The sequence below is a fragment of the Apium graveolens genome, chromosome 3, assembly GCF_009905375.1.
Source record: "Apium graveolens cultivar Ventura chromosome 3, ASM990537v1, whole genome shotgun sequence".
NCBI lineage: Eukaryota > Viridiplantae > Streptophyta > Magnoliopsida > Apiales > Apiaceae > Apium > Apium graveolens.
Genome location: NC_133649.1, coordinates 21,718,005 through 21,789,327, shown reverse-complemented (window position 1 = coordinate 21,789,327; position 71,323 = coordinate 21,718,005). Strand labels below are relative to the sequence as shown.

General features: G+C 32.6%; 6 protein-coding genes and 1 long non-coding RNA gene across 14 annotated transcripts; 5 read left to right on the top strand and 2 right to left on the bottom strand.

The window, feature by feature from the left end:
* The first annotated feature begins 2,094 nt into the window (after positions 1-2,094).
* Positions 2,095-7,209, top strand: LOC141711964 (uncharacterized). 2 transcript variants are annotated; one of them, XR_012571497.1, is made up of 10 exons: positions 2,095-2,410; positions 2,970-3,138; positions 3,239-3,341; positions 3,798-3,910; positions 4,904-4,972; positions 5,285-5,400; positions 5,478-5,532; positions 6,149-6,269; positions 6,682-6,843; positions 6,950-7,209. XR_012571497.1 is itself a non-coding variant. In XM_074514703.1 (10 exons), exons 1-10 carry the CDS (start codon positions 2,298-2,300, stop codon positions 7,058-7,060), a joined length of 1,113 nt encoding a protein of 370 aa, XP_074370804.1. In that variant the 5' UTR covers positions 2,100-2,297; the 3' UTR covers positions 7,061-7,209. The 2 variants fall into 2 exon arrangements, 1 of the variants encoding a protein (XP_074370804.1); XM_074514703.1 differs by having other exon boundaries at positions 2,100-2,410; positions 6,701-6,843.
* A 375-nt stretch (positions 7,210-7,584) lies between these two features.
* Positions 7,585-11,521, bottom strand: LOC141711963 (uncharacterized). The gene is made up of 3 exons (XM_074514702.1): positions 11,173-11,521; positions 8,962-9,480; positions 7,585-8,180 (listed from the first exon to the last, which is right to left on the bottom strand). Exons 1-3 carry the CDS (start codon positions 11,440-11,442, stop codon positions 7,947-7,949), a joined length of 1,023 nt encoding a protein of 340 aa, XP_074370803.1. The 5' UTR covers positions 11,443-11,521; the 3' UTR covers positions 7,585-7,946.
* Positions 11,522-36,190: 24,669 nt separating this feature from the next.
* LOC141710633 (uncharacterized) lies at positions 36,191-37,240 on the top strand. 2 transcript variants are annotated; one of them, XR_012570990.1, is made up of 5 exons: positions 36,191-36,232; positions 36,301-36,444; positions 36,511-36,561; positions 36,663-36,770; positions 36,870-37,240. It is a non-coding gene; the product is annotated as an uncharacterized LOC141710633 (long non-coding RNA). The 2 variants fall into 2 exon arrangements; XR_012570989.1 differs by having other exon boundaries at positions 36,663-36,779.
* A 121-nt stretch (positions 37,241-37,361) lies between these two features.
* Positions 37,362-38,099, top strand: LOC141711260 (uncharacterized). The gene is made up of 4 exons (XM_074513662.1): positions 37,362-37,495; positions 37,589-37,609; positions 37,721-37,804; positions 37,893-38,099. Exons 1-4 carry the CDS (start codon positions 37,417-37,419, stop codon positions 38,027-38,029), a joined length of 321 nt encoding a protein of 106 aa, XP_074369763.1. The 5' UTR covers positions 37,362-37,416; the 3' UTR covers positions 38,030-38,099.
* A 4,427-nt stretch (positions 38,100-42,526) lies between these two features.
* On the top strand, positions 42,527-50,337 carry LOC141711960 (putative ADP-ribosylation factor GTPase-activating protein AGD14). Of its 2 annotated transcripts, XM_074514695.1 has the most exons (12): positions 42,527-42,832; positions 43,361-43,422; positions 43,674-43,761; positions 43,833-43,894; positions 43,989-44,085; positions 44,317-44,724; positions 45,622-46,329; positions 46,945-47,076; positions 47,560-47,646; positions 48,340-48,460; positions 48,545-48,590; positions 49,996-50,337. In XM_074514695.1, exons 1-12 carry the CDS (start codon positions 42,734-42,736, stop codon positions 50,048-50,050), a joined length of 1,965 nt encoding a protein of 654 aa, XP_074370796.1. In that variant the 5' UTR covers positions 42,527-42,733; the 3' UTR covers positions 50,051-50,337. The 2 variants fall into 2 exon arrangements, with proteins under 2 accessions (XP_074370796.1, XP_074370797.1); XM_074514696.1 differs by lacking the exons at positions 42,527-42,832; positions 43,361-43,422 and having other exon boundaries at positions 43,684-43,761; positions 43,989-44,077.
* A 447-nt stretch (positions 50,338-50,784) lies between these two features.
* On the bottom strand, positions 50,785-61,112 carry LOC141711961 (cysteine synthase). Of its 5 annotated transcripts, none has more exons than XM_074514697.1 (10): positions 60,777-61,112; positions 60,222-60,331; positions 59,932-59,989; positions 59,456-59,719; positions 59,230-59,367; positions 58,461-58,512; positions 58,310-58,359; positions 58,114-58,173; positions 57,556-57,636; positions 50,785-51,361 (listed from the first exon to the last, which is right to left on the bottom strand). In XM_074514697.1, exons 1-10 carry the CDS (start codon positions 61,023-61,025, stop codon positions 51,275-51,277), a joined length of 1,149 nt encoding a protein of 382 aa, XP_074370798.1. In that variant the 5' UTR covers positions 61,026-61,112; the 3' UTR covers positions 50,785-51,274. The 5 variants fall into 5 exon arrangements, 4 of the variants coding, with proteins under 4 accessions (XP_074370798.1, XP_074370799.1, XP_074370800.1 ...); XM_074514698.1 differs by having other exon boundaries at positions 59,932-59,977; XM_074514699.1 differs by lacking the exon at positions 50,785-51,361 and adding an exon at positions 57,151-57,346.
* A 2,234-nt stretch (positions 61,113-63,346) lies between these two features.
* LOC141711962 (NADH--cytochrome b5 reductase 1-like) lies at positions 63,347-66,638 on the top strand. Its single transcript, XM_074514701.1, has 10 exons — positions 63,347-63,503; positions 63,926-64,042; positions 64,222-64,363; positions 64,519-64,609; positions 64,755-64,832; positions 64,936-65,016; positions 65,137-65,226; positions 66,009-66,074; positions 66,171-66,257; positions 66,333-66,638. Exons 2-10 carry the CDS (start codon positions 63,937-63,939, stop codon positions 66,423-66,425), a joined length of 834 nt encoding a protein of 277 aa, XP_074370802.1. The 5' UTR covers positions 63,347-63,503; positions 63,926-63,936; the 3' UTR covers positions 66,426-66,638.
* The last annotated feature ends 4,685 nt before the right edge of the window (positions 66,639-71,323 follow it).

The window sequence follows — 71,323 nt, the reverse complement described above, 5'->3', positions numbered from 1 at the left end:
TTAAAAAGTGACCAAAATCATTCCACTGACAACACATAATAGTCTCTCTGTCTCTAAAAACGTTTTCTATTTATATTGGATATGTTTGTCAATACACACTTTTAATTATTAATATTTTTAGTTCGTATTAGTATTAAATATAAAAACTTCATTATATTAAAGTACTTATAAATACGAATTCAACAAAATCACTTATGACTATGTTTGATATTATAATTAGACATAAATTAGTAGTCAATCGCTTTCCATGAACAGTAAAAAAGTCAAAAGAGGAATATCATTTTGAGACGGAGAGAGTATTCCGTAAAATTAGTGGCCTATTCGATTTTTCAAATCTACTAAATCGCTCCATTATTATTTATATGTATATTATAGCTAAATAATTACTAGTCTATAACATGTGCGATACACGGTTGTTTTAAATAATTCAACTTTTTTTAATTTTAATATTGTATTATTTAAATTTGTTATATTTTATTAATTATTTTATATTAATGTTTTAACATAATTAATAGCGAGAATCATCTTTACTTCGATTTTAGCCTTGTTTTAGCCTTGAATTTCACACATTATTTTGTTTTAGCCTAAAATACATTTAATAGACAAAATCCAAGTAATTTTATTCAAATTTTAATATAATTTACCTAAGTTCAAATATATTATATAAATTTTTTAGCCCTAATAAATGTCCAGTTTTGTTTTAATAAATTAATATTGTCACTTGTTTCATTTGTATAAAACAATAAAGATATTTTAGACATAGTTTAAAACCTTTTATTATATAAGACCTTTATATCAACCAAATTCAAGTAATTATATTTAATTTATTTTTTAATTATATTTTAGTTCGGGTTGAATATTATTTAGCTTTAGTCTGGATGAGTAATATTTATTATTTATTTTAACTCAATGTCATTATATCAACCAACGAATTAGTTGTATTAAATTTTAGCCCGCATGATTACGAATTAGTATTGTTTAGTTTTAACCGGGATGAGTACTATATATTATTTTAAACCGCACACATAGTACTATCTCCGTCCCCTCATTTATCTACATTTTTTTCACATGTTTCGCACGTATTTTAAGACAATTATAAAGTATAGTTTCGGAATTCATTTTTATAATTCTCTTTTTATATAAAAAATTGAACATTATCTTTTTATTTAGAAGAAAATTTTTTAAAAAAAATCATGCATCTACATTTAATAAGAGTATTAAAAGTGCGTGCCCAGTTCCCGTCCCCCAGTATAAAGATTTGAGGGGACGGAGGGAGTATTTATTATTGTGTTTTAGGCCAATAAAACAAATCAACTTACTATATTTAGTTTTTATTATTATATTTTATACTAGGTTGTCATATATACTAACTAATTATTCTAATTTTAATCTTGTTTTTGAAATATATACCAACCAAATTATTCTAATTTAATTACTATTGAACCGTTAAAAAACAATTCAATTGTATTTATATAAATACAGTTTAATAGTATAATTTTTTTGGTCCGGGTGATTAATATATATATATTTTTTAGTAAAAGACCATAATACATATTCATATTTTATTTTACAAAGTCTTAATAGTATTTTTTTTTGCGCAGGCCAATACTATATATTATCTTGTTCTGGCTTGAAACTATTATACATATTTAATTTTTATTTATATTTATATAATTATATTGCGAGTATTAGTCTAAGATGAACGTTTTATGTATAATATAATTATAGATTTTGAGTTGCCAAAATATAAATTACTCCAAACTTTTAATATTTTGTCTTTAATATAATAGTATAGATAGATTACGGAGTATATAATATGTTAAATATGTATTAATTTATAAATATTTAATAAAATTAGAATACTAAATTAAATTATAAAAAAATATTTTTCATTCAATTAATCTTAAATCAATAATTTTACCGATTAATTCCGATAGCGGACAAAACAAATATTCACTTGTGAACAGAAAAAAGAAATTTAAAAAACTTAGGCACAAAGAGAAAAAGGAACTACTTTTTTAATGATTGAAAAAAAAAAGAACTATTGTCGAACCAAAAGTGAAGAAGAAGAAATAAGTTTCGAGTACTTGGGGAAAAAATTAAAAAGGGAAAGAAAAGCACATAGCTAAGTATCCAAAAGTTGACCCAACAAATCTGAATTGTATAAATTGGGGGCACCAATTTCGATAAGCTGTCACCAAACCCAAACAATTAAAGCTGGTTTTGTGTATAATCTTGTAATCCCTCCCCCCTCGGCCACGGCAAACTAAGGCAAGGGGCGGGGTTTTGTCAAATTCATGTTTAATTGTTTTTTGGTTTCAAAACAAAGCAACATATCATTCTCTAGGGTTTCCTTTCCATATACACAATTCGATCCTCGTTCCTTTTTCTCATTCTCTACCCCCCCCTGGTGCGTCTCTCTCTCTCTCTCTCTCTCTCTCTCTCTCTCTCTCTCTCTCTCTCAGTTTATGTTAGTATTATTGATTGTTTGTATTTGTGTTTTAAATGTTTTGACTGCTACTTTTAATTGTTTATGAGAATGCAGCTATGGTCAGATCGTCATTTCTTTACCTACTGTTTGCTTAGTATCTGTAACATTTTTAACTTTATTAATCACATCATTTGGACTATGTATACATTTCCTGATTCTAACTAACTGTTTTAATTTAACTTTTGATTTTACCCTCTCAATAGATGACCTCTTATACGTTAGAATTTCGTGTTGTTAACATGTTTATGCCCCAAGTTAAATACTTTCTGAGATCTCGCTTCAATACCTTTTTTATTTTTAAAATTTTGATCCAATACCTTTTGGATTTGAAATTCCAGTAGACTCTGAGTTGGGAGCTTCACAAAAATTGCCAAGATGATAATTATGCTTTTTTAGATATTTAATTGCTACAGTATTCAGTGATTTATATTTTTCGTTAAGTGTTGGTGGTTAGTTTCTAACGATTCCAACTAATTAGGTCGTGGCTGATCAAGCAACTGAAATTAATGACTTCTAGAACTATAAGGAGGAGGCTCCACCATAGGGATGTTGATGGGAAAAAGAATGAACATTTTCAGTCATCAGAGGCGGATACCTTGAGTGAACCTTTACTTGGGAGAAATGACTATGATGATAATCCAGTTGAGGTAGGTTACATATATATAAACATATGTGACCACTTGTATCTATATTTTTATCGAGGATGCTTATTTTGGCAAATGAGGGATTAATTTTTGGGCAATACAGGGTGAAACACTTTCAGATATTTTGGATGATGAAAGAAGAAAAGAACAGTTGCATTGGATGTTTCTTTTCTCAAACCTCATTGCACAATGGGCACAGTGGTTATGTAAGTTGTATTCTTCCCTTGCCCTCGTGTTTTAGCTGCTTATATATTCCCTACTTCGACTCTTTGACTATGATTAGATAATTAACCTACATTTTATAGTAACTGTGGAAAGTTATCTTGGGGATGATTGATTAAAATTAATCATTATATACGTACATTTATTAAACTTAATCTCCTTTGGCACTATTGTTACTACATACTTGATGTGAAACTTCTACTTGTGCAAATACTTCTGAAGCTTAAGTCTTCTTCACCTATTTTCACTCAACAACATATGATTAGAATATCTTGGTCTGTTTTTCTCCTGAGAGATCTTTCTGTTTAGCAGTGGATGGCTGATTTGCCACTTACTCAGTGTAGTTGTAACAAATTTTATATATATATATGGTGTTGACTGTGTCCAGTATACCCCTGTTAGCAGTCACATATTTTAATTTTTCTTCTTTATGTTTGTAGCAAATTTGCTCCTTAATTCAGGATCACTTATTGGACGTTTTCTGCCTTTTGCTTCTGGTACTCATAGGGGATCAACCAATAGATTTCTAATGCCTTCACTAAGCCCCTTGCAGGTATGAGTGTTATTGTATCTTTTGGTTCTTTGCTTATCTGTAATTATATTAGTTGTTGTGTTTTGATCATAGTTGTCATTAATGGTCTAAAATCTAGATTCGGATAGAATACCTTACTGTATCTCAATTATTCACGCTTTCAATTATGTATAATGCAGCTTGGGGTCATGAAATTCTTTCGTGCTCGCTATAGATTAGTTTGAAGTGTTTCAAAACCTATATATGTAATTTCTGTTAAATGTTATATCACTTTTCTGAGTGCTCAAACTGACACTTGTAAGGGTTGAATTTACTTAAACTATCATATCCAGGGTTATTTCGCTTTTCCTGTTGTTGATTCTTCTTCCACATCCAACTTTTGTCAGTAATAAACTGTTCATGTTCTGCTATTGTCTTTCCAGCAATCTTACTATCTGGATGATTTACAGCACCTGTATAATGTATCTGCAACAAGGATGATTGAACTTGGACGTTAAGAAGTTATTTGTTATATGTGTAAGTATTAGCAGGAGATCAAAAAAGGATAGGAAGTAGTTGAATACTTGAATCTTCCAATATTAGCGCTTTCTGGAGAGATCAATTAAAATTCTTAATGATGTTGGTATTGTATCAACATTCAGCACCAGCTTTTAAATCCATATTTTGAAAATCGTATATCCTAGAGAATGTAATTACTTGCAAATTAAGGTTTTGTTGGAGAGACATTTGAGTTACATATGGGGTTTTAGGCTTTCCTCTGTAAACATGCAAAAATTGAGTTTCTGAGTGACTCATGGTCATGGACTTTGGTTGTCACTTATCATAGAGTTACTACAATATCGTAACAACAAAGAAAACTACAGAAGAATAATATTATTTTCATGTGATATCGTTCACTTCATTTCCTTTCTGTGCCAGGTGTATCCTTTTTTGTAGATTAAAAGACCATGTGTTAGGATTATACAAGATTTAAAATTGTGTATCTGGAAATTGACTTGTATCTCCGTTCTCCAGGAAGCAAGACTCACAAATCTAAAGCAAAGATTGGAAGTCCCTTTTGATGGTTCTTGTGTGGAGCATCAAGTATGTTTTTTCCCGTATTTAATAACGCAAATAGTTAGTTTTGCATTCCTCTCTTAATATTTTTATATCTAATTACAAATATATAAATATATATGTGTGTATATTTTTAGTTGACCAAATCTAATGCTTTATAATAAGGGATAATGTGGTTCTTGCAAGCTTATGCTGGACAAATTTAGCAACTGTTTATAAGCATGAAGCCGTTTAATAATAGTAAAATATGCGTAATGGTGAATATTATGCAGTATGTAGTGAAAAAATGTTTCTGCTTTTATGCATGCATCACTCCCACAACCTGGTATTTGGTTGCAGGATGCTCTCAAACAGTTATGGAGATTAGCTTATCCAGATAGGGTACTCCCAGGTATTAAATCAGAGCTCTGGAAAGACATGGGATGGCAAGGACCTGATCCTTCGACAGACTTCAGGTTTGTGTGATGTTATGGTAATATGTACTGGGCTGTGATTATGAACTATTTTTGATACTTCTTTGAACTTGTTTTAGGGGTGGAGGATTGATATCATTGGAGAATCTTATTTTCTTTGCCAAGATGTATCCGGTATGTTGGCTTTTTTTGTTAAACTTGGCAGTGTAAAAATTATCTATCTTATATCTGTTGATTATATAACATCATTAAATAAGTCGTGGATTAGACTATGTGTTATTTAAAGAAAACATACATAGCCTTGAACATTTAATTGAACTAGGGTTGATAGAAACAACACTCTCATCAATATTATGGTAAATGAATTGGCCAAAGTTTTCTTAAGTTTTAGGCTTGGTATGAAAGTTTGGAGATTTGGCAAATTCCAACTAGGTATTTGGAGTTGGTTGAATGAGGTTTTCCAAGATTTTGCTTTACATTTTTGTGAGTGTCTTGGGGAATTCGTGTAAAAAACTCAGTTTAAGTTTAATTCTTTTTATTGAGTTTTCTGGTACAGTATTTGGTTACGTGCTTGTTCTTATTAGGATTAGGCTTCATCCTCTTTATGCTTTTGCCACTCTTGGCTGTTTTTAACCCTTTTTGTTGCACCAAACTGAAAAAAGATCTGAAGTTTGGGTCTATTTCATTTGAATTTTTACAAGTATGCATGGGTTGAATTTGAGTTCATGAAATTTAATTATAAATCTAATCTTAAATGGCAAATAGCACCTTAAAAACTTTTTTTCTCCAGGAAGCATTCCAGAAATTGCTGCATAAAAGTGATGGAAAAAGAGCTGATTGGGAGTATCCCTTTGCTGTTGCTGGCATTAATATCTCTTTTATGCTAATACAAATGTTGGATCTTCAGTCAGGTATTTAATGACTATGTGTCATAAATTTTATTGAGCAACAATTTGACAAGTGTATAACATAAGATGTATGGTCAATTAGTCATGAGTATGATGTCAACACAATGTTTATCGCATTTGCAAGTAGCAAAATATCTCGCTTTCTTGAAACTAACTTAACAAACAAAATGATTCTTAGCAAAATTCGTGTGACAGGTAAAACGAAGTGGCAACCACGTAAACTATCTGTTTTGCTGTTAATAAAGAAAGCTGTCTAATATCAAAGTCATAGAGCACCATAACAATAAACAATCTGAGCACAACATTGAATGCATGCTTGTAGTTTGGAGTATGTAGTATTAGTTTGTTCATTTCCTGACAATTATGGACATTTGTTGAAGTTAAATTTATACGATGTTTGAAATGACAATTATAGGTGCTCACCATTCTTGCAGGGAAGCCAACATCTTTGGTAGGATCGCGCTTCTTAGATTTGCTAAGTGAAGATGAAATGGCATTTGATAATCTGTATTGTGTCGCCTTTCAAATGATGGACGCTCAGTGGCTTGCCAAACGAGCATCTTATATGCAATTTAATGTGAGTGGTATCCAGTGTTACATGCTAATACCAACTATCCATGCATCAGTCGCGTATGAGCTATCATTCTTTTTTTCTTTGAAAACCATTGTTAAAATGTGTGCAGGAGGTTCTGAAGTCTACGAGGGCACAGCTAGAGCGTGAGCTTGCACTTGAAGATGTTTTCAGTGTGAAAGACCTACCAGCATACAATATGTTGAAAAAGGAGTCATCTTAAGAAAATCGATAATTTATGTTGCAAATGAAATTTCAGCTGTAATTGTAAGAGAGCCAAATTTTACAGTGTACATTAAATTATGAATTTTATTTGAAGATGAGGAGTACAGTATATATCAAATTATGAATTTATTTAAAGTTTTACACCAACTGGTGATTGTTGATATCTCATTACAAGATTGTGGTTCATCCTCCACTGTCCAAGTCTTATTGTTGTTATATTTGAAAAGCTGACCAAGTCTCAAAAATCATAATATTTTGGAAAACGAGTATTATTGTCAGAGGAATGTAATTTGAAATCATAATATTGTGAATTAAAGTGGCGTTGGTTCCCCTTATTTTTTGTTCCACGATAATATACTTGGGCAGCTTTTCAAAACTCATTTTAATGTCCATATCGAATCCTAGACCTTTCTATGTATCTTAGCACCCGATAGATGACTAAAATCCCTCTTAATGTAATTACAGTACTTGGGTATTGGCTTTACTAGATTTTAGTCCAAGGTCAAAGTGTACCCGCACCCCTCGCCAAAAAAACACAATATATAACTCTGCTTATAAGTTACTCGACACAATTTATATTCTGACAATAACATCAATTTGTTTGTGTATAAAAAATAGTGTTGTGGTCAAAGAACCAGATGTTGCAATTGGAATTCTCCCATTTCGCTTCACACAACCTGAAGATTGTCTAAAAGCTACCATTACCTACATCACTTGGAAGTACCAACTAGCTCTGAGACATGCTTCCCAATTCAAACTCTTAAACTTCTATTCCTTCTGACATGATCTGTTGGCTTACGGCAGAAGAGTATAATTAAATCCCAGCAAGATAATGATCAAGTTTAATAACATCTACTTGTACAAAAATGCAGTTGTGATTGCAACTAATCCTCAGTGGGTACTGGTCCTGAGGTGTCTTCTTCTTTGGGTTCACTAACATCCTCTGACTCCTCCGATGGTTGCACTGATTCAGATTTTGCAGGCCCTGGCCCAGCCGATACCTTAACCATTGATGGACGTAAGAGTCGGTCACCAAGTAAGAACCCCTTGCGGAATTCCTGAAGTATAATGCCTTCTTCAAAATCGTCTGAATCTTCACGCATAATGGCTTCATGTAGCTTTTACAAACCAAAAGAAAAGGAAAATGTCACATATTGTTAAATTAAGTAACACTAGATAAACAAAAAGCAATTCTGGAAGTTCGACTTAGGACAACTAGACACTCAGTAACATTCCAAAGTGCACCAAAACAGATATATGTGATGCAAACATATTGCTCACATTGTGATGTGCACCACTCTATGAAACTAGACAAAACTGGAGTAAACAAAGAATCATTCTACATTTCCATTATGAAGCAAAAGACAACAATAACAAGCTTAGGTCATCAAAAGGTATGTAGTTGTTAGTACTGCTCACCTGAGTTGGCTCGATTTAATCAAGACAAAAACTAACATAAATGTGTATCGGGTCTTCTTGGTACCAAATATAACTATAATAGAGCATTTGAAATAGTTCACTAAGCATTGAAGCCAACTCAAGAGCTGCATGCATCAAGCTAATAACTAAACAATAAACTTACAAATAATGAACGGGAATGGAAATAACACTAAAATGGCTATTTTTTCTTCACTAAGTTGGTGCACATCCAATGATATTTTACTAAAATGCATGCCTATGGTTTACTCAGTTCACAAGGCTCCTACATCACCAGGATCCTACCCTTTACAAAAGTTGTTTTCAGAGGTTCGAACTTGTAACCTAGTGGATAGAAAATAGACACTTGATCGTCACACCAAGCATGACTTTGATAGCAGTATATGAGTTTGAAAGACAGATAAAAGGGATGTACATCTAACTTTAAGAACCTTAAGTACAGTGTAGAATAACTGAGCTTACCATGGGATCGAATGGGTTCCCTGTAGTCTCAACAGGCACAACACCAAGAGACCCTAGAACCTCCGTGAATTGCTTTGATATGCTCTGGTAGCTGTTGTTAATTTTCTCCTCACCCTCTGTCTCTACCTTGATCTGAGTGTTAGCTCTTTCAAAATTGTCTAGAACAGGCAAAAGACTTTCCACAACTTCCCCTTTTGCATTTGTTACAAGCGAGAGTCGTTCTCTTTCGGTTCTTTTCCGGAAATTTTCAAAGTCTGCGCTAATTCGAAGAACTCGGTCTCTCTCATATGACATTTCTGCCGACAAAGTAGCCACTTTGATTTCTAGAGCATCTTTTTCATCTTCGATGGATTGTAAAAGAGCTTCTATCTGAGCAATTTTAGGCTCATCATTGTTTTCTACCGCCTCTTTGTAAGATTGAAGTGAAGCTAAGATGACTGAAGCTTGTTCTTCTGCATCAGTAGTCTCGTCGTCAGTTGCCTTTTCGCCATCTTCCACCTCAGTGCTGTCTGAGTTATCCTATTAAATATAGGTGTAGAACAAATTGAAGCTCAGTAAGTATATTTAGAACAATACTAAGAAAGCTATACTGTTTTTAAACTTCAAATGAATGAAACGTTAAGACAATTTCAATCCAGGGAACACAAATTAAAATCATATATATGGAAACAGGCTGTAAATAGTGTTGTAAAAAGCGCAAATCGGACCTAAGCGGCGAGGTCACCTTCTAGCGGTAAAGCGGGCGCTTAAGCGATTTTAAAAGCGGGCCAATAATCGGATTATAAACAAAAAAATAAATAAAAATAACGAATATTTTTTGAATAAAGAGATAACATCCACATATTATAATAAACCAATAAAAAGATCATTCACAAAGTCATAATTAATTTAAATAATACAAGTAACATTTAAAAATATCAAATTACACCTCTTTTAAAAATAATATTTGTTTTTTATAATTATTTTTATCCCCCATTTAATTCGGTCAAAAACCGCTTCAACGGTCAAAATCCGCTTAAAGCCGCTTAAGCCCGCTTAAATTTTACTAAATGCTTAAATATCTGATTCTGCACTAATGCAAGCGCTTTTACCTCCGATTCAGCTTAAGCCCCCGCTTAAGCGTCTGCTTAATGCGCTTTTTACAACACAAACTCTACAATCATGAATAGTATAATGAGTGATACAACAGTTAATATCGCCAACACACTCGCAGCTATATCATAATTAGAACTTTGCATCTATCTTCTTAATTCTTACGTATATCAACAAATTACTTCAGCATGAGAACAATGTTTATAGATGGAAAGGGTCAACATAGCAATTCAGCATGAAATAATGCTATGTAAAGTAAATACCATGATTTGACAATTGGGAACGGTGTTAAGTGCTATCAGAACCAGCGACATATATCAGAAACAATACCTATATGTTGGTAGTTCAATATGTAATTTAACAAATCAATAATTTATTGAACTAAATGTCAACTTTGGAGCACAAATTCTTATACTTGTGCTCTTCTTATGTATAGTCCTACATTGATGGCAAACTCAGTAACATTAATTTAGCTTTAAAAATAGCTGATCTGATCATTAGTTAACACAACAAAGTATAAAGGTCACATATTTATTTTGCTAAACATATTTATTTCGCTAGTCTAAAGGTCAAACCCACATAATTCATACCGCCCATCAATCCACCATCAACATATCTAGTGCTTCCCTAAACATAATCATGTCAAGTAAAGCAGTGTCCTTCGTTTCAATACACACAAACAATCCATTCCAGTATCTTTTTACCATTCATACAAACCTACCTAATTATATTTAACATACACACACACACACTGAAGCACATATCGAAAACTAACAGAATTTGATTCAGCAAAACTAACTTCTCCCATTCCACATATAAAACAAATCCACTAACCATAAACCTAATTCTTAAGATCCTACAATAACCATCAGCCATAAAAACACAATTACCAATAGCTATATGTAAAGTTGAGATTTTGAATTCAACAACAAAACACAAAAAGATTTAATTTTTATCATCCAAGAACCAAAACCAAACCACCCCCTCCAAACCACATCACTTTTAAAGCTATAATCCTATCTACCCACAAAAATAAAAATCAAGAACCCTCAAAATTAAAAATCAATACAAATATTAACAAATAAAATTGAAGGGTGTGTTGCAATATGTTTGACTAACCTCAATCTGAGAATCTTGAATCTCCTCTTCCACTTCTTGGGTCTCAGTAGATTCACCGGAAGAAGCAAAACAAACAGCAAAACGGGGGCGTTTTAGTAATTTGGGAGAAAAATGAGTAGCTGAGAAGCTTATGCTACTGCAAAGAAATTTTGGGTATGTTTGTTTATTTGTTGTTAAAGGGAGGCGTAAGAGTGAGGCTCTAAAGAGGGGTTTTATAGAAGGGTGAGGAGCATAGAGAGCGGCTGTTCTGGGGACTGTTGTTGCCGCCATGGATAGATACAGATGGGGTTGTAACTTGTATGTATGTAGAGGAGGGAGGGGATAATAAAATGTTGAATTAACAATTTGTAATCAAAGGGTACGGTCAGGGTGGTCTTTACTTTCTACTGCGGCGACTTCCACCACAAATACTTATATGTTTTTTTTTAATTAAAGTAATAATCACTAAAATAATATATATATTTTTCATCAAAACAGTGTATTTTTTTTTCTAAATTGTTTTTATTTTTGATAAAGTAATAAACTCGTCAAAATAATATTTTTTCTCGGTTTCAACCCTATTATTTTAAAGAGATTTAACTGTATTATATTATTAAAAAAATATGACTTTCTTGATAATTATTAATACACGTATATGTTCATAATACTTTTTCAAATATTTAAATTTATTTAAAATAATAGCCTTGATACCTGAAAAAATATTATTATATCGAGTTTCTTATTTTTTTTAGAGTAAAAATACAATATCTCCATTATGTTAAGAACCTTGGAAAATATTATTTTAAAGAAGTTATTATTTAATTGATATATTGTAAGAGCTATTTGAAAATGATAGTTTTATTGATAATTTTATGTGTGTTTTTAAAAAATAATTAAAAGTAGATCAATAGTACACAAAATATTCTTAGTCTTATAATAGTTTGATTTATCCCGGATCAGTAATTTAATTTTTTTTTATGATTTTATTTTAGTTGTTAGAATTATATTTTGATTTTGAATTTGACTTAGTATTAGTTTGGATCAATTATATAAAAAAATTATAATAGTATTTTTTTATCCTAGTTTAATAGTAAAAAGAAAATTAGTCGGATTAATAGTATTTTTTATTAAACAAATTCAACAAATTATATTTACTTTTTTTTGCCACGAAATTATATTTACTTGGTTACATTGATTTTAATTTAAAATATGAATTAGAATAATACAGTTATCAAATTTGAATTGGAATTTAAAATTGATAGAAGTAGTTGATTTTAATAACAATTTTAAAAATATAGATTTCGATATGAAATAAAATTTAAATTAGCAGAGGAAGTTGATTTTAATATAAATTATAATTAGAACTAACTAATCGACCAACTCGCCAATTAGAATTAGAATAATTAAATAAGGGTATTAAGTAATTTCATTAAGTATCGACCGATCGAGTACAAAATTTTTAATATTTCATCTATTATAATATAGTAATAGCCTAAAATCCGTGTGATGCATGGTTATTTTGAATTACTAATAATTTATTATTTATTATTTTAATATTTTATTAAATATGTTTGTAAAAATAGTAAATATGTGTGAATAAGTATAACTGAATATATCTTGCATTATATAATAATAATTATCTACAATAATTTGGTTTTAAAATAAATAAGTTCATAATTGACCTAGTAAGTGGGTTTTGAAAAATACATACCCGTCCCAATTAAATATGTTATGTGTTTAAATTAAAATATTTCAATGTAAAATGAATTTGGCTATTGATAAAATTCAAATCATGAACTAATTTAAATCATAAATATTACTATTATATGTAATCATAAATTAAATTTATAAAATTCAATGATTAAACCAAACTAGAGCTATATTTACTGAAATTTGTTTTCTTTTTTATTAATGATTTACCTCAGAGATATTAACGTGTTAATGCAATATAGCATATCTTCTCATAATCTTCAAGTTTTGTGTTAATTTTAAAACGGTGAGTACTAGTGGGAATATTTACAATCTATATCAACTGTCATTGTTTTATTTTAGTTTGACACTTTAATACAAACTTGCAAATTATGTATAATTTTATTTGAATATGATAGTATGGATATTATTGACATGGGAAAAATATTTGCATTTAAGTATTTAACATCTAAATTGGATGTTAAATGTGTTCGACATACGGTCCATGAATAGCAGGATGATTCTAAATTCCACAAATAATGTTGATATTATTTTTGTTAAACGGTCCGGAATAGAGCAGCTAATTGATTAGCCTCTCTCCTAGTTCTAATCGAGATTGTAACTTCAGAGGGGGTTCTGTCCCACCTGAGCTGCTTAGCATTTTAGCTCATCATCTTTTATAATGAGAAGATTACATTTGCTTCAAAAAAAATTATATATTGATACAATTACTTTTTTAATAAAAATTAGATAAATGTATTTTTATTAATTTTATATTATATTATTGTCTATCTATATTATAAGATTTTAAGCAAAATAAAGTTTATTTGTTGGTTGTTTAATTATATTATAAAAACAATTCAATATTAAATTATTTTTATAAAATTAAATAAATGTCTAAATTATGGTAGGATGGAATCTCTATTACCTATCAAAGATAAAACATTGAAACTTATTAATAATCTTAGTTTGATCAGCTGCAATTTGGTCAATCAATTTTTAATCGTTAGATTTTTTAAATAAAATTCATGATAACTCTAATATACATAGTAGCGTAAGGTAATTTGATTAAGTTATACCAACAATCTAAATAATTAACTAAAATATTTAAATTAAAAAACATGACCTATTTAATAACACTAATTATTGAAAATTTTGTTAGTGATATTTTAGTAATATAGTCATCAGTAATTTTGGTCATTCATTAAATTATTTTAATCAAATTAACGATAACTATTCAATATAATGGGAAAAGTTATTATTCATAGTAGTTTAAATTTAAGTTTGAGTTAAAATGTTCAAATTGAAACACACTGACCTCTTTACTTTGCCGGTTTATATATTTAAAAATTTAATTACTTAACTAATATAATGAGCTTTAAAAGCAATTCCAACAGTGTCATAAATTGCTATTCTAAACTAAATTTTGAGTCATTTTAAATAATTGAGTATTCTAATAATATTCTAGTAGTACCTTAAAATATTATGACATTTATCATATAAGGCACCACTTTACATGTCTTATACTATTTTTATCAATAAAATTTTTGTTTAACTCATTTTTTGAACATCACTTCCCCCTCCCTGTTTTTATTCCCACTTGTTTTAAATCACTAAGATATTATATTTTATAATATTTATAGGACGGCTAGGACACTATTGCATTTGCTCTAAAACCTAATTTAATAGTTCTGATATATTTTTAAATATTATTTATTTGGCATATTTTTGCAGGCCAGCAGGAGTCGTGGAGTCATCAGCTTATCGCGAGTTGTGAAGTCGTGGATATACTCGGAATTAATATCATTATAAACAACTATGTATGGTATATAATTTTCAAAAATTAATTATTTAAATTTTAATATATTATTTTTTATAAGTTATAATTTTTAGAAAGTGTTAAGTTTTATCTTGAAAGATGTTAACCAAACAAGCAAACCTAACCAATTATATAATATAATATAGTATAGATGTCGTGTTTGGTTTTTCGATCGTGATATTTTAAATATAATAGCAAAGGTAAAAGGGTAATTTAATAAAAATAGTATAATAATTAATTAAGAGTAATTAAGTAAATAGCATAGAAGTATAGGTAAGATTCATTAAATTTGAACTATTAATCTTATTATTAGTATGTTTATAAGTAATGATATAAATATTTGTTATTGATCGGATTCGAACCTGAAAATTTGGATAGTGTATAAATACTTATATAAATATTTGTTGTTAAAGAAATTTGAATTTAGGAACTTGAATAATGTACATTATTTTAGGATTTGGATTTAACGATTTTAATATGACTGTCATGAGTGAAAATAACAATACCAAAAAAGACATACCATATTATAGCTAATTCTGATTATTAGTATCAAAAATGCGATCCACGAATTTTCTTTAATATTTTTTTTATTTTTAATTTAATTTGATTTTTTAAAAATATTTCATTGCGTTATCATTGATTGCGTTGAAAAAAATGTATTGGTTGGTTATTAATAATTATAAAATCAGTGTTTAAATAAATATCATTATTGATATCATTTTTGAAAGCATCATGTACCAATTATTTTCAAAAATCTGTACAACACGTAAAATATGATACGTCCCAGAAAAAAGGGTCAACGAAGTGTCATTGCGGGAGGCCAAGAATTTGATTCTTGACGTGTGCGTGTGTAATCAATTAGTAAAAAAAAATGATATCGTCTAAAAACAATTATGATATGCTTTAAATTAATGGATCAAGAAATTAAATTTATTGAATAGGGTTTTAAAGTAACGACAAACTACCAGATTTTTAATATCTTGTATATAATAATTTGGTAATTATGGTATGTTTTAAATTAATTAAAGAAGAAGTCGAAGTCATTGTATAGGATTTTAAACTACCGATTGACTACCGTATTTTTAATATTTTGTATATAATAATTTGTTATAGACAATATAGATTGATCTGAGGTTAATGTTTTTCCTCATTATTGTTATCTTGTATAACATGAGTAACCTCTGTGATACATAGATTTTTTTTAATATAATACATTGAAAAAAATAATTTGAATTAGATTCTTAAATTTGGTTAGTACCTTTTTTTTAAATAACATGATTTCATGATAAATATTTTAATACACGTATAAATTCATGATTATTTAATAAGACGTAATTTAAGAAGACAGTATTACTAATTTAAAGATATAATTTTATTAATGTTTATACGCGTGCATAAAAAAAATTATGTTTTAATAAAAAGTAAGGTTGTGGTTCAAATTAACTAAACAAAAAAAATATATCATATCATATCATATCCCATTTCGGTTATTAATATTAAAAATGTGAACTACAGATTGTTTTAATATTTTTTTATTTTTAATTTAATTTGAAGAAATTTATAATAAGATTTCATTGCGTCATCATTGATTGCTTTGAAAAATTTGTTTGTTGGTTATTAATAATTATAAAATTAATATTTAAATAAATAATATTATTCATGTCATTTTTGGAAGCACAATGTACCAGTTGTTTTCGGAAATTTGTATAACATGTAAAGGATGATATCGTCCAAACAAAAATAAAATGACAACAAAATCTTGGTGTAATGGTTAAATTCTTGTATCATTTGTGGGAGGTCAATAATTCGATTTCTAATGTTCCAAAAATAATTATGTTATGTTTTAAATTAATGGAAGAAGAAATTGAAGTTATTGTATAAGGTTTTAAAGTACTGACGAATTACCAAATTTTTAATATTTTGTTTTTCTTTTGACTAAAATCGTATTTGCATTGATTAAAAACCTTCAAAAACTATTACATGATCAATAAACTCAGGAGCACAATCATACCACTCCGGAAAGCCTAGCATAGAACGAGTCGCTCGTGCTAAGGCATGAGCCACCTCATTCGCAGACCTATACACAAAAGATACTAACACTTTCGAAAAGTGTTTAAATAACTCTACACAATCACTAACAATCGAATGGAAATAAAATCGTCTGTATACCCCTTTGCACGCCCGAGCCAAAAGTTGAGAGTCAGTCTCAAATATACACTTCGATAAGCCTTTATCTTTCAATCATGACAAGGCTTCTTTTAAACACAGCGCCTCTGCTTCTCGAGCATACCCCAAATCATCCCTTTGTCTAACTGTAATCATGAGGAACTTTCCTTTCGCGTCTCGAACTATAACACACAAACCAATACTATGAACATCCTCAAATAATGCAGCGTCGATATTGACTTTAAGCCAACCAGTTACAGGTCTCTTCCACCGTCTAATCACCATATATACTCCTCAATTCATCTCCACATGTGATTGCTGTTGTTTTGCTTGCTTCCATTATGCCAACATATTCATTACAGAAGCTTTAACACCAAACGTTGACACATTTATTCGCTCCCATAGCCACTTATTCCTACGGTTCCATAGACTCCAGCAAACTATTGCCATCAAACCACACTGAACACTAATACATTTATCAAAGATATGCTCATAAATTCGAAAACATTTTCTCCAGGTGATGTACTCTGTATCAAGTCCTGAAACCCCATCTGCAGCCACACTTGCTTAGCAAAATCACACTCAAATAAAATGTGCGATTTTGTTTCATGATACATACGGCACCAGGTACAAGAAACTTCAATTTGCACCTGTTTTGTGACTAGCTTAGCAGTAGTTGGCAGGCAATGGGAACACACTCTCCACAAAAAATGTTTCACTTTGCCCGGTAACTGTAAATTCCAAAGTTTGCGCCAGAAACGTGCATAAGGTGCCTCTTTCTCCCCTTGTATCAACATGTATACAATATAAGTAGATAGAAGGTTAGTGTTTTTCCTCCTTATTGTTATCTTGTTTAACATGGGTAACCTATGTGGTGCACATTTTTTTGAAATATAATATACCTTTTTTAAGAATAATTTGAATTAGATTTTTAAATTTGTTTATTAACTTTTTTAAAAATGACATAATTTCATAATAAATATATTAATATATGTATAAATTCATGATTTTTTAATAATACGTAGTTTAAAAATACAATATACTAATTTAAAGATACAATTTTATTAATTTTCTACGTGTGTTTATTAATTTTTTAAAATTAATTATTATTCTTGGTTTGAGTTTAATTTTTTCTCGTTACACCGACTAAATCTAATTAATTATTTTTTCAGTTTGAATTATTTTTTTTTCAAAGTCCACACCAATATGATAATTCTGTCTATTCCCGGATTAATAGTATTCATGATTTTGTTTTAATTAGTTAGATATTTTAATTTTTTTATTTTAAACGCATAATTTTTTTATTAACCTAGATAGGTGAATTCGCATAATTGGTGAAATCGCAGGAACTTTCATATTATGAAGTTGATGAGGATATGAATATGTGTTAGCTTTTAGGTTCTCCAGATTACTTAAGTTTAGCAGGTCGGAATTAATTCGTTTTGTTTAGTCTAATTAATATAAAATTAAATTAATAAAAAGTTATCGAGTAAGAGTAATTATGTAAAATTAGTGTATATTAAAAATAGGTATCGTACAATTTTTTTTAGTATTTCATCTATTATATAATAGCATAGATAGATAGATTGTTAATTTTATTTGTACGAGTAAAAAGTTTTAAAAACTTCCATTTTTTTCAAATATCTCAAAATTTTGGCATAGAAAAAGAAATGATGTCACTAAAAAGATGAGAAAATAAAGTTCTTTGTATATTTTTGCAATTAATGTATGTCTTGATAAATTCATGGAACAATACAAAGAAATTATAAAAATATTTATTGCATAGATTTATCGTGCTTTTTTTGCGAAGTAGATTTATCATTTCATTAACAAAATGTTTTATTTAGGTAATTTTATTAACGATCGAGGTGTAATGATATTAAGATATATTTAAAATATAATTAAAAGATTTAAATTTACCTTCCAGGACTTTATAAAGAAAATCAAGTAAACTTATTACCCCAAAGTGAGATTTCCTCTCCACTAAGCATATAATTTTTTTAAAATAATTTTTCAACAATCTAATCGTACGGATATTAAGATATATTGATTTTAGGTATATAAAAAATAATTAATTTTTTTAAATTAAATAAAGTTGAAAACCGTCAAATTATTTTAAAAATATGTTTATGTTAACTAATCGTTCGTCTTCGATTTGTTCAATAAATTCATCGAACAAAAATCGATTAATTTTTTATTAGTGTCCATTAAAAATTCATCCGAGTTTGTCAAAGTTAATTTTTTTTCCCTTCTAATTCTAACTTTAACGAAGACAAAGAATGTAGTGGCACGTGAATTTTCTACTATGCAGCCCCATTACAGTTTTTTTTGCCAGGAAGCCCCATTACAGTTGATGTAACCAGAATTGTGATAAATTAAAAAAAAATATACTCTCTATGTCCCAATTTATCCGCCCTGTTTGATTTTTTGTGGTCAAATTGACTTAACTTTGATCGTAAATTAAATATCAATCTTTCATTATTTTGAAAAACTGAAGAATATGTATTAAAGTAGATTACGTGTACTTTTTAATGATATAATTTTTATAATTTTTTTCGATCATATATTATATAAAATTTTTAATCAAAATTTGATAAATTTAACCACAAAAAATCAAATATGACAGATAAATTGGAACGGAGGGAGTATTATGAAATTTCGAGGGTCAAACTATAAACAAGTAAATGAGTGTCTTTGAAGAAAACATTTTGATCAAGTTGAACATGCTCGAGTTACATGCATGGGGCCACTCTTTACTTGACTTGTTACCAAAAGAGTGCTTTCACTAATTAATTAATTTTCAGCGATGAGATATCTGAAACATTCACTCAATTTGAGCAACTATATATTAGATCAAGTCCGTTTAATATTATAAAATTATGCAAATTGGAGGTTGATAATATTTGTATACAATAATTCCTCTCATTTATTGCCCCTGTATACAACCCATTAGGCGATCACTGACACCACCACAAACTCTAAACAACCCCTCGGAAAATAAGTTATTTGGAGGGCATGTCCGAATTAAAAAAATATATGATTTTTTTAGTAGTTGCCCAAATATACACGTTAATTTAATAGTTGTCAGAATACACCGAATTAATAGGTTTATTGTTGGGTACTTATCCTCCCCACTTGAATTAAAAATAATTTTTTGATCCATTTGAGTTTTTGTTGATCCCACTTTAGGCTATCTCCAACAATTATGATTCAAAAATTCAAATTTGGATCACCGTCTAATTCAAATATTTATCTAAATTTCTGATCAATTCCAACGGTTTGATCCAAATATTTGATCCAAATTATTTTTTACATATAATAATATATAAATATTATATTAAGTATTTTTATCTTAAATTTATCATTTAATCATTATTAACAATTTATATAATATTTCATAAATTAATTAAATCAAAAAAATTAATACACATAAAAATATTAAAATTATGCACTTAATTCACGAAAAACACATTTATTTCAATAATTAACATACAAAATATCATTAATACACACTAATTTTCCGAATTAGTACATTCTTCCCACAAATGCTCAATTAATGTATCTCTAAGTGCAATATGTGTCTCTTTATTTTTTATTTTTAAATTTTAATGAAATTATGTTTTCTCATTATTTTAAGTTTTATTTTAAAAATAAATTTTGTTAACTATTAATTATATTATGTTATTAATTATATAATTAAATAATCCAAAATTAATTTAAAATCTCATAAACTACAAATAACAAAATTATTATTTTATATTAAATCAAGTGATCCAAATTTTTTGAATCACTACTGTTCACTGTTCCAAATTTGGATCACTACTGTTTACTGATCCAAATTTGCATCACCATTTAGATCACTGTTGAAATGAAATTTGGGGCAATTTACCCCAAATTTGGATTTTTGGATCACCGTTGGATTTGACGTTACTAAACTCGTAATAATTCAGATGACATGCTAGTCTAGTGAACACTTTGGCCAATAATCATACGCCATCCGTATTACATTTTGTTTTATCTTTAATTAGTTTACGTACATGCAATTACACGCGTGACTTTCTGATTAGGCTTATTTAAATTTATTAATTTAAGAAGATATGTTACTTACTTGTTTAAGCTAATTTACTCACTTATAATTTTACTAAACGTACGGGCTAGTTTCAGGTGATCTTTTTATTAACATCTCTTAAAAATATCAATGAACGTGATGTTGGAGTTAAAATTTGGCTTTCCCTCAAAAGAAATATATACGTTTTATTGTTTAAAATTTACCGCGTGATTTAAATTTTTTGTTTAAATTTAGTATGTAGATGCATTTTTATCGATATTCTAAATCCTTTTTTTATTTTTAGAAAATCTGTGTACTATTTTCACGCGTATCGCTCATGATTAGACCTGTCAATTTGTTCGTCTAATATAATTTCATGTCGCGCACTCTGATATGTCATGTACTTCGATAAAGTATAGAGAGGAGATGGAAAATAATAAGAGTTTTTAATATAATACTTCTTGTCTCTCACATTTGTTTACATTTAGGTTAAATATTGAGATTAAGAAAAATGATAAAGTACTAAAGTAAAGTTAAAAAAAGTGAGTAAAGTAGTGCGACCGATTAATATTATATATATAAAATAGGTATATTGGAGAAAAATAGTGGTTGCAATTACTTTTTTATGTTATAAAAACTTTACTATTTATGAATTTTTTTTGAATGTAAACAATTGGAAGAGACATCCCAAAAAGGAAAGTGTAAACATCCTATAAAAAAATGGGGCTTATATATCCAATAATCAAATAATAAAATAACATCCAATAAAAAAACTATAATAATAATAATAATATCCCGAAACAATAATTAAAATAATGTAAGCTAACATTTCCCTCAAACTAATGATGATGACTCAAGAGTTTGCCAAATGAGAAATAGGATCACGCAACCAAACGATCCAAAATTGTAACAACTAAAAATAAGAAACGAATCTAAATATAGAATTAAGAATCCATAACAAGAAATAGTTTCCCAGGGAATTTAAAACACAAAACAACATAAGAGATTTTTTTTAAAGACGCAGTAACACAAAAAAAAATAGAGCAATCCTGTCCATACTGAAAAAAAAAATATCAAAAAATCCAATGAACCAGCAAATACGAACCATCCATATTATCTAATAATATTGAAATGATTAAGGTGTTTTTGTAAATAAATCAATCAAGGAAGATATTTTAGTCATTTCCAATTTTTTAATTTGTTAGAAAAAAATGGGAAAAGTATTTATAAACATATGACTATATAGGTTGTTTTTTCTCTCTTTTCGAGATCAATATATTCCTAAACTTTGCTAGCAAAAAAAAAATCAAATTACACCATATACCCTCCTCCTAAAAAAAGTTATACTAGACTTTGGCTATTTTGGTAAAATCACTTATATTATGGATAGTCCAACTTTAAATGGGTGACCCATCTTAACTATTTTTACACACTTTTGGGTTAAAACATGGATAGTCCAAATTCATGGATAAAACTCATATTTATATTTGGAATATCAGATCAAATATTGTTATGAAGCCTATCATTACTCCTAAAATTAAGTAAATTTTAAATTCAAATTAAACAAATGTTTCAATCAACTGTAAACTGAAAAATTCGAATTCAAATGTATACAATCAACATCTCAGTTAACAAGGAATCAGTTACACGAATTTGATCTCCTTCTTGCCATGAATGAAGAAAATAGTCTGAATGCATAGAAATGGCCTAACAATGGTCCTTTGTCTCCTTCTTCTTCACAGAAAGGTAACACTTTATATGTTGGGCTTGCTGAGCAAGCCTAACTCCACATTAGTATGATATTGTCCGCTTTGGGCCGAGCCCGCACGGATTTGTTTTTGGGCACCTCCCAAAAGGCCTCATACTAATTGGAGTTATATGGCTGCTTATATACTAGCAAACTGCCCCTCCCACAAACGATGTGGGACAACTTCTAACAATCTCCCCCTTCACACATCGGGCCCGACACCTGTCGATTCTGCCTCCTTCAGTGTTACCAGGCTCCCCCTCGACCCATACTAAAAGTCCATCTGGCTATCTGCTCCCCCTAGGCCCATACTGGAAGGCCCACCTGCCTTTTCCTTGAGCCCATTCCGGGGCAAGCCCATCTGCCTCTTCCTAGGTCACTTCCGGAGCCCATCTGAGATTGTTATGGACCGTTTCAACCATAACTCTGATACCACTTGTTGGGCTTGCTGAGCAGGCCTAACTCCACATTAGTATGATATTGTCCGCTTTGGGCCGAGCCCGCACGGGTTTGTTTTTTGGGCACCTCCCAAAAGGCCTCATACTAATGGAGTTGTCTGGCTGCTTATATTCTAGCAAACTGCCCCTCCCACAAACGATGTGGGACAACTCCTAACAATCTCCCCTTCACACATCGGGCCTGACACCTGTCGATTCTGCCTCCTTTAGTGTGACCAGGCTCTCCCTCGACCCATACTGAAAGTCCATCTGGCTATCTGCTTCCAATAGGCCCATACTGGAAGGCCCGTCTGCCTTTTCCTTAAGCAAATTCTGGGGCAAGCCCATCTGCCTCTTCCTAGGTCCATTCTGGAGCCCACGTGAGATTGTTATGGACCGTCACAACCATAGCTCTGATACCAATTGTTGGGCTTGCTGAGCAAGCCTAACTCCACATTAGTATGATATTGTCCGCTTTGGGCCGAGCCCGCACGGATTTGTTTTTGGGCACCTCCCAAAAGGCCTCATACTAATTGGAGTTATTTGGCTGCTTATATACTAGCAAACTGCCCCTCCCACAAACGATGTGGGACAACTCCTAACATTATATGCATCTAATGATACTGTTTTATCTCCTTCTTCGTTACCAGGATTTCAATCACGTATTTTGAAATTGTATATGGCATGAACTGATGTAGGTAGTAGTAGAAAAAGAACCGGACAAATTGTTAGATATGAATACAACACAGAGGGGGGGTGAATGTGTTTTGGCTTAAATATTTACTTTTTGATTGACTTTGGCTTTAGCAGTTGGTTGTTATCAATGATTTGGTAGAATAGATGTTAAACATAAATAACAATGCAAATATGTAAAACAAAGACCTTCAAAACTCACTTAATTTTATATTAAAAATCAAGCAGTGTTTTGCTACAAAATCTCTAAGTTCTTGGTTTAGAACTTAGCTTCTTTCTTGAGAGAGAATATAAGATTTTCTATCTATATTGTTACTACTGACTAAGGACCAGTGTTAACTTTATAACTCAGTTAACTGCTGGTTTACACAGTGTGTAATAAGACATGCTATTAGCTTTTCTAAACTGTCACTTGTCATTTCTATTTATAGAAAAACAGATCTTCCATTTCCGGCTTAGCATATCTTTAGCATCCCGTGTTCACTTTAATCTTCCTTTGTCAGTTAATCTTTACCATTAATCTTGCAAATCTCTCAAGCTGCTTTTTGTAGACTTGTCAATTAAGCTGTGTGAATTGTTTGTTGATTTGCAACCTTGGATATTGAAATGTTCTACAATTTTGTACTTAGAGAAATTTCTTCACTTCGAGATCTCCAATTAAGCTGTAGAGAACTCGACATCTCGATATGCATGTTGGCTTGTCGATATCTCTGAAACTTCATTGTTGACTTGACTTATCGACAACTCTGAGTTCTCTAGTGAATTTTGGTTTATCGATAACTCAGAGTTCTCTAATGGACTTTGGCTTATCGATAACTCAGAGTTCTCTAATGAATGTATCCTTGTCGACATCTCTGAGTTCTCGAATGGGTATCTGACTTATCGATATCTTCAATAGCATTTCCTGAGTCCTCGATAGACAATTCATGAGTTCTCGATAGGCAATTCATGAGTTCTCGATAGGTGTTTCTAAGTTCTCGAATGACTTCTCTATAACACTAATTCTGTGACTTATAGAGATTTTGACTTAGAATGTTTTTCACCAAACAGAATTATTCAACTCCAAGCTTCTTCATAATTCTTCTGAGGTATGACCTTCTTGATCTTCTTTTAGATAGAATTCTTAGGCTTGACACTGTTTAGGGAAAAATGCTCCAGTCTGCTCCATTTACATTTTACAGACATTAAGTGTTACAAGTATAAATTACAGATTAAGGTTACAATACAACTTACTCAGGGTTGACCCCAAGCTTAACTGATTGCTAATGACATTGTCAACATCAGTAATCTTTGACATCTTCTATTATATAACTGATTGCTAATGACATTATCAGCATCAGTAATCTTTGACATCATCTATTATATAACTGATTGCTAATGACATTGTCAGTATCAGTAATCTTTGACATCATCCATTATATATTACAATCTCCCCCAACTTGTTCATTATGAAATTATGCAAAAGTTCTGGTTGATGATGTCAAAACTTTATCTAAATGCAGAACCCAAGAACCCAATTTTCCCATCTGATCTTCTTTTGTGAATTGCATTTAGATTTATTCTTCCTTCTCCCCCTATCAAGAAAAGAATATTATTATCTGGCAACATCCATTAGCTGTTTTGGCATTTAGATATATTCTCCCCCTTTTTGACATTATCTTCAAGAAGAAAGATCCAGCTAGATGCACATTGTTCAAGTTTTTGTCAAAGCTCATGTAGAACACTATCAGCAGCTTCAAGTTTTAGTGAAGTCTGTAGTGATGATTTTACCAAGTAGATTAGAATAGGAAAAACCTAAGCTCTCTGATCTTTTGAATAAGTAGTCTCACTACTTCTCACTGTACTAGTCTCATAACTTTTAAGAGTCAGAGTTACCTCACAAGGATTGCTAAATCCAGACACTAATTCTACCTCTCCTTTTGCCAGGAAGGATCCTGCCTCTCTTATTCTCTGTTTTTCACTCAATCTTTTCTCTTATTCTCACATGAAAGGCTCAAATGTTGTTTGTCCTACAGAAATAAGATGTGGCTGAGAAGAGTTAGTATGTGATCATATGATTAGAGGAAGACCATATAGGGCTAATCATAATCATTTCACCAGAAAAATGAGTGCATAAACATCTATGACTGGGGTCACAGTTTGACTCACAGATTGCTCTGCGGTTATGACAGTGTGTTGTCCTCCACTTGTAGTGGGAACCTCCAATTGAATTGGAGGGGATTTGACTGGGTTACCGCCATGTGCACCAGCCTCAAACCCTTGTGTGTCTTGCAACACACTGGTACTTGAATGTGCTAAGATTGCCCTTCTTATGACATTGTCATATGCAATTGTTCTTCTAGCTTTGACTGCTAAGACAGCTTCTGCTAGAGTTATGAGGGGAGTCGTTCCTTTTTGAGGAACCTCCAATTGAATTGGAGAGGATTTAGATAGCTCCCCCTCAGGAGTACTACCCTCAAACCTTTCAGTCTCTGAGGACTGTTTTGCATATGAAGGTGCATAAGGAATACTCATGAAATATTCAGTAAACTGATAAATTTTCATGTTTGGTGGATTCTTTCTTAAACAACAGAATAATCTGAAGAACATTATGAAATTGATGTCCTTTTGTAAAACATGTGGCTTTTGAGAGTCACCTGAGTGGGATTGTGTTTGAGTTTATGTTTGTGTTGTTGTGCCTGGGTAAACCGCAATTTGGTTTTGAAATGTTTTAGCTGTAGTTTTAGCATTAATACCTGTGAATTGATTATTTGAATTCCCTGTTGATGTCTTGTGTTAGACCTGTAATGTATTGAACAAATGTATCTTTTTGGAGTTTCATTAGACAAATACATTGTAAGATATTTTAGTTGCAAGCATTATTGCAGAGAAGACAAAATTTAATATAGATATAAGCACATAGTAATTATTACACAAACAAGAGATTGCAAGACAAGAATCAGAACTTTCATTAAAAATGGAAACATAGTACATTAAGACATAGATTTAACAAGTAAATTCTAATCCTAACTACTCTAATTCAGACTCCTTCTTCTCGGCCTCCAACCTCCTCACCCTGCGCTGGTAAGCTCTGGACATGGAGTGTGCAAAAGAGATGATCCTCTCCTGCAACTCCAAAGCAGCAAGGCGTTGCTGCTCAGCCACCCTTGTACGTCTCTCCATCTCTAGAGAGACTTCCTCTTCAAAGAAAAAAATGTTGATTTGATCATTCCACGAGAGTTCGTAAAAGACCTCAAATGGAATATCAAAGGGGCTGTAAACAACCCCCTTGAGACGGACATGAAGTCCGATATGATCAAAATAAACTAGGTCATCATCCAAATGATGGACCGGTTGGTAAACTCCATGAATAAGTCTGTAAAAGACTGGGGCATCCATTTGAGCGATAGAGAGAGAGAGAGAGAGAGAGAGAGAGATGAACATGAGGTGAGTTTGAAAGTAGATGTTTGTTGAGAATAGGAGAGTAGTGATAAATGATAAAGAGTGAAGCGTTTTAATTTATAGAGGGAGTAAAGATAGAAACCAAGAGACTCTTGAGTTGCCCGGATAATAAGAGTAATAATCACATAAGCATACTTGAAAACTAGAAATGACTAGTTACTATTCCCCATGCAAGTACTCAAGAATATTAGTTTACTTTAAAGAGTGATTATTCCCCATGCAAATAAGCACGTACTCCCTACACAAAAAGTAACTCATCCTATCAGCAATCAGTCAAATAAATTTACCACTATCAGCATACTCAAAATAACACAAATAATGTACTAGTCTACTAACATTGGACTAAATTATTTTCACGTAAACAAGAAATCATATAAGCATGTAAATGTGTCAATAAGTCAGAGAAATTAGAGACAAAGTATGTCAAGAGTATTTTTATAAACATAATTTATGAATTAAATTTGTTCAGTTTTTCATTCTTTTTGCTTCTTTTGATCTGTTATTTATTAAGTTCATATACTGAAGATATGAAGTAATAAATATTTAGTTTACTTAGAATTTTGAAAAATTCCAAGTTCAAATTGAATCGAGAAGTCTGGGTATTTATAGAAAAAGTAAAATACTTATCGAGAAGTCAAATAAACGTTTGATATTAAACTTATCGAGAAGTAATTTTGAATTTGAAAAAGGTACATTCGATAAGTCATATTATTAATTCTTTTCGAGAACTAAGAAATGATTTATCGAGAACTCTAATAAATGCCTAGTTTGTCCGAAAATGGACTAAAAATGATTCTAATTTATTTGAAGTGAATCAAATTGAAATCAGAGTAAATTTTCCAAAAGTATTTGTCTAAAATAATTCATTGAATTAAATTATTTTAGTTCTGAGTTATTGATAAGTCTCAAAATATCCTTGTCGAGAACTATGTGAATTAACACTATTAGAGAACTCTACATGGTCTTATCGATAAGTCATAATAGAGCTTATCGAGAAGTCATTCGAGAAGTCTGTAAATAGACTTATCGAGAACTCACTCGAGAACTCTAGAATGACTTGTCGATAAGTCATTTTGACTTATCGAGAATTCAGTTCTCTATACCTTTGAGTACTGTTATTCTGCCTTGTGTTAATTTTACACATTTAAGATGTAAATTAACAACTAAGCAGTTTACTTAGAATTTGAAATATTCTAAGTTAATTTTTGAGTTTTTAAAGAAAAATAAATATACAGAGATTCTGAAATATTTATAATTTATATTTCAGTTAATTTCCAATTAAATCAAACTAGGTTGCTTTATTAGAAATTAATCTGCTGCAACACATTAGCTGAGTTCTTGCCTTAGAATGAAGAATTGAGCATTCCAATTTCACTCACAAGTCTAGTGAAGGTTGCTTCATCCAAAGGTTTAGTAAAAATGTCAGCTAATTATTTCTCTGTTGGAACAAAAATGAGCTCAATGGTACCATTTGCAGCATGTTCCCTGATAAAATGGTACCTAACATCAATGTGCTTTGTTCTAGAATGATTAACTGGATTAGCTACTATAGATATGGCACTAGTATTGTCACACATAATAGGAATTTTGTGTAACACTAGACCATAGTCCATTAGCTGATTTCTAATCCAAAGCACCAGAGCACAACAACTTCCAGCAGCTATATATTCAGCCTCATTTGTGGAAGTTGACACAGATTGTTGTTTCTTACTATACCAGGATACAAGTCTTTGACCAAGAAATTGACAGCTTCCACTAGTACTTTTCCTATCAACCCTACATCCAGCAAAATCTGTATATGTGTATCCAACAACTTCAAAACCAGTTCCCTTAGGATACCATAATCCCAAGTTTAGAGTTCCCTTTAAGTATCTGAAAATCCTTTTCACAACCATCAAATGTGATTCCTTTGGATTGGCTTGAAATCTAGCACATAGACAAGTAGCAAACATGATGTCTAGTCTACTAGCAGTCAAATAAAGCAATGATTCAATCATCCCTCTGTAGCTTGAAATATCCACACTCTTGCCTTTCTTGTCTTCATCCAACTTGGTTGCAGTAGACATTGGTGTAGATGCAGGTGAGCTATCCACCATACCAAATTTCTTCAATAAGTCATTCACATATTTGGTTTGGCTGATGAAAATACCATCACTTCTTTGACTAACTTGAAGGCCAAGGAAGTAACTCAATTCTCCCAGCTCATTTCATACTCACTCTGCATTAGCCTAGAGAATCTTTGACAAAGCTTTTCATTTGTAGATCCAAAGATGATATCATCCACATAGATTTGAACTAGGATCATATCTTCACCATGCTTCTTGTAGAAGAGAGTCTTATCAATAGTACCTCTGGTAAAACCATGTTTGAGTAGAAATTCTGTCAGTGTGGCATACCAGGCTCTAGGTGCCTGTTTGAATCCATATAGAGCCTTGAGTAATTTGTAAACAAAGTTAGGAAATTCTGGATCTTCAAAGCCAGGTGGCTGTTGCACATAAACTTCTTCTTCTAGTTCACCATTAAGAAAAGCACTCTTGACATCCATTTGATACACCTTAAAATTTGAGTGTGCAGCAAATGCCAGAAAAATTCTTATTGTTTCTAGTCTTGCAACATGAGCAAAAGTCTCATCATAGTCAATTCCCTCTTCTTGTGAGTAGCCTTTAGCAACCAGCCTTACTTTGTTTCTATTAACCATTCCATTTTCATCCATTTTGTTCCTGTACACCCACTTAGTTCCAATTATGCTTCTGTTCTTTGGTGCAGGGACTAATTTCCAAACTTTGTTTCTCTCAAACTGATTCAGTTCCTCCTGCATAACACATATCCAATCAGGATCCAATAGGGCTTGTTCAGTTTTCTTTGGCTCTACTTGAGATAGAAAACATGCATGTAGACATTCATTAGCAGTTGCACTTCTAGTTATCACACCAGCTGAGGGATCACCAATAATAGCTTCTACTGTATGACTCCTATCCCACTTTCTAGTGTGTGTCTGTTGACTAGTGCCTTCATCATTTTCTTCACTATTACCATGACTGTCATTTCCATTCTCTCCTTCTCCCCCTGAGTTTATGCCACCAAATTCAGGTGTCTGAAGAGAGCTTTCATTCCCATGATTTTGTTCAGAGGTCTCTTCATTTGTCATTTATTGTGCCACAACTTCATCATCCTCATCAGAATCGCTATCAGTGGTTAGATTCTCAAATGCAAGGGCTTCAGCATCATTTACATCAAGGCATTCCAAGCCTGGACACTTGTCAACATCAAAAGTCATATATGTGCTTTCCATAATTTTCTTTTGATCAATCACATAAACTTTGTAGACTGTTCTTTCCAATGAATATCCCAGAAAATTGCTTCAAAAAATTTGCTGTCAAATTTTCCCACATATTCAGAGTTGTCTTTTAGAATATAACACTTGCTTCCAAACACATGTAGATGCTTCACTGTAGGCTTCCTGTTAGACATGATTGAGTAAGGTGATTTGCCATGAGCTTTGTTGATGAGATATCTATTTTGAGTGTAGCATGCAGTATTAACAGCCTCTTCCCAAAAACTAGTTGGCAACTGAGCATCTTGTAGCAAGGTTCTAGCAGCTTCAACCAATGTTCTATTTTTCCTCTCAACTAATCCATTTTGTTGAGGTGTTCTAGCTGCTGAAAATTCTTGAACAATGCCTTTGCTTTTGCAGAATTCACTTAATGTTGAGTTTCTGAATTATGTTCCATTATCACTCCTCAATCTTTTCACACTAACTTTTCCTTCAACTTGCTTCTCATTTTTCTTGATGTGCTCAATTATAATGTTTGGAGTTTCATCTTTAGAGTACATGAACTCAACCCAAGTGTATCTTGAAAAATCATCAACCATGACAAGGGCATATTTGTTCCTTGAAATGGACAAGACATTTACTGGCCCAAACAAGTCCATGTGAATAAGTTGTAGATGTGCACTTATAGAATTCACAAATTTTGACTTGTGACTTGATCTTTTCATTTTTCCTTTTTGACAAGCTTCACAAACTTCCAGTTGAGCAAATTCCAGACTAGGCATGTCTCTCACAAGCTCCTTCTTGACTAAGGTGTTGATTGCTTTGAAATTCAAGTGAGATAGCTTCTTATGCCACAATTTGCTTTGCTCTTCTGATGCCTTGGTGTAGAAATAACACACTCCATCTTTATTTGTTGAGTCTAAGTCTGCAACAAACAAGCTTCCCTTTCTTACTCCTTTAAGAGCAATTTCACCAGACCTTTTGCTAATAAAAGCACAATCTTCTTTGTTGAAAACAACTTGAAAACCTCTGTCTTCAAATTGACTAACGCTTAGAAGATTTACTTCTAATCCAGCAACTAGTGCTACATCTTTAATGACAACATTTTCAGAAACAATCTTGCCATATCCCATTGTGAATCCTTTGTTGTTGTCTCCAAAGCTCACCAAAGAGCCAGCCATCTCCTCAAATTGTGATAGCAGGGCCTTATCACCTGTCATATGCCTGAAAAATCCACTATCAATGATCCATATGACCTTCTTTCCTTTGCCCTGCATACAATGAGGATTAAGTGTGTTTAGTACCCAAGTTGTGTTGGGCACTTTCTTCTTGTTAACTGATTTTGCAGAAGTAGAATGAGAATTTTCAAATAAAATGGAATTCATAGACTGTTGAGCATTTTCCCTTTCAGATATAGAACCAGTTTTTGATTCTATGAGATCAATTCTCAATTTGTGCCAACTCTTCATCACTTTCATGTTGCAGGGAATGCAGTCAAACTTGTCACAGAATGAATATGGATCATTAGCCTTAGCTTCATTGTACTTGCAGACTCCTTCAGGTGGATTGCTAATAATCTTTTTACAAAGGTGAGTTAGGTGATTCATTGATCCACAATTCTCACACCTCTTTCTAGGAGCATCTGCAACATAAGTAAAATTATTTCTTTTGTTTATCCCAATCTTTCCATTTATATTCTTCTTTTTCTTTTTGACTTCTTCAGCTTTAATCTCCTTCACAGGCTCCTTAGTTTCTTGATTGGCTTTTAGTGTTTTAACAGAGATGGAAGACTGGGTTGTCTCATCATTTTTCTTTTCCTTGTCCTCATCAGCTATCTCCTGTTTGATGATCAACTCTTCTTCACTGAAGTTCACCTCACATGCCTTGAACAAAGGTGATTCAACTTTCTTCAAAATAATTGGAACATTCTCAGTTTCAGTTGATTTCCTTTGTCACTGACAGACTTCTTTTTGTTGTTCAAACCCTCATATTCAAGACCAATGGCAATGTTTGCACATGGCTTGTTCTTTTCATGATATTGGCCAACCAACTCAGAAGCATTTTTGAAGGATTTCAGCTTCACTTCATTCTTCTCCGGCCTTTCTCTCAATACTGCTTCAATTTCACTTGCACACATTAATTTGTTCTTTAAGTATGAATTTTCTTGCTTAGCAGCATCAAGCTCAACCAACAACAATTCAGTCTCTTGTTTTTCACTCTCAAGTTTTTTATTGATCTTTTTCAATCTGCTAACTTCCTCATTTGCAGCAACCATGCTTGTATGAATGTGGAACATTTCTGTGCTCATCTTTTCAACAGTTTCCTTATATTGACTCACATTTAAATCAATTGTGGTAAGAGTTGGTACCTGTGATTTAGATGATGAAGAGTCTCCTTGCTCCAAGGCCATGAGTGCATAGTTTCCAACTTCTTCATCTTCATCATTATCTGAATCATCCCAGCTCTTTCTCTCAACAATATAAGCTTTCCCTTGTTGCTTCTTTAGAAGAGCATCATACTTTGCTTCCAATTCAAGATAGACTTTGTCTTTCTTTGCCTTATTGGGTTTCCTACATTCTGTAGCAAAATGGCCCAACTCATCACAGTTAAAGCACCTTATGTTTGATCTGTCAACAGATCCAGTTTTGTATCCAGTTTTGCTATCAGGAGTGTACTTCCCTTTTCCTTTTCAGCTGCTATCTTTATTGAAGAACTGTCCTTTGCTATTGAAAAATCTTGGTTTCTTCACTCTAATGTTAGAGAATTTTCTATCCAAGTAAGCCATTGATTTGTCTAGCTCATCAAGAGTGTAGAACTCATCTTCTTCATCCAATTTCAGTATGACTTGCTCTTTAGTGTCATTGATTCTTTTCTCACTTATAGAAATTTCTGGAGTTTGGGATCTTTGCTCATCATTAGAGGTCTGGCCATCATTGACAATCAGTGCACTTGAGCCATCCATTACATATCCTTGACCATCCCTTAATGATTTCTTTTGAATCATTTCAAGTTCATAAGTTTTCAGAACCCCATAGAGCACTTCTAGTGTGATTCTACTCAAATCCCTTCCTTCTCTGATTGCAGAGATCTTTTGTTCCAAATGATCAGGGAGAGTAAGCAAGAACTTCAAATTCACTTCTTCAATTTCATAAAATTTATCGTGAAGCTGCAAGTCATTTATCAACTTATTAAACCTTTCAAACACATCAGTAATCCCTTTCTTTGGTTTAGCCATAAAACCTTCATACTGAGAAATCAATATCCTTCTTTGATTTGACCTAACCTCCTCAGTTCCTTCACAGAGTATCTCAATCTTTTCCCAGATCTGTTTAGCAGTGTCACAATTGACAATGTTATTATATATTACATTGTCAAGTGACTCAATTAGTATCAGTTGCCAAGCACTGTCTAGGGAAACTTTCTCTCTTTCAATATCAGTATACTCAGAGGCATCTTTGGGAGCAAAATGAGCTGGAATAACCATGTCTCCATCTGTGGTTTCCTCAACTCTAACCATAGGAGTGAAGGGCCTATTCTTGAGGATCTGAATGTAAAGGTGATTGGCCATTCTTATAAACAACAACATTTTCTTTTTCCATAAAGTGTAGTTGGCCTTATCAAAGGGAGGAATCTTGATACTACTGATTTTCTGTGTATTCATTTTTCCAAGATCTAATCTGTTTGCTTTCAGAATTTGCTCTGATACCACTTGTTAGATATAAATACAACACAGAGGGGGGTGAATGTGTTTTGGCTTAAATGTTTACTTTTTGATCGACTTTGGCTTTAGCAGTTGGTTGTTATCAATGATTTGGTAGAATAGATGTTAAACATAAATAACAATGTAAATATGTAAAACAAAGATCTTCAAAACTCACTTAATTTTATATTAAAAATCAAGCAGTGTTTTGCTAAAAATCTCTAAGTTCTTGGTTTAGAACTTAGCTTCTTTCTTGAGAGAGAATACAAGATTTTCTATCTATATTATTACTACTGACTAAGGACCAGTGTTAACTTTATAACTCAGTTAACTGCTGGTTTACACAGTGTGTAATAAGACATGCTACTAGCTTTTCTAAACTGTCACTTGTCATTTCTATTTATAGAAAAACAGATCTTTCATTTCTGGCTTAGCATATCTTTAGCATCCCGTGTTCACTTTAATATTCCTTTGTCAGTTAATCTTTACCATTAATCTTGCACATCTCTCAAGCTACTTTTTGTAGACTTGTCAATTTAACTGTGTGAATTGTTTGTTGATTTGTAACCTTGGATATTGAACTGTTCTGCAATTTTGTACTTAGAGAAATTTCTTCACTTCGAGATCTCCAATTAAGCTGTAGAGAACTCGACATCTCAATAGGCATGTTGGCTTGTCGATATCTCTGAAACTTCATTGTTGACTTGACTTATCGACAACTCTGAGTTCTCTAGTGAATTTTGGTTTATCGATAACTCAGAGTTCTCTAATGGACTTTGGCTTATCAATAACTCAGAGTTCTCTAATGAATGTATCCTTGTCGACATCTCTGAGTTCTCGAATGGGTATTTGACTTATCGATATCTCCAATAGCATTTCCTGAGTTCTCGATAGGTCTTTCTAAGTTCTCGAATGACTTCTCTATAACACTAATTCTGTGACTTGTAGAGATTTTGACTTAGAATATTTTTCACCAAACAGAATTATTCAACTCCAAGCTTCTTCATAATTCTTCTGAGGCATGACCTTCTTGATCTTCTTCCAGATATAATTCTTAGGCTTGACACTGTTTAGGGAATAATGCTCCAGTCTGCTTCATTTACATTTTACAGACATTAAGTGTTACAAGTATAAATTACAGATTAAGGTTACAATAGAACTTACTTAGGGTTGGCCCCAAGCTTAACTGATTGCTAATGACATTGTCAGCATCAGTAATCTTTGACATCATCTATTATATAACTGATTGTTAATGACATTGTCAGCATCAGTAATCTTTGACATCATCTATTATATAACTGATTGCTAATGACATTGTCAGCATCAGTAATCTTTGACATCGTTCATTATATATTCAACAAATGTTTACATATTCAGTTGGTAAAGAAAAATCTGCTAATGATTTTACGGTTCTTGAGAAACACAATCACAATGTTCATGGTTCTTCTGATTTAGGTATGTTTTTATATATGTCTTTTAAGCATAGTAATCTTAATGATCTAATTCATGTTTTGTTTGGTAGGTAATAAAAGACAACCTCTTGGCCAGTTGTCTCAAACGTCTTCATCGAAAGGTTTGGGTATTTTTTATTTGGTTGAAGATAGCATGTAAAATATACTGCATTATGATCAATATTCTTTGTAGGCTTGGATGAACGCTTTTTGCATGCCAATAAGAATTCACAGTCACTATTTCCCGGTTTAGGTATGTGTAATGTGTATCTTTTAAGCGTAGTCATCTTAATGATATAATTCATGTTTTGTTTAGGTATGTAATAAAAGACAACCTCTTGGCCAGATGTCTCAAACGTCTATATCGAAAGGTTTGGGTATTTTTTGTTTGTTTCACTAGCATGTAAACCTAGCATGCATTCATATCAATTTTTTTTGTAGGCTTGGATGAACGCTTTTTCCCTGCCAATATGAATTCACAGTCACGGTCTTCTGGTTTAGGTATGTGTTATGTATATCTTTTAAGCGTATTCACCTTAATGATCTAAGCCATATTCTGTTTTTCTAGGTATTAAAAAAAATCAAATCCAGTTGTCTCAAACGTTTTCATCAAAAGGTTTGTTTATTGTGTTGTTGTTTCTGTGGACTGAAAATACACAGCATTATGATCAATATTTTTTACAGGCTTGGATGAAAGATTTTTGCATGCCAATAAGAATTCTCAGTCACAAAATAACCACGATTCATCAAGTTTAATATACAGCTCTGTAACAACTCAGTTGACACATTCTCTAAAGGAAGGACATGTCAGCCATGAATCATCATCAGGTAAGTTCGATGATGTAGACGTTTAAAATTTAAATTCAAGCAAATGATCTTTCCTCGCATTTATAGGTCCTAAGCGGTTCTGTCCTGGCCCATTGTCTCCTTCTTCAGCGCCTAAAGGTATCCATTTTTTTAAAAGATAGTACTGCAACTAATCCTGAATTATTTCACAAATCATTTTTGGTCATCAAACTAACAACATATATTTAAAACATTTTCAGCTACGAAGATAAGAACTTTGCAGTTTTCTCAGCAAACTAAATCCCGTGGAGAATTGTTGCATCAACATTCATTTTCTGAGAATGCAGACCCCAATGTTTCAGCATCAAGTAAAAACGGTAAATATATTACTTCATTGAGTTTAACTTTGTGAACCCAGCATATATTTTGGCCTAAATGCAAGAAATTTGACGATATGCTTTTGTTAGGTTATATCCGTCGTGCAACTGAGCCTTCACTTGCTACTACACCATCACAAAGAAGTCTAAATTTAGATGATCTAACACCTCAGTCAGGACTAACGCAAATTAACTCAACAGCTCATCCATATAGTCCTAAATAGAAGACGTCTTCAGGTAGTAGCATGTATGTTCAATGTTGTCATATATTTGTAATATTTAGTTGTAATTTTATTAACTGGAAATCAAAATCCATGCTTATTATGTTTTGCAGCAAAGTAATATTTCTCGAATCATTCTTAATAGACCAACATTTGCTAAGAAACATATTATGTTTGAGCTAACTTCATCTAGGATATCACCAAACAACAATCCATTCTCAACACCGCAAGAGGCAGAACATAGTTGTAAGTTTACAACTATGAATATATATATATATTTCGAACTGATTGATTATTATGATCAATACTGAAACAAAACATTTTTTTTAGCAAACAGGCATTTATAATCCCCATCAAGATTACAGACCACGGATAAAAAGTCACATATTGATGCTCGCATTACAGAAAATTCTACTATGGCTAAGAAAAGAGAAATGCGAAATACGATATTAGTTACCATTCCGAATCCTAAAGATCTTGGTGTCCCGCTACCAGGTAGCTCCAAACTTCAGATTATTAGATTTCTGTAATCAGAGTCCTAAATTTCATTCAAGCTTTTACACTAATGATTTTGTATCACCTATGCAGACTGGTTTCCCCATAATAAAGGTTAGTTATTTAAATCCAAAAAAGTTACTGCATTATTTGGAAAAAGTCACAGATTAAGGAATTTTCAATTTCTCATTATTGATGACCAATATGCTGAAGCAACATCTTCAGGAAGTAGGAATTTGATTGATGCTTTCAATAATGTGAGTGATGTACCACTTGAAGATATGCCTGAATATGAGAATTATGTGACAGGTAATATTAAGAAGTAAAGATTAATGTAAATGCAAAGTATCCAACATCTGTCATTATGCTAACATATCTACTCATAATAAATTTGCAGATGATGAACTTGATGGAAGTGCAAAAGATGGTAAACATTTAACCGAATATCAGGATGAATACATGGATGAGGAGTTAGGTATGTGTCATTCCACTTCCATCAATACTCATTCGGATATGTTAGCTTTGAATTGTTAGCATATTAGACTGCGTACGAGCTTTTTAAATATTGTTAGCAGATTATTGGAAAAGATATATGGATCTTGGACCACCAACAAAAATTTGTGAGAAATGTAAAGCTAGGATGTGGAATGAAGAGAGAAATAATAAATCAAGCAAGAACAACCCACCGACATTCTCAATTTGCTGCAAAAATGGTCAAGTTGAATTTCCCAAAGAACGTCCTCCTCCTCCTTTCTCGTACTATTTGCTTTCTGGATCTGAGAAAATTGCATATTTTCTGAAAAATATAAGGACATACAACTCCTTATTTCAATTTACCTCACTTGGTGGTAAGATAGATCGTAAAATCAACAATGGTGGAGGTCCTTACTGTTTTAAGATGAATGGACAGAATTATCATTTGATTGGAAGTCTTAAAACAAAGGAAGGACAGTCACCTAAGCAAGACAATAAGACAACTCAAATATTTTATCAATGATTTTTTCTGAATTATTTAAGAATATCGTGTAGGTTGGAGGATATGGCTTACCTTTCTACCCACGCACCTTGATGATGAAATATCTTGAAGAAATATATGGCTGCTGGAATTTACTATTCTATTCATCAATAAGACACTATTTCATCTGTTTTATTATTTAACAGGTTATACTATTTTTTCAAGTACTTACGTATCAATAAGTCTAACAAATTAAGTTTTTATATTAGTCTCGCAAATTATTTCATTTTATACACTTATTAATCCAACATATATAATTGGTCTTGGTATGTAGATGTGATTGGCGTTTTAGTGGATTTTGAGCATGTATGGAAAATCAAAACTATGTACGGTCTGAAGGATATTTGCAAGTTCAGGATTACTGACGGAAGGTTTATATTGGACTTCTCATTGGCTAAGATTTATTGTTGATCAAACTCTGTTTTATTTAATAATCTTGAACTTACATATACAGAGATTCTCATAAGGTCAATGTATGGGGTAATCTTGCCGTGACTACTGATGCACATGTTAGAGAGGTTAAGGCATGATTTAAAGATGGTGAGGAGGAGCCTATAATTGTTATTGCGTCAAGTACAAAACTTAAGATTTGGAAGAGTAAGTCCTATAAAATTCAATATTAAAGTAGTAAAGTGTGAGATTATTAACATGTACTCAACATGATTTCATTTCATATGTATATACAGGTTCTGTTCAGATTAGCACACTACCTGCTTCTAAGATATACATCAATTTGGATCATGATTTTATTTTTGTTATGAGACAGAGGTACACTCATTTTCATCAACTATATTTCATCTATATATCTTAGATGATTAGTTAATTATTTTTTGAAGAGTTCAAAATCATTTATCCATATTTGTATCAGGCTTCGCGAAGAAGGTTATGTACCTTCTGACAAGACAACTTCTTCTCCAACTACGACAGATGTTAAGGAGGTGGTGTATGTCATTGAAACGGTTACACTAAAGGAGTTAAGTGAGAAAACTTCTACTGATTTTCTGAAGGTATTATTTATCTATATGCTACAAATTTAAGATCAATGTGTAAGTTCACATATAATACATTCTGTATTTGATTAATATTGCATGCACAAATACGAATTAGAGTTTTTTGTGAATGTAATAAATGAAAACATGTTAATGAAATGTGTAGATGAGTTTTATGTGCAAAGTAAAGGTTAAATCCGTTGAAGAAAGTGACAACTGGTGGTATGGTAGCTGCAACAAGAATGATTGTCACTAAGAAGTTATAAAGTTCGAAGGAAAGTATCGATGTGCCAGATGCCAGGAGAATTATCCAGTACCACAATAGAGGTTATCGAGAAACAAATTCAGTCTATACTCTTATCAATATAAATCTGTAAAGTTAAATTTATATATGAACAAATAACTGACCACCTAAAAAATTACCAACAATTCATATATCTTATTTGCAGGTTCAAGATCGTTGTTCTTGCTGAAGATGACACAGAAGCTTTAAATTTTGTTTTATATGATCGTGCCGTGAAACGATTGTTGGGTAAAACAGTAACTAATCTGATGGCTGAAGGATACAATGTAAAGTACTTTAATCCCTTTAGTGTCAATTAATTGTTTTATCCGAAACATATGTTACTGTTTTTATGATTATATCAAGTTGTCTACTGATTGTAACTTTGTAGGATCCTGCAAAGTATCCTCCACCATTGAAGCAAATTGCAGGAAGAGAAAATACTGTTAAAGTTGAGCTCACTGATGATAACATATTAGTTAGCAGCACAGTATATTATGCTATGGATGCATATGAATGTTCATTTAGCACTTCTCCTGTGCTTGAAGACATTGATACTAGGACTTCAGTTTCAAATTATACAAATGTGAGCTTCATGTTTCACATCTTAAAAATTTCCAGCTTATTTCATAATATACCTACAATACTATATATCCTAAAGATATTTATTAGCTCTTGAATTTATAAATGTTTTCATACTATAACCAAAATTGCAGATAAGTGTTCCCAGTCTATCTGATGGTGCAGGCACTTCAGGTTCAGTTCTATCGACTAGCAAACGAGTTAAAATGTCGGTAGATTGTATAATTACCCATTATTAGATGTGATTTATCATACAAAATATACGTACAGTTGTTTATTAAATCATACTGCATTAACATTATATCAATTTCCAATATGCAGGAAGAGTAAAATGTTTTGGTACCGAACTCAAGATTCATATAATCGCTTCGTTTCGAGGAATCTTGAATGAAGATTATCTCATTTTTTCATTTATGTTTGATTTTTATTTTCATTGTTGTTTACTGTTTTGCAAACAGTAACATTTTGCACGACGGTGAAGTTGAAACTTTTGGATGTTCTTCATGTTTTTGCAAATTTTTAAATTAATGGACCAATAATTTTTAATGGCAGGTAGTTTGTCCAGTAATTAGATTATTATGCTCTCCGTTATATGGTTAATATTTTATACTATAAACGTGCTTAAACTATATACAAAAAATAAAACTCTTCGTACTATTTGACGACAATAATATACAATTTTTTTGTCAAATACAGAAAAAGAAAAGAGACGTTATCGAATGATTTGTTGTTATTGTTTACACATGATGATATTGGTATAAAAATGTTGTTACACAATGTCGCTACTTCATGAATATATATCTTTAAAATTTAAAAATAGATCGTATATAACTAAACCACGTATGCGTAGCACGGGCAAGATAAATAGTAGTTTTTAGTTTTCACTTGTAAATACATTGTTAATTCAATGAAATTGGGTTTTAGTTTATGATTTTAGACAAAGATAACTACATTTTCTCATGTTACCAAAGTAGGTTTTTCTTGTTTTCAACCGATTACGCGGTTAAAACACCGATTTGAAACTTCTTTAATCTTTTTTGTTCAACAATTCTATTAATTTCAATCATTTTATTGCATCTTTACGACTTTGTGTCGTTGTTGTTATGAATCTGCATCAATATCGGTTGTATATTGATGTGTTCTTTTTTATCGGTTGTATATTGATGTGTTCTTTTTTAATTTTTCTTGATTTTGTTATCGATCAATTTGTCAAACACTTTACGGCTCAAACTCAGAATCAAGAATACATCTACAAAAACCCATTAATTATCTCAATAAATAACAAAACAAATTTAAAACTAAAATTTGCAACGATCAAAACGGGTGAAGGACAAATTTAACCTATTTTTACACAAAATTGACAAAAATAACCCATTTCTGAAAAGTTGGCCAACTTTAGCCGATTGGATACCCTACTGTCAGTGGAGTATCCACTTTATACAAGATACCCAACTGGTAGTGGAGTATCCCATATATGAAATACTCAAATATTAAATACAAAACCGAACTATTTAGAGCATGTGTATTTACGTGTTCGTGTACATTCGTTTTCATGACGTTCTCGTATCGTCTAACATTAAATATTAATATAAATATAAATAAATGTAAATATTGAATTTTTAGATAAAAAATTATATGAAATGTATACATTTAAATCATTTATAGGTACAATATTATAATATTATGCACTATTTTATAAGTATTTATTATAAATATATATTTACATTTATCTATTCATATTAATATTTATAACACATATTAATATTTAATTATAAATAGATTTATGTTGTATAACTCGTATCGTATCATGTATTCAAAATAAAAATGATATTATATCTCAGGTATTTTATATTTATCATTTGTGTATTTTTCTTATCGAGTACTTGAAATATAAAATACAAATATTAAATTTCGGTGTAATATTTGTGCAAGCGTGAAAAATTGCCGATATATTGACCATGATGCGTCTGAATTTGCAACAATAATTACAAAATTACAGCGGTCCGCCGATGACAAGGCACAGGGCAGTAAAGTGTCAAGTCAAAACGGTTAAAGAAGAGAGGCGCTGACCAGTGTGCAGCTGTAATTACTGACTACTACTAGTACTATCGGGGTGGTGGAGCGTAGTAATAATATTATTATATTGTAACGTCTAGTGTCCACATACACACCCCAGACCCAGAGAGACGAGAGAGAGAGAGGCCTGTTTTGGAGTTTCTCACTCCTATAGTTTATTTACACCCCCCCCTCTTAATTCAAATTAATTGAAGCCCTAGATTCAATTCTCTTCCTGCTGATTTTCATTTGTAAACCCCCCCCCCCTAGCATTTCTATTAATTAGCAGGGAGGTTTTGATTTCAGATTTGAGAATGAGTAGCACCACCAAGTCCGAAGAGCGAAACGAGAAGATCATTAGGGGTCTTATGAAGCTTCCTCCCAATCGCAGATGCATCAACTGCAATTCTCTCGTAATCATCTCTCTCTCTCTCTCTCTCTCTCCCCCTCTCCCTCTCCCCCTCCCTCTCTCTCTAACTTCTACTGTTGTTGTATCGAATTGAAGCTTTTTCTAAAAGTTTTTATTTTGTTTAAAGAATCGGTCTCGATGTACCGTCCCCCTTTGATCATTTACACGTCTGGAATAACATGCTTAATTTATTAATTTTCTGAGTTTTGATTACAACATTTGCTTAAAGACTTAACTTCTTTCCTATTGTTTAGAACATAATCGAGCATGATAAATTATTATTAGGAGTAGAGTATTCCACACGGGATAGCGCATAATTCTCAATAGACTGTTTTTGTATAATATCTTTTTAAGTAAATGTTCTGTTTTTTGTAAGCGATGTCAATGCTTAGAATTAGGGGAAACACTGGATTTTGATTTTATTTTTCAATATATTGACTTGCCTCATTAATGTAAACTTTACTTCATTTCCATGGCTGTTTTCCGTGATTTCCTCACCAAGCATCTAATGCATATTTTTTACTGTTTACAGGGACCCCAGTATGTCTGCACGACCTTCTGGACATTTGTTTGCATAACATGTAGTGGGATACAGTGAGTACCTTAACCTAATTTATTGCATTTGTATAAACATTTCTTTGATGCCGACATCCTTGTTGAATTTAGATTATGTCTCACCTTAAGATCCGCAAAGTACACTATTTTAAAATAATTGTGTGCTTTGTCATATGTTCAACTATGCATGGCGTATGATGCTCAATAAGGTTCGTTAGGTGGGTGAAAAGAAAACATTGTGTTTATGGAAAAATGTGGTTTGTTACTTATTCAGTTTTCATGGTTTGCAGCCGTGAGTTCACACACCGTGTGAAGTCCGTTTCCATGTCTAAATTTACTTCACAAGAAGTTGAAGCCCTTCAAAAAGGCGGTAATCAGGTATGATAATATTTATTTAGTTCTTTCCATTGTCATCTGGATTGCTTATTTGCTTACTATAATGGCTTCAGCGTGCAAGGGAAACATTTTTAAATTCTTGGAACCAGCAAATGCAGAGGTTCCCTGATAGCAGGTGAAGTTCTACCGTTCTTGCTCCTGAAGATCAGAACATTTTAAATATTTGCAGATTCCTGAAAAGACATTTAGTTCTATCTTCTGTTTTGTAGCAATGCTGACAAAATTCGAGAGTTTATGAAGGCTGTTTATGTAGATAAAAAATATGCTGGAGGAAAGACATCTGAGAAACCTCCAAGAGGTACGCAGGTAATAAAACTTAACTGATTTAGATGTATATCTTAACTGCTAAATATATTTTTAGATATTCGCTAAAAGAATGATACCAGTACAGAAATTGATAGATATGTGTAACCCACTAGGGTTGTATCTTAAAAATGTACACCTTTATGGGACTCCTAACGGATAGATGTATTAGAATATCTCACGCCATCCTCCCAGCAATCAATCTCACATGTACTGTATATATAAACTTGACAGGACCTTAAGAATCATGAAGACGAGACGAGGCGAGCTAGTTCCTATCACTCCTATTCTCAAAGCCCACCTTATGATTACCAGTATGAAGAAAGGCGCTATGGAAAACAAGCTTTTGCCCTTACTAGAAAGGCTGGTTCAGACCGAGGCCTTAAAACATCTAGTTTCCTGAGTCCTAGTCATTCAAGTGACAATGGTTTTGAGGGAAGTTTTTCAAATGAGGGGTCTAATGCAAGTGATATACATAAGCATGAGACCCAAGCACCTACCTCTCAAACAGGTTTTGGATTCAGCAGTCCCTCCAGTGAATCATCAAGGGACGTATTTAGTGAAGAAATAAGTCAGCGTAATGTTAATACATATTCTAATGCACATACCAAGAGTGCTGCAGAGCAGGCTCCACATTCGCAGGTCATTTTATATCTATCCTATATCTGTTCTTGACTTCTTGTTAAACTGAGATTGCTGGTAATCTGGTATACCATGCTATACTCTACCGTGGGAGTAACTTATATAGATGTACCTGAATTAAGTGGTAGGAGTTTAATACGTGCTTAGTCTTTTTTCGATTATATATCTGATTGGTGTAACTATGAGCATGATTTCAAATAAAAGATCAGAGGAGGATAGGGGATAAAGTAACACGGAGTTTCTGATTTAGCCTGTTATTATCAGTACTAAAGACAGGACTGCTGAAATCCTAACAGATTCTACATTGTTACAAGTGTTAGAGAAAAAACATATGTGTTGTCACATGTTTAATACATCCAGAGGCTGTCCAAAATAGCAGAATAGGATATATTGTCACTTTTAGAAGATCGTCAAACACTCAGGACTTATATGTAAAATTACTTCGGAAAGAGAAGATGATATCTTTCTTCTTCTTCCGAAGTATAATTAGCTGTAACAAGATGGAAGAGAAAACAAAGCCAATGGCAACATGTTTGCCTTCCTTTTTACATTACAAATTACTGTTGGTTTTCTCGAGTATTGGACTTTTCATTCTTTTTTATATAAATGCTATGTTCCTATGGACCTAATAATTCACCTTGAGCATTATTGTTGGACATTCATACCAGGAATAAATATGAAAACTCGACATCTCATTACAGGCCAAAACATGCACAGTTTTTGGTATATTTCCGAGCCTGAGACTGGTCCGGTTAACATAGATCAAAAGTTGTTTGACCAGGGAGAACAATATTTGCTATTTTGTTTCTAGATGATTTTCTGGTAGGAGTTCTGTTGTTTTGTACATACTGATTTTTCCATACCCATTCACTGAGTCTTTATTTGTCTTCTGATCAGAGGACTGCATCTACAAGCAGCTTTGGATCATTTAACAGCAATTCAATGTCCTTCAAGTCAGTAACTTCTGAAAATGCAGATGGTCCATTTGAACCTGACCAATCTGCAGGGACCCGTAATAATAAACTAGCTTCTTTTCTCTCCTTACCACATTCGGCAGTGTCTGGGACTTCTAATAGTGTTGACCTGTTTGATAGCCAATTTGTGTCTGGAACTGTTACATCCTCAGCCTCAGCCCCTAATTTGTTTCAGTTACCCACAGCATCATCAACTTTACCCGTAGATTGGTTTCAGACGCCCCCCCCTTTCTCAACTTTGAATTCTGATCAAGGATCTCAAAATTTGCCATCTCCATCTTCAGATATTTTCTCTAATATGCCTCGGCAGCATTCAGTGGGATCCTTGAATGAGAGATCATCAAATGTAGTTACTGAGAAAAATGAAGGGTGGGCAACATTTGATGTACCCCAGCTTATGGAGCCTAGTCAAGGCAATCTCATATCTACATCTGCCACTGCTACTGCTGGGACGGCACCTCTCAAAGGAGTATCTCTAACAAGTGTTGACAACTTACTACCTTTAAACACAACTCCACAATGGTCCTCATTTCTCGATTCTAGTTCAATAGAGCCTCTTTCATCAATTCCTGATAAGTGGCACGAGAGCATGCTCAATTTTGAAGCTCCCAGTAATGCAGGAACTGATCAGGTAAGATTTTTAATTTAGATTTGCATGGATAATATATACATTTCCAAATAATAAGACATCAATAAATGTATAAGCCTTTCTTAACCGGGCTCTTATTTATCACGTCTATGTTGAATGGTTGAATGGTTATGAAGAACAGCTATATCATATGAGGCACATACTACATATCTCTATGCACTCTCTGGCGATGTTGCCTATGTAGATAAGTAAAGAATATTATAAATACACAAAATTTATAAGTATGTAGCTATATTATTATGTTCTTAGTTGATTATCATTATAATAGCTTTCAAGTTATTTTTTAAATAAATAAATAAATTTAACTTTTGTAATTCAATTCATCTTTAGATTTGAAGCATGTTGAAACTGAAATTTAATCTTTGTTCATTACTTGTAAGTTCCAATATGTGGATACTCTATTTCATTTTTGATTTTTCCTATATTGTCCTATCCTGGAGTTGGCTGCCAGACATTTTTATGACCCTCATTCTGCCACCCTACATAATATGTACATTTAAGACGAGCTGCCCGCTCCCCGTTTACGGGGTAAAGATTTTATTACTGAAAAATAGATGCAGTAAATTTCTGACCATTAATGTTTCGTGTTTTCTTTAGGCATGGAATGCATTTGATACTCCAGATGAACAGTTTCCATTTGGAAAAGAATACCAGCATAGTAGTGAACATGTTGCAGCACATAATCCTTCTTCATTTGCTGATGGGTATTTGGGCATAAGAGTGTCAGAGGTTTATATAATTTCCTATACAGCTGCATGCAAATTTTTTTTGATATTTATTCGTAGCACGTAAATAAAGCCTTTATATTTTTTGAATAGTGCAAATATTTTTATATGTTATTGGTGGTACCATCTGTGTGCTGTGCTGGATAAAATTGGTTGAGTATATATTGGTTGAGGCTATGATGATGCGTGATGGTAGTTGACTGGTGGGTCCTGTTGATATTGTATAATTAGTAATTACTGTTTACACTATCTTTACCTAACTATCTCTCACCTGTTATGTCATCGTTATATTTATCTTCTGTTTTGTTTTTTCTCATTCAATTTATCATGTAAAATATTATGTAAGCTTTATTATCACATTGCATTAATCAGTCCTTGGGATAACTGAGAAGCATAATACAAGGGTTGTGCATGTTATTATTTACACCGCACACATGTTCCTCCCTATTTTTTTGGTTTGACTTGTCTTAATTTTTATGTTTCACAGGCAGGAGCACTGTTTCCTGCAACTGATGTAAAATCTTCCAACCCGTTTGATACTCCTTTTGATACTGATTTAGAGCCCAACAATGAGGTATGCTATAGACTCGGCTGAATTTACTATTCCTAGCATCTATTGTATTACGTACATCTGCTTAAGTATTTTGATGAGGAACAGAGGTGATAATAGAAGGGAATCTTTTATATTTATTAGTAAATAATAAGTTAATCCATTTAATTCGTGGGAAGTAATGTATTTATTACTTGTTTTATACGCGGGGCTAGTAGTTTATTCAATATGTAGTGGTTATTTTTAATGAGCTTAATGGTTAACAGGCCTTAGTCCATTAGGTTATTTCATTACATATTCTATAATTATGTTTTTGATATTTTGGGGGAAGTGAGACGGAAAGAATTCAAGACCAACCTCCCCTTAAAATATTTACCTTTCCCCCTCTTTGCGTCTCCCAATTCTAATGCCCTTCCTTCATTTTTCTTTCTGTTTTATACCTAATTTTGGTTGTTAAATGTGCAAATTTCTTATGTAATGAACAATGCAACATAGGTATGAAAGGGAAACTATCTTAGCATAGAAGTTAATCTCTTTCTAGTTTCTAGTTTTCTTTTTTTAGGATGAAAGGGTTCACTGTAATTAACTTCTCAACACACTAATTTTTATATACAATTCTTAATAGTGCAAGTGCTCCGATTTATTATAGAGAGGGTAAATTTTGGTCTGTGGACTTTATAAATATCTGACTATTTGATTCCACATTCTTAATTGCAGTTTTTCGACATGAGCTCTTTGCAAGCCATTTTACCTAATGGCCACATGCCTGCCTCCTATATTTCTGCTGTGCCTGATCCTTGGTTCTCTCAAAATCCAGTCACATCTGCTGGACCCCAAGGTGAGTGAAATGGAAACTTAGAGGTGCATTACACAGTTTAACCAAATATTTAACCAGTCTGATTGTAGTAATGCAACTGTGCAGGTGACCTCGGATTATATAGCGGGCCAGCACCAAGCACACAAATAATGTAAGCTAGTTCACTTTTTGTACTGTCCTTTTGATCTAGGAAGAATGATTATTGAATTCGGTACTTAAATTTTTCACTCGTTTTTCTTCCCTCCCACTTATACCTGAATTGGATGATGTTCCTAATAAGTGTCTCCAATATTGCAAGGAATAGAATGATCATTCACTTTTGTTGGTCATAAAGAATGGAAGGGTCGATTTCTTGGTTCATTTCATTCTCATGAAATGTCTGATTTCCATTCCTTTTGAATAAGCAGAGGATATTTAATATTTTACTACAATATCTTTAAATCATGTTTCATTTTCCACATGTTTGCAAAAACACACCTCCTATGCATACCGCAACACAGATATGTGCATATAGTGTTATGATTAAGTGGAGAACTAGTTAATATAAGAACCTAAGAACTTTAATTGTTAACCATTGGATGATAAATAGATACAAATGAGATCAATTTGATAAGAAACTGTTTTCAACTGTTTTTGTTACATATCTTAGGGCAGTAGAGGTTCTTACTTGACCAAAACCTATGTGCATATACATGTATCTGTACGTGCATATTGGCATGTGTATGTTATGTGGGTAGAATGTATACTACGAGCAGATGTTTATATTATAAACCTATACAAGCGCCTGCACTCACTTATGTTAGCTTCTTATTTTGAAAAAAAGAAGGTTAAACCGCGGATTGCACAAATTCCGCTTAACCTAATTCACAATCTCCTTCCATCATGCTTATTCTTATTACTCAATTCGGATTTTAGGATTTGATTATTATTCATATGCAATTATAAGAGTATAATTATATGCCAAAGTTAGGTAATTTTAATAATTTTAATTTATTGCAACTTGCAAGCTTTCAATATTTTGTTTTGGAATTCGATTATTGTTTTTAAGATTATTATGGCTAAAGGCAATTAACTTTTTAATTCTATACAGTTAATCATGTCTGATGTTTTTTTCCTCATTTTAGTTGTATTTTGTTTATGAGTAAGTTGCTGATATGCTTCATTTCATACATCTGGAGTTCACATTTTTATCAATATAAGTTTTGTGCCTTTCTTCGATAAGATGTACGCCTCGTCCTTAGAATCCAGAGAAACATTTGCAATTCAGTGAGCTTGGTGCCTTAAATAGGGCTCAGCTCAGATATTGTGTTCCTCACCTCTTGGCATCCCAGAAACCTTTGGACCTCACCCCAGGCTTCACAGGAGCCTTTGCGACTCAGTGAACCTGTCATCCTAAAAAGCAGTGATCACAGATACTTGAAAAAAACTTTATTGACAGATAAGGTCTTATAAAAAAATGATTTTGCCTTTTTGTGCTGTATTTCACCAGAACATGCTTTTAGCATTTAAAAATGTCACTCTCCGCTAATTTATCTGGGCTTTTCTAATTTTTTCAGGAGTGTTGCATCTCACGAGCCAGTGGCACAAACTGGAGGAAATCCTTTTGCATAGGATTTTGGTAGTGTATTTGTTCCATTATTAGTTTAGTGTTACCCGCATTCGGTTTGCCTGTGAAAATGACAATAAATGTTGCTTTTTATAGTCTTGGTATTTGTAGTAAAATAATGATGAGATCCTTCTGGGTTTTGCAATAATAACTGGAAAGCAGTGATATTTTTTTATAGTTGTTTTCTAGTTAAAAGGACATAGTCTTGTTATAAGATGTGGCTTGTACTAGTATATGTCATCAGTGTCCGAGTTTTCTTATGAAGTTGGACAAAATTAAACTGTTAATTGAGCACCCATGAATGGAATTTACATGTACTACAGTATTACGTAGTAGTAGTTCCATTTCCTTGGCCAGAAGCCGATTTCGCTGCTCCAACTCACTTTTGAGAGCCTCTTTGCTGTCTTGGAACATGGGGCACCTCAATTTTGTCATATATCCAGTTTTCACAAACTTTTGCATTGCACAACTTGGCCGGTTCATTTTATATTTTAACGAGCACACCAGAAAGGGGGAGATTGGCTTGCTTTCTGGTTTTCTCGTTAGTTTTGTAATTGACAATTCTTCCGGTTTTAAAAAATATGACGGGTTATCACAATTTTTGCCGGATTCGATAAAAATGTTTGCGACTAGATAGTTTAGAAAAAATGACAAAAATACCATAGTTAGGATAAATTCCCATTTTTGGTTTTAGAACAAACCAAGTTGGAAGCTCTCTTTTCTTCTGGAATATAAAATAGAAGGCAAATTCCGGGATCACCCGGTAAGAATGTGGAGAACCACCAAAATATCATGCCTACTCAAAACTACGAGGGGATGGATGCCGCCTACTAACAAAAGACCGGTTTTTGCAACAGTTTCGTAGCTCCGTCTCGGAACCTTGTGGGGTTAGAAGTAAAGCATTTCGAGGTTGGCGAAATAAGAGAAAGACACCACTTCTAAAAAAATCTGTACGATGGCAGCGGAATTTGCAGAACCCATTCTAGGTCAGATTACTGCTGCCTCTCCAAGCATGCTCGAAATTCGTAATAAACATCATCTTTCTCAGTATACCTAGAGTTTAATGCCTGAAATGCTAAAAGAAGTTTTTGCTAGGATATCGGGCGGTTTGCAAATGGCAAGAGGGCTGGTGCAATCAGCTCATCTGGAAACTTCTTTGACGCTTGCCCACTAAATTTTCCTTGATAGGAAGGATTCTGCCTAGATTTCAGTCTTGCGGAAAATATGCATTACACTTGCATCCTTTGCATCTCCTCATTGATAGAACCGAATAGGACAGTAGAAATATACCTCTCACCAAAGCTCGGAAACACAACCTGTATGATTACATAATGGTTATATTATCATCTCTCAGGGAACCTGCATACGCAGCCTAAATATATGTTACATTATATAGCATAAAAACCAAAACAAGTAAACATTATATATAATTGACTGTATGCCAGTGAGAGGAAAGTATGATAATTTATGGTGAAACAGTACATTTAATCATTGAGCTACTAGTGTTCATGTCAGCTGACATGGTTGGTTCTTTCTCTATTACAAACTAGTGTTCTGTTTTCATGTTTTCATATACGTTGTTCTTCTGTAATTTAAAAAGGATAATGGATGAATTAGCGGATCAATATGCAGCTATTAGTTTGGAAGAGGAGGCAGGAGGGTTATGGTATGAAGCTGAGGAGGCTGTAGATGGAGGAACTGATACAAGGTGGTGCCTGGTGGGGCGTTTCTTGTCGGACAGATCTATTGATTTTGAGAAAATGCAGCATGCGATGGCTACATTATGGAAGCCAGGAAAAGGTGTTTATATCAAAAGTCTGGAACCAAATCTCTTTTTTTTTTCAATTTTATCATGAGGTTGATATTACCAGGGTAATTGAAGGATCTCCTTGGACCTATGATAGAATGCAACTGGCGTTTGAGCGGTTGAAGGAAGGTGACAATCCAAGATGCGTGGAAATAAACAAGTTGGACTTCTGGGTTCATCTTCATGACATTCAACCTGGGTTTATGTCGGAGGGAGTATGCAAGGATGTGGGCAATTACATACGGGAGTTCCTGGAGTCGGATAGGAACAATTTTGTTGGAGTTTGGCGCGATTAACTTCGTGTTCGGGTAAGAATGCAGATTGATAAAACTCTAAAAAGGCATATGAAGATTAAGAAATCAGGTGGTGATTGGTTCTGGGTGAACTTTAAATATGAACATGTTCCTAAATTTCATTTCATTTGTGGACTACTTGGTCATGCTGAAAATCTCTGCTCTAGGATCTTTGAAACTCCAGCAAATGAAATACTGAAACCATATGGACCATGGATGAAAGCAACGCCACGGAGACAGCAGTATTTAATTGGTTCTAAAATGGTTGAGGTCAGGTAATTCAGTGCAGTCGCCGGAAAAGGGAGGGAACCTGATCAGAAAAGTTACAGCCATGGATGAGGATGAGAGCAGGAAAAAAGAACTGCAAATCCTGAGTCTAATTCCAAGGGATATGATAGCGTAAAAAAAGGAGGGATTGGCACAAAGGAGGGAATATATGGCGGAAAATAGCAATTTAAATTTACGGCTGATACAAGTAGAATGGAGGAAGATTCGGAGTATATTTTTAATGACCCAAAAAGGAAAAGGCCCAATGAGAATAACAAAATCAACCCAACAAATAAGATTAACGGGCTTCCAAAAAACGTGCAAGTGGCAGGCCTCAAGGATGGGGTCTGCCAAGGATCATGAGCTCCTTGTCTTGGAACTGCCGTGGGCTTGGAACCCACGGGCCGTTCAGTTCCTAATGGATATGATTATCCAGAAGAAACCTAAGGTGATTTTTTTGTGTGAAACGCTTTGTACAAAAGAAAGAGTGGATAGAGTTAGAGCATCTCTAATAGGGTTGCCAAGCTTATGTGGCATAGCACCCTTGGTTGCCTACCTATTGGAGTTGGGAGGTTGCCAAAAGTTGCTTACCAAGGTTGCCAAAATTTGGCAACGCCTTGACAACTTCCTAAATTAGCAAAAAGTCATAAAAAACATCTAAAGTGTATATTACTCAACCCACTTTTATATTGAACTAAATATAAAATTAATATAGAGGGACCACATGGGCAACCTTTAAAGTTGCTTAACTATTGGAGCAAAATTTTAATAAATGCTGCCAAGAGTGACATGGATGTGCGAGAACATTCAAAAATAATATATTTAATGATTTGTCATGATTTGACAACTTTGTTAGCAACCTCTATGCTCTTAGAAACTTGGTTACGAAGGCTCTTTTGCAGTGGATATGAATGGGAGAAGTGGTGGTCTAGCTCTTCTTTGGAGAAGCGATGAGGAAGTAAATATTAAGAGTTTCTCTAAAAATCACATTGACGTTGTGATCAGATTGCAGCAAGCAAGGAATGGAGATTAACTGGTTTTTACGGTGAACCTTACAGAAGATTACGTCAAAATTCTTGGGATTTACTGCGTCTTCTCAGCCAACAGTCAAGCTTGCCATGGTGTGTTATTGGCGACTTGAATAATATTACTTCTCAAGAGGATAAAAGAGGCGGTAGACGATACCCGAAATGGTTGATGAAAGAATTTAATGAAGCAATAGCGGACTGCAATCTCATTGACATGGATTTAACGGGTTATGCGTATACTTGGGAAAAATCCAAAGAAACTAGCGATTGGGTGGAGATTCGTTTAGACAAAGCACTAGCTACTCAACAGTGGTTAGATATTAATAATGAGGCTGTTCTTTTTAACATTGAGATTTCGACTTCAGACCATACTCCTATCTTTTTAGAGTTACACAAAAGCATATCGAGAACGATGGTTAAGCGCTTTCAGTTTGAAAACGCCTGGTTTAGAGAATCAGCGTGCAAGGATATTGTAATGGAGTGTTGGGAATCAAATGGGAATGCTAGTTATATTCAAAAGATTCAAGCTTGTCAGGCCAAATTAGAATTAGAAGTGTGGGGGAAAGAGAATACTGGAAACTTTGCTCAAAGAATAAGAGATTGTAAGCATGTTTTGAAGCATCTCAACCATCGGAGGGATGGTGATTCTATTCGACTTTACGCTGAAGAGCAAAATAAGCTAAATGAAATTTTGACTTAAAAGAAGATTTATTGGCGTCAATACTCTAAACAGTTTTGGCTCCAACACGGGGATCAAAACAACAAATTCTTTCATGCTTCTGCAAGTGCTCGAAGGAAGAATAATCAAATCAAGTGTTTGAAAGATAGTAATGGTGAGTGGTTAGACTCGTCCAATGGTCTAGACCAGTTAATAACTGATTATTTTCTCAGATATTTGCAGCCTCTAACAACCAGTGGAATAAAATATTAAACAAGGTGCAGACTTCAATCACAGACCAGTTGAACTTGGAGTTGCTTAAACCTATCCAAGACGAGGAGGTGAAATTTGCTCCGTTTAAGATGAACCCGGATAAGGCCCCTGGCCCCGATGGTATGACTCCGGTTTTCAAAAATACTGGTGCATAGTTGGTACAAATTTAATAAAGATTGTTTGTGATTTTTTTGATACTGGGCATCTGGCTAAGGAGTTGAATGAGACAATATAGTGTTAATTCCGAAGAAGAAGATCCCTACAAGCATGGGGGAGCTGAGACCTGCAACGTGTCTTCAAAGGTGATTTCAAAAGTCCTTGTCAATCAAATGAAGCCTATGTTAGATCCGGTAATTTCTCCTAACCAAAGTGCTTTTATTCCGGGGAGATTAAATTACAGACAATATTATGATTTCGTTTGAGGTTCTTCACTATCTTAAACGAAAAAGAGTGGGAAATGAGGGATAAATGGCTATTAAATTAGACATGAGTAAGGCCTATGATCGTGTTGAGTGGAATTTTGTCGAAGCAATAATGGGCAAAATGGGTTTCAATGCAAGGTGGATTTGTCTCCTATCTCAGTGCTTCTCTAAAGTTCGTTATAAGGTGATTCATGGAGGGAAGGAAATGGGTCCTATTGTCCCGACTCGAGGGATCTGTCAAGGTGATCCAATCTCGCCTTATCTTTTTATTATTTGCCATGAGGGTTTTAAATGATTATATTAATAGATGGATTCATAGGTGCCGTGTTGCAAATGGTGCTCCCGGTATATCGCATATGTTATTTGTGGATGACTCATATTTGTACTACAGAGCAACGATAAATGAGACTGTTAAGGTTTGTCAACTCCTTCAGACCTTTGAAACTGCCTCAGGGCAACAGGTTAACAAACAAAAATCCTCGATATTTTTTACAAATACGGAAGAAGTGGTTCAAAATGAGGCAAGTAGTCAGTTGAGGATGGCAGAGGCAACAGACCAGTGTACTTATTTGGGACTGCCAAACACAATGGGTCGCAATAAAAATGTCATTCTGGGATATTTGAAGGACAGAGTGCTTAAAATGATTGGAAGTTGGAATGATCAGATTGTTTCTAAAGGAGGAAAGGAAATTCCTTTGAAGACAGTTGTTCAAGCTTTGCCAACATATACTATGAGTGTCTTTTTATTACCTATGCAGTTGTGTAAGGAGATCGAGCAGCTCATGTGTAAATTCTGGTGGGAGTTGGAGACGAGAACGAGGAAGGGTATTCATTGGGCTAGCTGGGATGTTTTGTGTAAGCCAAAAAGCATGGGTGGCATGGGATTCAGGAAATTACAAGACTTTAATTTGGCTCTTCTTGGTAAACAAGCGTGGCGGCTTCTAAACAATGAAGAGTCCCTGGTTACAAAAGTTTTTAAGGCCCGATACTTTCCTAAATGCTCTTTTATAGATGCAGCGTTGGGTAGTAACCCAAGTTTCATCTGGAGGAGTATACGGGCATCTCAAGAGTTGATTAGAAATGACTCTCGATGGAGGATTGGTTCTGGGGATAAAATCTGAGTGCTAGAAGATGCAAGATTCGGAGCATCCGTTTGTCACTAGTAATCATCCTGCTTTACATAATCAGGTAATTAATGGTCTAATGAAAATGGGTTCAAGGGAGTGGGATACAAAGATAATCACCGATCTGTTCACTGAGAGGGATCAGGCGTTGATTCTTGAAACGCCTCTCAGCTCTAGACAGGAAGAAGATATCAGATATTGGCATAAGGAAGCGGTCGTTACTTTGTTAAAAGCGCATTTCGGTTAATGCAAGAGATGAAAGGAGCCTGGGTGTCAAACGCTAATTCTAGTTTCTGGAGATCTCTATGGAATTTAAAAATCCCGCCTAAAGTCAAGAACTTTTTATGGCGAGGTTGCAGTGAGTACTTACCTACAAAAGTTGCTTTAAGATGAAACATGTTCCTATTGCAGGGATTTTCCCTTTATGTAACGTTTGTGAGGAAACCACATTACATGGCCTTGTCAATTGTGGCTTTGCTCAGTTGTGCCTGAAAGAGATAGGCGTTGCTAATAACACAGATAATCATACAAACTTTCCAGGTTGGCTGGAGATGATTATGGGTCACTATGTTACCCGGACTCGGGTATGGGTGTCGGACACGGGTTTGTATCCAAGTGTCGGACTCGGCAATATTCTGAAAATTTACATGTTTTTGGCCTAAAATAAGTGTCCAAGTGTCCATACACATGTCCGAGTGTCGAGTGTCCGACACCGGTACTCGAAACAAAATGAAGAGTATGGGTAACTAAGATGGGTCATCACACAAATTCTATAATTCCTAAAATAGCAATGCTTTTGTGGTCGGTATGGAAAGCTAGAAACATGGTGGTCTGGTATGATACATATCAACATGTCGATGAAGTTGTTCGAACTGTGCAGTTTATTCTCGATCAATGGATTGAAGCTCAGGCAAAGAATTTTGTTCCGTCTATTGAAAGTCTTCACACAATGGATGGTAAGGAGCTCTGGACGAAACTAGATCAACAAACAATCAAGATAAACTTGGATGCAGCTCTCTTCGACTCTGATAACAGTGTTGGGTATGGATTCTGTGCTCGAGATCATACAGATAGATTGATAGACGCCAGGGCGGCGTGTCAACGGGGAAGGACCTCTGCTGAGCTGAGGCAATGGTATTCAAGGAAGCGCTGAGCTGGATTAAATCGAAGCAGTGGCACAATATCCTTATAGAAACAGATTGCTTGAAAGTGGTACAATCTCTTCGCATCTCTATGACATTTACATCTCCGTTTGGTTTGGTTATTGCTGATTGCATGCAGCTAATGCAAGAAATTGCTAATGTTGCATTTTATTTTATTAAATGATCAGCAAATAGCAAATAGGGTAGCACATTGCTTAGCAAGGCAATCCATATTTCTTTCTAATCGTAGTTTTACAGGCCAATGCTCCTCCCGAAGTGATGTATCTCTGTAAGAGTGATTTATTAAATGAATGAATGTGTTCTTTTCGTCAAAAATCATCGAGCTACTAGAAGAAAATGGCGAGTGGGTAAAATTTGCTGGATAACAGGTGGTAAGATCGCCTGCACCTTAGCTCTTCAACAACCACACCATGATTCCACGTCAAATACACAGATTCAATATGAGGATATGAGGTAATGCAAAAAGTTCACTCACCGTAATGAGCTTTCCAGCATTCTGAGGTCTTTTTGCAACGCGTACAGCAGCCGCTGCAGCAGCTCCAGAAGAGATACCAACCTAGGATTGAGGAAGTCAAAACATAGATAAATAACCAAAGGCAAGCAAAGATAATACTAGCAAAACATACATTATAGTGTAGAGCTGTAGATAATGCAACCATATTAAATTATTTATATCAATGTTTTCGATCAACTAATTCATTACAAACCACTTATTATAAGAACCATTCTACAGAAGTCAGTAAGTAAAGAAGTCAGTAAGTAAGCAAACAAGTGATTCTAGGCATGATTAAGGTCATGTGCATATAGTTCTAAATATTCAAGGCGAAAACCTTGGCAAAATAAAAATCATCAAGGGGTCAATGTTTTTATGTCTAGTCATCCGACTAAAATTTCTAGTAAATTTAAAGGTTGCAATACAAACAAATTAAACTGAATGTAAAAATTAAGGAGAGAAGAGGGTTCTGATAACATAATTGATAAAGACACAATAAATACTCATCACAAAGACTTGGCAAAAAATAACTCATCTTACCAGCAGACCTTCCTCTAATGCCAATCTTCTTGCCATTTCAACAGCTTCCTCATTTGTTACCTATATTTTGTTTAATATCAACAAAATTTAAAATTATAATTTTCATATGCACGATTAAATTACGCCTAAGCAGAAATATTAAATTACGAAACAGATCATTTAGGGATTTCTTTCTTCAGCACTTTGAATCTTATACCTTTAAGACCTCGTCAAGCAAATTGACATCCAATATTCTTGGCACATAACCTGCATTGAAGTCTTATATGGTGAGAAGTGAAGTCATAAAAATTCCAATAGAAAGAGCTGTACACTGATACTGTAAAAGTAGGTTTATAAAAAATTTCAACCTGGGTTTTCTCCAGATATAATACTTCTTTCTGCAGGCTCAACTCCAATTACCTACTAAGACAATTATATAAATGATTTAGCATGATGGACAAGAAAAAAAAAAGAAACCGATAGTACATCCATTTTAGCAGATACCTACTTACTCGGTAAACCAAAAACACATAAATTATTGTATGCCATACATACACTTCAAGTTAAAAGTAGTGTACAGATCATTCCCCTTAATTTATAAAAAAAATTAAACTGGTGCATACATTACACATTCCTATCTATGTTTGCATGTGTCTGTGAGTGAGGGGAGAGGGGGAGAGATGAATAATGAGAGAGCCCATACGACAGTACGAGCTAGGGCATTTAACTATAAATTTATGTCTACACTTGACCTTCAAAAGAAGATGGTAACGTTATGGCGATTCAACATAATGATTATTTTTTGTATTTTGTAACCATGGAATATAGAAATCAAGAGACTAAGAAAGTTTCGGGATTTTAATTGAGAACTCCATAATAGCATCTCGAACAAAAGAAAACATAAGCCTAAGAAAGATGTTTAGAACAAAAATTAACAAAAGTTTTGCACCCCAAACCCAAGAATCTAGTGGCACTGGAAGTTAAAAAACAAATAAAGTGTCTACTATCTACAGGTAACCGTTAGTTATGAAAAGTAGGCCATTTTTAATGATGCTATTGTTACTTAGTTGATCTTACAAGATTCTTTTGGATACAGAATTAAAGGCGATGAAGCCTTTACTGAAGAAGTATAACAACCTTCGTGTGTTCATTCATCATTTTCAAGTAACGACCAGTGCCAGTAATGGTTCCACCAGTTCCAATACCTGCTACAAGTATGTCAACAGTGCCTAGAGTATCCTCCCATATTTCAGGTCCTGTCGTCTCAAAATGGATCTGTGATATTTATTATTCAATCATTAAAAATCCAACTAGATCCATGATTAACGAGATCAATAATGCTCAAAATTGTAGGCAGGCAAACCTTTGTATTGTTCACATTATCAAACTGTTTTAACATGTGTGCATTTGGTGTGCTTTGAACGATTTCTTTGGCTTTATCAACAGCACCATTTATACCTTGCGTTGGATCTGTCAAAACAACTTTTGCTCCAAATGCACGTAAAAGGATCCGCCTTTCAATATTAATGGATGAAGGCATCGTAACTACAACTTGATATCCCTTGACTGCTGCTACGAATGCAATAGCAAGTCCTGTGTTTCCGCTAGTTGGCTCAACTAATATACTCTGTATAAAGACAGATGTAAATGTGAACGACATACAGTGGTGACTGTTAACACTTGAATAAGTTGTCTATTAGCTTTGCTATCTGTCTAGAAACACATACCATACTAGTACCATGACTATTTTTCTACCACCTATTTTCTGTTAATAACTTTTATGAATACAAAAAAGGACAAGAGTCGCAACTGTAAAATGTATGCAAGGAAAAATCTAACCTTCCCTGGCGAAATTGCTCCACTTTCTTCAGCTTCAGAAATCATACTGTAACCGATTCTGAGATGTTATAAGATCCATAAGCAATGAATCAACTATAGTGCGTCTCAGCTATTATTATAATAAGGTTGCGTTACTTGGATTTTAAGTCAGATATATTGTTTTTAAGAGGTAATAAGTGGTTCTTATATATTCACTTGAGAGATAGTGTAAAGAAAAGGATTAATTAATCAGCAGTTAGCAGGTTTAATCTCAAAAAGTTGAGGGACATGGGTTGGAACTTGGACGTTACCTATCTTTTACAGTTCGGCAAGGCTCCATACTTTCGAGTTTTGCAGCAATATTCGCTACACAGCCTTCTGTTACCTTATTAAGATATACCATCGGCGTTCTTCCAATCAACTACATAATGATTACAACTACTAAAATTAGTGAAATGTTTCACAGGCAATTTAATGTTCCGTCATCGGGTAGCTATGTTTACAAAAAGTATATCAGTTTCAACGCAAGTAAGGTTTTCGATATTTCTATTACCTACTAACATCATCACATAAAAACTGCTTAAGCAAATGAAACAGGAATATTATGATATAAGAATAACCCTATAATTTTTTGCCGCTTTAAAACAACTAAATTAGTAGAAATGGAAGACGTCCTAATTACATAAACTGCTCTTTCACAGAAATTGAAGTTGATTAGTCTTCCTTAATATAGCCTGCTCGAAAATCAGGGTCCAAGAAGGGTACGATGTACGCAGACCTTAAGCTAAACCGCACATTTGAAAAGGTAAAAGAAATGCGAAAAAAAGCTGAAAGTAAAAGAAGATGAAGGAAAAAAGGGGGGAAACCTGGGTGACATCTTCGGCAATGTTAACAGTGTCAAATGAATTAGGAGAAGATGCTGAAGTGGGCTTGTAAGAAACACAATTTCTTGATTTTGTTCTTGTAAGTAGATAAACTCTATTGTTGCTATACTTTTTGTTGTTATGGAATTGGGAGGGAGTAAAATTGCAGAAAGAGATGCATTGGGGATGGGGAAAGGTAGGCGTGAAGAAAGATGATGAACAACAAGAAGAAGAATAAGATAACACCCCCATTCAAGAATGAGAGAGAGAGAGAGAGAGAGATGGAGGGTTTTGCAGAGGTTTTTGCAGCTCTATGAGTTTGGATTAGATGACGTTGCATCGGACATTCAACCTACACAAAAAAATGTATTTACGATTTAAGGTTATTATTAATTTTGGTAACTATAAGTTTATTTATTAATTTAATTTAATATTTTAGTTGTATATATTACCTGTTGCAAAATAACGAATACTTTTTTAGCTAATACAATACTAGAAAAAGCGACTTTTGAGATTATATTAACTAGCTCTATAACGTCACGGGAACGATCTACATCAATTATTATATAATTTTTATACATGTTTGTGAAATAAAATATAAAAATTGTTAGGAGAAGTTATTTTTGTTCGTGTCTTTGCTATAATGATGAGTTTTTTTTTGGTATTTGTATTTTATAGCCGATATGAGACACAAATATTTTCAAAATTTTTTATGTTAATGAAATGTGTATATGTTTTATAATTGAAAAATATGGCATAATGTGAGATGCACTTCTTTTCAATTTTGTATTTTCATAAAAAATATACTTGAAAGTGTTTAAAATTTTAAAATTCCATAATTGTTATCTTATGACATAAAAATTCATTATTTGACAAACTCATGATAATCAATTAGGAAAAAATATAATTCATTTGTGTTAGTTATCTTCATTTCTTATATATTGTATATATGTGTATATGTATTTGAATGTTAAATATGTGAAAACGAGTTATACGATTATTGATTTAACATGTGTTACATGTGTGTTGTGAACTTATAATACAAGTATTATACGTATCTAAATAAAAATACAATATTTGTTTTTTCGTTCGAATTAGAGTTTCTTGAAATTTAATTGAAATAATTAAAATGAGACATATGACATATTAAATGCGAAAAATAATAGATATATAACATTATAATAATATTAAAATTTTAGTCTATACTTGTAAAAGTACATATATAAATATAAGTATAAGTTCTTAATATACAATAATGGAGTAGTATTAAATATATAATTATTAGTAATTAATGAGCTAGATTTAATTAATATATGTTATTAAGTTTATTATTTATTAATACATATTCATGAGGGGTAGTTAAGTAATTTCAAATGATTAAATTGTCTCAATAAACCCCCTAATTGCTCTATTATATATATAATAGATTTTAATAATTAAAAATATAATGATTTTCTCATTGATATTCATTTATTTTTTTTTTCAAAAAACATGTATACTTTTTTTTAATTGAAGAGTATGCTTAAAAATTTTGGGCCGTGGTTTTATCCAATCTCTGGCCCAACTACATGCTTGGGTTCGGAGGGGCTGGTTGGTCTTTAGCGGTCCAAACAATTATTTATTTTTATTTCGATAATAAAATAGCGTGACTTTTACTAAGAAATCGAATGTGTACGAAATTAACATAAGTATTTTCTTTTTCAAATCTCCTTACACAATAATGATTCCGTCAAACTGGTCCAAATTGTGATTCTTTAATCTGTAATATTACCTGTTTTTGAAACAAACTATATTCCTGAAAGCTACATTTCGAACTATTTAATTTAAACATAAATAAAAATTTAACCAAACCTGTAATAATTGAATCAGCCGGTTAAAAAAAGGATAACTATATTTTAGTTCACATGTTCGAATCTTAGGAGGAAAATTTATGATTATACAATCCTCCTCAGTCAGAGACTGTCTCATTAGTTTTAGTTGATGCGCATAGGCTGAGAGTTTTCTATAATAAAAAAAATTTAACCAAGGAAAAAAAATCACACTACAAATTTATTTATTAATTTTAAATTTTGCTTTCCAAATTACACCATGTATGTTCAAAGATACTCCCTCCTTCCCATTATACGTTTCCTATTCTGACTTTTTACTCTATTCATAATAAACGATTAACTATTAATTTCTGTATAATTTATAAGATTAAATATAGTCATGAGAGCACGGTTGGATAACTCAAGTGGTTAAGAGTTTATCCTCTGTCGTCCCAGATCCTGGGTTCGATTCTACTCATTTGTAAGTCTATAAGCCATATTTGTCAAAATATAGTCATGAATGATATTATTGAATTCATATTTATGAATATTTTAATATTAACGGAGGGTTTATATTTAACTAATACAAAATTAAAGATATTAACAATTAAAAGTGCGCATTTTCAAAAGTGTTCAAGACAGATATCATTAGAGACGGAGAGAGTAGATATAAAAAGAATAATAGTATTTTTTTGATTTTTTTACATTTAATTAAAAAAAATTATAAAAGAATTGTAACAGAACCAACAGTCCCATCTTTCCACCAATCCACCTAACAAGAAAATCAAACTGGAATATGTGTGTGTATATATAATATAAAAGATAGATACTGCATCCCTTTGTATATTTTTCTGTCTCACCTAAAACTCATCACCTACCACCACCACTCTTGGTAAACAACTGCTGCTCAGATCATTCTTAGGTACTAATATTACACCATTTTAAAATTTTCATTTTTCCAGTTATTTTTATTTGTAAGTATATTTTATTTAGTCTGATTGCTTAAATTTTCCTGTTTTCACCTGTTTGTTTGATGGGGTTGTTAAAAATTGAATCTTTTAGATTTCCCATCTTTGCATACACTGATCTTGGTTCTTGTTGACTTGCTTTACTCGGTAGCTCACTGAAATGAATGTTTTTTTTAATTGATATGTAATTAAAAGGAGACGTGTGATTGTAATTTCAAAGGGATTGAAAATCAATGCTTACTCAATATGAATCATTTGTGTTTGTGTTTTTTAATCCCTTTTAAGTTGTTTAGCTTCAGTGATCAGGATATGTTTATTGACTTCTTGTCATATTACTTGTTAAATTCACCTGTGAATTTTGGTGTCTTGATTTCAGGCCTTGAAACTATGGAATTGTTTGGATTAAGTGAGATCCAGATTGTTGGTGTTGCTGTTGCGACCGTTGTTGTTGCTGCCACAGCTGCCATCATTTTTTCCTCCAAGAAATCTAAAGGTTTGGCCGTCCGCTATGATAATAGACTTGACAATTAATGATTTTGGCATAGATGATGTCGATCTTATTGATAGTTTTGATTACATTGCAAAATTATAATAGCTATAGGCCTATAGCAATCTATTGAAAGTTTAGGTATTATCTGTAAATTTAATGGAAATGTTGCATGTGCTTGATAGTGTGTCTGGACCCGGAGAACTTTAAAAAGTTCAAGCTGGTTGAGCGCAAACAGCTTAGCCACAATGTTGCTGAATTCAAGTTTGCACTCCCCACACCTACTTCAGTGCTGGGCCTTCCAATCGGACAACACATTAGTTGCAGGTTTAGCTCATTAACTTGGTATTTTCATTGGTTTTTTTGAATTTATTATTCACAAAGCATATATCCGTCTCTATTTGTAATATCATATTTGGTTTTAAATACAAAATATAATTTTATTATTCGTCAAAACCATAATAAGTTTAAGTGTCAAACAGAGGCAAGGACAGCCAAGGTGAAGACGTTATCAAACCATACACCCCAACTACTCTGGACTCAGACGTTGGACATTTTAAATTAGTTATAAAGGTATAGATTCAAGTTCCTTTATGAATCATTTGATGATTAACTGCGTTCATCATGTTTGGTTGTTTCTTCTATCTATGCTGAGTTTAATGCTTATGAGTGATTTTGTTTTTTTTGTTAAATCTTATGAGTGATTTTGTGCATTAAGATGTATCCACAAGGAAGGATGTCACATCATTTTCGGGAGATGCGTGTTGGTGATTATTTGTCTGTAAAGGGACCCAAGGTATGTAGCATCATTTCTGGGAGATGTGTTTGCTTTTAGCAAGTTGTAGTTAGTAGTTACAGCTGTGAAAGATGTTTCGGTTGCTGATAACGATGTTTGGCAGGGCCGTTTCAAGTATCAACCTGGTCAAGTGAGAGCCTTTGGAATGCTTGCTGGTGGTTCTGGCATTACTCCAATGTTCCAGGCATGATTGTCTACTATCTATCTGTTGTTTCCGATAATTTTGGAGGTTCAGACTACCTTGAAATTATTATCTGCCAGGTTTAGTATTACAATTGTTGTATGGTTTCTTCTTGTCTTGCAGGTTGCTAGAGCTATATTAGAAAACCCACATGATACCACCAAGGTGCACCTTATCTATGCTAATGTTTCTCTAGAGGATATCCTTTTGAAGGTAAATATACCAATTCACTTTTCTTTCACATATTTTGATTAAATATTTTTCACCGCAGTTATGTTCTTTTTTATTAGAAAACAGAAATTTGAAACTAAATACAGTATAAATTTAATTATTTAAGTGGGTCTGCCAGTTCAAGGAACAAAGATTGCGAGATCTCAGTGGGGTTATTACTAATATGGAATTTATGTATCTCCTCCCTCCCTCCATGTGCAAAGTTGTTCCTTGCACTGGTGGAGTATCCGAACGTCCACTCAATGGTTTTGGTAACTAGAATCTATTCCTGTTGATGCTGAGGCCTTTCAAGAAAGTATTTATGACCATGTAACATTTATAATTAAGTTTGACATATTATCTGAGGCCTTTAAGAAAGTATATAGTACCATGAAATAGTGATAATACCTCTTACGCTCTACCTGTCTATAGATTTAGATGCACTGGATATGATGTTATGTTCTCTCCAGAGTTACGAATTAATATATGAGCCATAAGATTTTTATGATCTTATTGTTTTATTAATCTTAAACAGACATGAATCTGGTGGAAAGATCTTTTGCTTGAACGCGGAATCCATGCCCAAGATAAATAACCAAAATGAATAGTTTTGATAAACTTAAGTAGCTGTTTTCGGTAAAAAAAAATCTATGAAATATACTTATACCCCCACAGCAATATAAACTGAACTTGGGTAAAAGAGTTGATGATCTAGAAGTCGGAAGATTAACTGTCAACTATTTTGGTCATGATACTGATGAATTAACTTGATTGTAACTTTTTAGGAAGAAATAGAGGGACTTGCAACCAACTACCCAGATCGCTTCAAAGTTTACTACGTGCTAAACCAGGTAACTTGTTCCTTCATTCCTTTTATCCTTGCTTCTATGCTGGTTTTTGTGATAAAGACCTGGATGAACTAGTAGTTTGTGTCTGTACTTCTGCAGCCACCAGAAGTATGGGATGGTGGTGTAGGATTTGTAACCAAGGAAATGATTCAAAGTCATTGCCCGACCCCAGCATCCGATATTCAGGTATATATTATTTTATAGACGTTCATTCGCGAGATTGCAATGCAAGGCTTAAATTTCCATGATTTGACATGGCAGATTTTGAGGTGTGGACCACCACCGATGAATAAAGCCATGGCTGCAAACCTTGAGGCTTTGGGATACACTCCGGAAATGCAGTTCCAGTTTTAATTTTGTGTTGTGGACTCGTATGCATTAATCAAGCATTCAATTGTTCTTCGATGTATTTTTGTCAGAACATTTAGGCATTGAAGCACATGCATACTCTATTTGACTCTTAACGTTAAATAAAGAGAATTTTGCAAGTCAAACTCTTCTTCTATTCCAGGGACGCTTTAAGTTCCAACAAGAATGAAGTGCATATGTGCTATGAAATTTCCAATACTCAACTTTAATTCTGCCCCTTTATTTTTTTTACCAAATAGCTCTACTCAAATTAAACTTGAGTTTGTGTTGTGAAAAAAGTCAAAAACTTATAGATTCCCTGTTATTCCACTTTGCTTTCTCCCTAATCGATAAACCTCTGTTTTGTATTGTACTGTTACATTTGATAGATCCTATATTGCCTATCAAACAGAGTTAACAATTTGAGTTTTGGCTTAATGTTATTTTATTCTATTATTTTTTAACTCGACCGTTAATTTAAAATCGCTTTGCTCTGCACTTGGAGAAGTTGTGTGTAGAATGCCCAAGGTGATTGGTTTTAGTACAATTAGAGCATCACCAACCATATTATGTAAATTGGTTAATTAAATTATGATTATCTACAATTATGTTGAATTTGTAAGGTGATTTGTTAAATACTAGTTTAAAATCGTGCGATGCACCGATTATTTTAAATACTATATAAATTTTTTGAATTTAATTATTTTCTGATTACACTTTTGCTATATCTTGATTCAATTGTATTATATTTTAGCCTAGATGAAAGTATATATAGATTTGTTTTAGTTCAACACTGTTATACTAATTAACGAATTATTTCAAGTTTCATTTTAATAAAATAAATAGACTTGCCTGTGATTTTTGAAGGTATTGTTTTAGTTGAAAAAAATAAAAAAGATAACATGTTATAATTAAAAAATATTTTGAAGTCTTTTTCTATTATAAGTCTATTATTACTAAGGCTAATAAATTTTTTAATTAAAATTAAGGTAATTATGTAAAATAATTAAGGATAATTATGTAAAATCAATCACAAGGGTAATTTGGTAAAATTAGCATGTAAAAAAAGGTACCGATCATCGAAATTCCAATATTTCGTCTACTATAAATTAGTATAGTATATTATAGATATTACTATCTTATATCTCGTGCGATGCACAAATTTGTTTCCGTAAAATGTTCCACTGTTTCGTAAAATGTTTACGTGTGTTTTTATATCAAAAGGTAATTGATTTGTACATTAATTAAGTAAGAGTAATAAAATAAAAATGTTAAAATAATTAATAGAATTACCTAAGATTTCTTTTTGTCCCATGCGATGCACGAATTTTTTTCGTAAGATGTTTCGATGTTTAGTAAGATGCGTACGTGTGTTTATACTTTATATGAGAATGTAATTGATTAATATATTAATTAAATAAGAATAATAAGGTAAAAACAGAAAATAATTAATAAAATTACCTCTGACTATTTTTTCCGGAAAAAGAAGTGTTTTAGTTCAGTAAAATAAAAAAAGTTTCTCGAGACTCCCCTCTCATTTGATACACGGTCTATTGATATCAATTGCCTTTAAAAAAGTTAAAACCCTAATTAGCACTGCCCAAATTGAAATACATTTTGATTTGCATGATGTTTCTAGTGTACACGACTCAAAGAAAAAACCTTTCATCAATATCTATATAAGTAAAAAGAGAATAGAAAGTGTAATAACCTTTGTTCAGGTTGTAAGATGTGTATGCTTGAATTAACAAAAAAAGAAGAAGAAGATGTGTACGTGTATTTATATTTTATATGTAAAGGTAATTGATTTATATCTTGATTAAGTAAGGATAATAAAGTAAAATTGGTAAAATAATTAAATAAGGATAATTAAGTATTTTAATATTTTGTCTATTATAATATAGTATGGATTATGTTATATTCAAATTATTTTATATATTGAAATTTCACATATTAAAATAAATTTTGTTAATATTTAATTAAATACAAGTATGTATATATATATATAGAGAGATAGAGAGAAAGAATAAATATATATATAAGATACTTATAGATGTTAAAAAATTTACACTTATATATATTATAAAATTATATATTTATATCATGTTCTATTTTATTATATTAGATTAGATTCATTAGTATTTTTATAAATATTCAACGCCTATTTAAATATTAATAAATTTTGGGGAATAAAAAAAATTATATTTTGACACCTAATATTACATAAATTACAAATATTAATATAAAAAAAGAATTTTAACACATATGTATTATAAATATTAAAAGAATATAATGTATTAATATATATAGTTACCTTAAAATAAGGTACAAAGTTGACATAAAATATGGATGTTTTAGCCATTTAGCTAATGACTATAACATCTACATTCTACAGATATAAAAGATGTGATAGAAAATATCTAAATATTTTGCTAACAAAATCATGATCATATTTTCTAGCTAATTTATATAAGAGTGTCAGAGCCAAAAGTTAGTGATGGTTGGAGATGATGTGTGTCCTAAATGCAATCAAGATGATGAGCTAGGAGTCACTCTATGCAATTTTATTCAAGTTTATTTAAATGAATAAAATAATTATATATTTTATTACGGATTTTAACCTAAGGTCATTGTTAGGAATTTTATGTTTTGATAATAACATAACACACAATGTACTTTTATATAATTTGTAGCTTATTCTTCTAATCATGTGTTTGATAGTGAAGTTTACTAATAGATAAGTCTTTTTCTAACATATTTTTTGAAATAATAATTTTAGTAGAATAATTTAAAAGAAAGATTAAATTTGATCAAGATTAGAATTTATAATTGAATTAGAATAATGGACTTAAATTTGGATCATTTTTTAATATGAATAACTTTTAGGTTAAGAATTAGGATTTCAAAATACTACATATACACATTCGTTGTGTTCCTTGTGATAAAATTCAGCATTCTTGTAAAATTTATTAAAAATTCATTTTAACTCAGAATTTGTAGATTCTAGATTTTTTTGAAAGTTTTTTTCATTTTCAACAACTTTTGTGTTTCGTGTTTTACAAGAAAACATCGTTTAGAGGGTAAAAATGCTTAAAATAGGTTTGGTCAGAATTGAAATCGTGAAAATGTTCGATATTTAGATGTGCTATTTTTGATGTGTTATTAGTGTTCTGATGTGAATTATTTGTTTACGTAATTAAGTTAAGTGACTATTCGTTGCTCATATTGTTAAATATGTTTTTCGAAATATTTTGATCGATTTGATTTCCGAAAATTGTTATATCGAAAATAGAATTTACAAAATTCCCTTGATTTTAGATTGTGCATTGAATCATAGAATCCGATCATTGGAAAGTGTGATAAAGTGTGATATGTAGAATATAGAACTACTTTTATGCACGTTCCAGAATAATAGATACCTTATTGGGTTTGTCTTAAAAAGAGCGTAAACTAGCCCCATCGAATCATCGAATATAGAGCCGTGTCACCGGTATAGTGAGACCGTGTGATTTTGAAATAAGAATTTGATTATAAGATTTATTTATCAAATATGATAATTTCGATTATGTGAATAATATTATATGAGTGCATTTCTTTAATATATCATGTGCATATTTGGCATAATTGTTATTGAATATGTGTTTGATTTTTAACTACACATTTGTAATAGTAATCTTTGTGATAGACGTTTAGATCAATATTTGTATTTTTATTTTAGTAGTTTTCATGTTAGCAATTGATAGAATATGTGATCAATAGAATAAGTGATCAATTGATAAGTTATATTGACTATAAGTGGATGTATACAATATGTGGGTAAATTCTAAATATTTGATGCCTTGTAATTATGTACAAGTAATGTGACTATCAAAGGATAAACTCCAGAGTATTAGCGGATAAAGAAATGAATGAATAATCAGTCTATCACTATCAACAGATAGAAAATTAAATATTTATTGACATTGACTTAACAGTTGATAATGGGACGCACCTGCTAGATCACATGAGTTGATAAGGAGAATAAAATTGGTAAGTTTGACAATTGTGTGTGAAAAATCAGGGTCATTGGTGACCTTGTATGGATAAATGTTCATGACAATGTGGATCTGGTATATCCACCCATTGTTCATGTATATTTGTCATCTCTATTACTTCTCGACCACCTAGTTCTCTGCCTTCTAGTGTTATAATGAAGGCTGGTGCAAAATACCTAACAGTCTCATGCTCAAATAGCCAAACCAAAATTAAAATTCATGGCTAAGAAAATCACCTCAAATACCTCTTAAAAGTCACTTGTTATAAAAATTATCAAATATTAACCTGAGTGTAGTTCACGGGTGGCGGTGAATGGTGATGGAAGGGGTGAAACATCAAGAAAATCTCATTAATGAGAAGAGTGAGGTTTATGAGAACCAACCTAGCCACATTGTATCTTATCAACAAGATACATGGATTAAGATAGAAGTAAACACATCCCTATTGACAACTTCTCAAAAAGATGCCACTATTGAAAAGAGTTCAAAACCAGGAACAAAGATCAAAAGGGGAAGTGATAATTCTAACGCATAATCAATGTCTTAAACTATCAAAGGAGAGAGAAGGTTAAAGAGGTCAAGGGTGCACATAATTCACACACATCACATAACTTAATCTCAGATCATTTCTCCGTGCCTTCACATATTCAGCTTGATGTGGCTCCAATAAATGTAGAGTAACAAACTATTTCCTTTGAATTATAAATTGAAACACCTTAACCCTAATCATCATCACTATCTCTAGATGTTGATTTGATTTTAACATCACATGCTGATTCTTCATGTTTAAAATTCTTGAAGGAATCTCACTTTGAATCTGGTGAGCATCATCTTTTAGATATTTTTATGAAATTACAACTATTTTATGAC

Excerpts from the sequence above, each read along its gene's own strand:
- LOC141711260 (XM_074513662.1), top strand. The coding sequence starts at position 37,417 with ATGGCTAAGAAAAGAGAAATGCGAAATACGATATTAGTTACCATTCCG. Across the intron at positions 37,496-37,588 it reads TCTTGGTGTCCCGCTACCAG|ACTGGTTTCCCCATAATAAA; the intron begins GTAGCTCCAAAC and ends TCACCTATGCAG. Across the intron at positions 37,805-37,892 it reads ATATGAGAATTATGTGACAG|ATGATGAACTTGATGGAAGT; the intron begins GTAATATTAAGA and ends ATAAATTTGCAG.
- LOC141711960 (XM_074514695.1), top strand. The coding sequence starts at position 42,734 with ATGAGTAGCACCACCAAGTCCGAAGAGCGAAACGAGAAGATCATTAGG. Across the intron at positions 43,895-43,988 it reads CAGAGGTTCCCTGATAGCAG|CAATGCTGACAAAATTCGAG; the intron begins GTGAAGTTCTAC and ends TCTGTTTTGTAG. Across the intron at positions 48,461-48,544 it reads CACATCTGCTGGACCCCAAG|GTGACCTCGGATTATATAGC; the intron begins GTGAGTGAAATG and ends GCAACTGTGCAG.
- LOC141711962 (XM_074514701.1), top strand. The coding sequence starts at position 63,937 with ATGGAATTGTTTGGATTAAGTGAGATCCAGATTGTTGGTGTTGCTGTT. Across the intron at positions 64,610-64,754 it reads ATTTTAAATTAGTTATAAAG|ATGTATCCACAAGGAAGGAT; the intron begins GTATAGATTCAA and ends TTGTGCATTAAG. Across the intron at positions 64,833-64,935 it reads TGTCTGTAAAGGGACCCAAG|GGCCGTTTCAAGTATCAACC; the intron begins GTATGTAGCATC and ends GATGTTTGGCAG.
- LOC141711964 (XM_074514703.1), top strand. The coding sequence starts at position 2,298 with ATGTTTAATTGTTTTTTGGTTTCAAAACAAAGCAACATATCATTCTCT. Across the intron at positions 3,139-3,238 it reads ATGATGATAATCCAGTTGAG|GGTGAAACACTTTCAGATAT; the intron begins GTAGGTTACATA and ends TGGGCAATACAG. Across the intron at positions 3,342-3,797 it reads ACAATGGGCACAGTGGTTAT|CAAATTTGCTCCTTAATTCA; the intron begins GTAAGTTGTATT and ends TTATGTTTGTAG.
- LOC141711963 (XM_074514702.1), bottom strand. The coding sequence starts at position 11,442 with ATGGCGGCAACAACAGTCCCCAGAACAGCCGCTCTCTATGCTCCTCAC. Across the intron at positions 9,481-11,172 it reads TTCAAGATTCTCAGATTGAG|GATAACTCAGACAGCACTGA; the intron begins GTTAGTCAAACA and ends TATATTTAATAG. Across the intron at positions 8,181-8,961 it reads GGAACCCATTCGATCCCATG|CTACATGAAGCCATTATGCG; the intron begins GTAAGCTCAGTT and ends GGTTTGTAAAAG.
- LOC141711961 (XM_074514697.1), bottom strand. The coding sequence starts at position 61,025 with ATGGGGGTGTTATCTTATTCTTCTTCTTGTTGTTCATCATCTTTCTTC. Across the intron at positions 57,637-58,113 it reads CATTAGAGGAAGGTCTGCTG|GTTGGTATCTCTTCTGGAGC; the intron begins GTAAGATGAGTT and ends CCTCAATCCTAG. Across the intron at positions 51,362-57,555 it reads ATGCTGGAAAGCTCATTACG|GTTGTGTTTCCGAGCTTTGG; the intron begins GTGAGTGAACTT and ends GTAATCATACAG.